Below are 69,335 nucleotides of genomic sequence, written 5' to 3'. Positions count from 1 at the left end.
ATTAGATTTTATACCTAGAACATTAGGTTTGCAAATGCAGACGGTTTTACATCTCCCTTTCCTATCTGGATATCTTGTGTTCCTTTTTTTTGGCTTACTGCCCTGGCTCGTACCTCCAATATAATGTTCATAGAACATGGGTATTATTGCCTTGTTTAGGGGAAAGCATTTAGTGTTTCATAATTAAATTGGATGTAAGCTGTAGGTTTTCCCCTGATGTCCACTATCACGTTGAGGAAGTTCCTTTCTATTCCTGGTTTGATAATTTTTTTTTACCTGAAATAGATGTTGTATTTTGTCAAATGCTTTTCCTGAATCTGTTTTTTTCACTCAAAAAATTCGGCATTATTTTTTTCAAAACCAAATGCTGGGACATGATTATAAGTAACCAATGGCATTAGACATTGGAGCTTATGGATAATTACAATAGCCACATTCCAAAATATTCTTTTCCCTGAGAGTAAACTTTATGAAAGTTATTCTTCCAGAAAACATAGTAAGTATGGTAATGTAGCAACCAACTTGGGCTCATAAGCCTTTGAAATTTTTAAGTAATCTTCAGTGATGTTGATCAGAACATTCTTTTATTGTGGAATTAATTCTCCAGTCTCCAGAACTGTATCACCTGGGAATATTGACATGATCACATAGTTTTCTTTTTGAATTGTTAATATGGTGCATTACATTGATTGGTTTTTGAATGTCAAACCAATTTTGCATTCCTAAGATAACCCCAGTTGGTCATTATGTATTTTTACATATTATTGGATTTGGTTTCTTAATATTTTTTAGAGATTTTTGCATCCTTGTTTAGGAGGGATGTTGGTTTGTAGCTTTCTTGTCTTGTCATGTTACTGCTTGGTCTTATAAAATTAGCTGGGGAGTGTTTCAACCTCTTCAACAGTCTGGAAGAGTTTTTGTAGAATTCTTTTTTTTTTTTTCTTTAAATGTTTGTAAGATTCACCAATAAATCCATGTGGACTTAGAGTTTTCCTGGGTGGGCGCCCCTGTTTTCTTAATTGACCTGAATCCTTTCTTCTTTTTAAAATAGACGTTAGTGTTATAAATTTCCCTCTTAGTACTGCCCTGTGTCCCACAAATATCAATATGTTGCCTTTTCATTTTCTTTTGTATTAAAATATTTTCTCGGGGCATCTGGGTGGCACAGCGGTTAAGCGCATGCCTTCAGCTCAGGGCGTGATCCCGGCATTCTGGGATCGAGCCCCGCATCAGGCTCCTCCGCTAGGAGCCTGCTTCTTCCTCTCCCACTCCCCCTGCTTGTGTTCCCTCTCTCGCTGGCTGTCTCTCTCTCTGTCAAATAAATAAATAAAATCTTTAAAATAAATAAATAAATAAATAAATAAACAAATAAATAAACAAATAAATAAATAAATAAAATATTTTCTCATTTCTTCTTTGATTTCTTCCTTGACCCATGGGCTATTCGGAAGTGTGTTATAATGATCTATCAGGTGCTTGTTCTTTGTGTCCTCAAAAATCTCACGAATTCTGCTGCATTTGGTTGGAGTATTCTCTAACAATTTACCCTATTTGTCTCCTTATATTTAAAGTGGATTTTTTGTAGGAGGTCATGGTTTTTAATACAAACGGACAATCTCTGCCTTTTATTGGGTTGTGTAGACCATTTCATTTTAAGCGATTATTGAGATGGCTGGTTTTCAATCAGCATTGCTATTTTTCTATCCGTTCTTTGCTCTTCTTTTTCTTTGTTTTGAATTGAGTATTTTTTATGACTATTTTTATCGCTTTCATTGTCTTATGAACTTTGTTTTGGTTTTCGATGGTTGCTTGAAGGCCTACAGTGGACATATTTAACTTACCACGGGCTAGCTTCACATGCTGTATTGACTCACGTATAGTACACACCTCCATTCTCCTCTCAGGCTTTGTGCTATGTTGTCATACATTTTACTTCTTCCTATGTTATAAATCCCACAATGAATTTTTATTTTTTATTTATTTTTTAAAGTATATTTATTTATTTGAAAGAGAGAGCACAAGCAGGGGGAGTGGCAGAGGGAGAGGGAGAAGCAGGCTCCCCACTGAGCAGGGACCCTGACACGGGGCTCGATCCCAGGACCTTGGGACCATGACCTGAGCCAAAGGCAGAAGCTTAACCGACTGAGCCACCCAGGCACCTCTGACAGCGAGTTTTTAAAGAGATTTAAAGAATAAGAAAAATCACCTTTTACATTTACCCACATAGGTACCATTTTTAGTGTTTTTCATTCCTTTGTGTAGGTACAGACTTTTAGTATCATTTTCCTCTTGCCTGAAGTACTCTCTTTAATATTTCTTGTACCACAAGTCTGACAGTGATGAACTCTTTTTTTTTCTCTTATTTATTTATTTTTTATTATTATTTTTTTTATAATGATTTTTTATTATATTATGTTAGTCACCATACAGTACATCCCCGGTTTCTGATGTAAGGCTCGATGATTCATTAGTTGTGTATAACACCCAGTGCACCATGCAATACGTGCCCTCCTTACTACCCATCACCGGTCTATCCCATTCCCCCACCCCCTCCCCTCTGAGGCCCTCAGTTTGTTTCTCAGAGTCCACAGTCTCTCATGGTTCATTCCCCCTTCTGATTACCCCCCCTTTCTTTATCCCTTTCTTCCCCTACTGATCATTCTAAGTGATGAACTCTTTTGCCTTGTGCATGTCTAAGAAAAGTCTTTATCTTGCCTTCACTTTTGAAAGGTATTGACACTAGGAGTAGAATTCCAGGTTGACAGTGTTTTCCCTCAGTACTCTAAATTTATTGTTATGATGCTATTGTTATGCTTGAGAAGACTGCTGTTATTTTTAGTTGAGCTCATCTCTATAGAAGATGGGCTTTTCTACTCCAGTTGTTTTGAAGGTTTTCTCTCTATCACTAGTTTTAAAAAATTTGCTTATGATGATCTTTGGTGTGTTTTCCTTTATGTTTCTTGTGCTGAGGGCACATTGACATGTTTCTGTCTGTGGGCTTATCATTTTCATCAAATTTGGAAAAATTTCGCCATTATTCAAATATTTTCCTTCAGGGACTCTATATTAGGTCACTTGAATTTATCTTAAAGCTCATTGGTATTCTGTTTACTGTGAAAAATCTTTTTTTTTTTTAATGTTCCACGTTTCACCGTGGATGGGTTTTATTGCTATTTTTTCAAGTTTAACAATCATCTGTTTTATAATGTACGATCTGCTGTTAATACAACCCATTTTCTTCCCCAGATAGTATGGTTTTCATCTCTGGAAGTTTGATTTGGGTCTTTTCTATCTCTTTCATATCTTTAACGAACTCCTTCAGCATATGGAATGCAGTCAACATAGCTGGTTCAATATAGTTGTCTAATAATGCATTGTGTCGTTTTTGGCTAATTTTCAATTGATTGATTTGTCTCCTAATTAGGGGCCACATTTTTCTGCTGCTTTGCACACCTAGCAATGTTATACTGGACGCTAGACATTGTGATTTTTAAATTTTGTGGTGCACATATTGTTTCTCTATACAAATTCTTAAGCTTTGTTGTGGGGTACAGTTTTTTGGAAACAGTTCGATTCTGTTGAGTCTCGCTTTTAGTGTAAGTGCTGCCGAATCAAGCACTTGAGTCTTGCTTTTAAACTTTTTTTTTTTTTAGGTGGGAGCAGCACTTACTCTAGTGTGAATTTTGGCCCACCGTAGAGACAAAAACCTTTTGGGCGCTCTCTCCAGTGTTCTGTGAATTATGAGATTTGTCATTCTGGCTGCTGAGAACGGAAACTAAAAGTCCCGGGTGAGCTCTGAGTACTCTTCCATCTAATCGTTTTGCGTGGTTTCCTCGCATGCGTATGTTGATTAGTATTCAGCTGAAGATTCTAGAATCTGGGGCCTCTGAAGATCTCTGGAGATGTGTCTCATTGCAGCTCTCTTGTCTCCAATACTCTTCCCTCCCAACTCTCAGCTTTATCTCAACTTAGGGAGATTGCCGGCCCATTCCTTGATTACCCCTCACTGCTGGGACCATCATAGGACCCACTTTGCTGGTTTCCCATTTCCGTCCTTTTTTGCCCAAAGTCCAGGCTTCTTACCATGTGCAGGGGCAGCTCAGTGCGTTGCAAACGTTGTTCTCCTTACTTGGAATGTCCTTCATCCCCTTCTTCACTTGAGAGCATCTCCCCCTCCTTGAAGACCAGGACATGTGTCACTGCCTCAGCGTGACCATCGCTGACTCCCCTGGGAATTCACTGTGCTGCCCCAGCTTCTGCTGTTTTTGTTAGTGTTACCGGTCAGCGTTCTCAAAGCTGCATAAGCCACCAGCTATCGGTGCTGAGGCTACACGTGCCCAGCCGAGTGTGAAGTGTTGATTTGCTCAGTGAAGGCTCCCAACCGCCCTGCGAGGCGGCTTCCGTTACTCTCTCCCCTCTTACTGGTTCGGGCTCCCCCCCGGGCCTCTCGCGGGGACTGCGGTCGTGGGCTGGGGCCGCGGGTCCCCGGAAGGACGCACCCCAGCTCGCGCCCGCGGCCCTCCAGCGGGTCCCCACCTGCCCGCGGCCCCCGTCCCTTTCGGGAGAAGCATAGAGACTCCAACGCCAGGGGGCGCCAGCGATTCACCTTTCCGACCGAGGGCGGGGGAGCCACGCAGCTTCGCTTCCAGACGCGCCGCCGGTGGGGGGGGGGGGGCGCCCTTTCACCCGCCGCCTCTCTCTGCCCAAGCAGCGAGGCCGCCGCCCCGTGCTCCCCGGGGGCTGGGCACTTGCCCGCGTCACCGCCCCTAATTCTCGCAAAACCCTCAGAGGGAGGCTCTCTGAGCTTCATTTTACTGATACCAACAAGGAGGCTATCAGTGACTTGCCCAAGGCCACACGGAGAATGACCATGCCCTTGTTCTGAACTCGCTTTTGCGTCCCGGTGTTCTTGAGCTATGGGCAATGTACCCCCCCGCCCCCCACCGTCTTCACAAACCGGCGTCCTTCTGCGTTTGTGTATTTAAATCCGGTGCCTCTAGGCCCATAGATCTCCCCCGCTCTGCGGAATTTCTTAGGCCCGTCGGGCCCCATCACTCACGGGGCGGGTGGGGGGGGGGGACACCTGCTGCGTCCTTCCCCGAGCTGGCCCGAGATGTCACATGTGCGAGACGTGTGCTCCCGACAGAGTGTACATTCCAGCCCTTCGCATGAGGCTGGACACCGAGTCGGTTCTTAATAAGCACATGGTGAATGGCTGGCCGCAAAGCACGGCGTGTGCGCGCGCGTCATTAACAGAGCTCAGGGCCTGCACAGAGCCCGCAGCAACAAACACCCGTTGAAAATAGGCGATGGAGGATTTAACAGTTCGACAATTCTGTTTTGTTCTACGTCCTTTCCGTTTGTCTCCGGCTGGGGCTGCAAACGCCCCGAAGGTGAGGATGAGGAATGTGGGCGCGCGTGGCTGGGGGGAGGAGGGGACCGGTGCGCCCTGGTACTGGGGAAAGGAGAAGGCACAGGGCAGGGAGCAGAGCTTTCCCATGGTGAGAATGAGGCCCACATAGAGAAAGAGAGAGAGAGAGAGAGAGATGCCAAGATGTGAGTGAGAGCAGGAGGAAAATGAGCCCTGAATAGGAGCCTTGTGTGTGGCCCTATGGTGCTGACTCACCAAGACGCCGGAGAAGGAAAACCCGCGAGGGCTGAAGAACGGGCCTGTATACTGTGGTCGCCGCTCTAAACCACCCCACCACCCCGAGGACACCCTGTTAGCTCCGAGGCCCGGCCGGTCCTGGAAGGCTTTGCTTGGGGTTGGGTGCGCCGGGGGAGCGGGAGAGTGGGCACCACACAGAAGGGAGATGGGCAAGTCTCTCGAGGCCCTTCCTAGGACAGCTTTGCTCCTGGAGTCCAGGTGGGGAAGGAGAGCAGGAGGAGGAGGAGGGCTCGCTCTAAGCATTCAGCTGTCCCCGCGTCCACAGGCAGGTGCAGCCGGTCAGACTCATCAGGATGCTGGTGGCTTCCTCGACTCCTTGTCCACACCCGCGGAGCAAGCATGCCTCCTGAGTAAGGGCTTCCCAGCGCTGATGCCAGCGCAATGGAAGCACAGCCTGGAACAGAAGCTCCACCAGCGTCCCCACTCTCGGCCTCGCCTCAGCTGTCAAACTGGTCCAGGGACATGAGGACAGGATTTTTGTGGTGACAAGTATGGCAGGCGGCCTGAGGCCAGTGGGCAGAGGGTGAAGCTGGGAATGTGGGGCAGCCCAGGTGAGCAAGATTCAAGCACAGACATTGTGGAGAAGCAGGTGAGGGGAGGAAGGAGTGCCGGAGGGAGCCGCCGGGGCCGGCCTGGGAATTCGTGGTTCTGGGTCCGCTGGGGGAGGAGCCGTCCATGAAGCTGGGAAGCCCGTCTGGGCTCTGCGGCACACTAGACAGGTCAACCTGGGCAAGTCGCCTGACCTTGCTGGGCCTCGGTCTCATCTGTGCTATGTCGGAGCCAGAGTCCAGGCTATCTGAGCTTTCTGCCAGCTCTAACATTTGAGGACTCCACGTGTGCAGACAGACCGTCTTTCTCCTCCTTCACGGAAACCCTCATTCCTTCGGTATCCTGTTCCTGCTGAGAGTCTCAAAAGCAAGCTGACTAACGAGCGGATTCGGACTTGGGTGTATGACTGAAGATAAGCTAATACTCTTAACACCCCAAATGTACTATTACTGTTTTGACTGTTGTGTGGCCAGTGGAGGGAGAGTGGACTTGACAGCCAAACGGGTGAAGGGCTGAATCCGAGCTGTGCCATTGGCCCTCAGCCCCGCTCTGCTGGAGGACCGCAGGCAACTCACCGGGCCTCTGGCGGCCTTAATGACCTCTTGGGTCTAGAAAGAATCACTGCTTCCTTGAGTAGTTGTGTTGATTAAAGGAGGTAACGTGGAGGAGACCCTGGCACCAAATACTCAGAAACAGTGCGCGCCCGCCTTGGGAGGACTTCATCATGGCCCAGAGGAACAGAGCAGAGTGTGAGATGGAGACTGGGAAGCGAGAGGCGGACCAGGGGCGTAACAGTGGCATCTTGCAGGAAGGGACAGAGGGGAGGAAAGAGGGAGGGATGGCTGAGCTGCCGTAGTCTCAACAGGGGCTCAGCCAACCCTACAGGGGCTTTGAAGCAGGGAATGACCCTTCAGAGTTCTCTTGATTTGGGACAGGCGGCCAGGGTTTTTTCGTTGTTGTTTTTTGTTTTTTAATTTTATTTTTTTGAGAGAGAGCAAGCCCAAGCAGGAGCGGGGGCAGGGGGTTGAGGAGCAGAGGGAGAGGGCGAAGCAGGCTCCCGCTGAGCACAGAGAAGGACGTGGGACTCCATCCCAGGACCCTGACATCATGAGCTGAAGGCAGCCGCCTAATGGACTGAGCCACCCAGGCGCCCCGGGGCCAGGTCTTTATACTGCACACCAATCAGTCTTTGGACCTGAGCTGCCCCTTGAAGGAGAGGTGACCTTGGTCAAGTTCATTTCTTTCAGTTCAGGCAATTCCTAGAAGGGGCGTGTAGCCGAGGGCTGTTTACTGTCAGCCTTTCTGGCAGCTAGGGTAAGAAATCCTTCGTTTCTTTTTCTTTCTTAAGATTTTATTTATTTGAGAGAGAGAGAACATGAGTGGAGGGAGAGGCAGAGGAAGAGGGAAAAGCAGACTCTCCACTGAGCAGGACCCCCCGACCCCAACGTGGGGCTCGATCCCAGGACCCTGAGATCATGACCTGAGCCAAAGGCAGATGCCTAACTGAGCCCCCCATGAGCCCCTAAATCCTTCATTTCTGAAGGGATCTGAGTGTCTACCATGTGGTCTTAGTCCATCAGACTCTGACTTCCCAGGGGTAAGGCCAATCTTGTTGCAACACTCCCAGTAACTTCTCAGAGGCAACCGTTTCACGGTGGCATGGACAGCCACACCACACTCCCCATGCCAGTCTAACGGCAGCACAAACACTCGCACTACTGGGAGAAGAGAAGCTGCTTTTATATCCCTCCAAGGCAGTAAGTCACTCACACGTGTCCCAGAAGGGCTCATCTGACTCTTCTCAAAGCTTGATGTTCATTTTTCTCTTTTGCTTATGGAGATTTTGAGGGTAGGAGGGAACACTTATGGGGAATGCAGTATTTTTGCAAGATGGTCCTTTCTCGATTTGCCTTTTCCTAGGTCTTCCCTCCAAGTTATTGGGGAATGTTTTGCAGAGTGCCGTCTCCTTCCACCAGCCCCAAGCCCTTGCAGAAAGCACACCACATGGGTGTCTGTCCATCTCCCTGAAAGAGCACTCTGTTCTTGGGGACTTCGGTGCCTCTGTCTCTGACCACATCCGAAGACTAGGACAAGCCAGTGGAGACAGAATGCACACACAGGGAGATACTGCAGAACCCCGGGGAAAGAATGCTTTGGAAAGAGGAGAGAAGACATTTTGCTCCTTTTCCGGTTAACTTCTTCCTGCCCACCGAAAGCTGGGTGCTACCCCAGCGCTTTCGCCAGGATTACCTTCCACAGCCCGACATGGCAGTTAGCCCCACTTACAGTATTCATTTGTCTCTGTTCACATTCTATGTGTTGATGTTTTGCTCCCCCCAACTAGAATGTGAGTACCTTGAGGGCCGGGAACCGTTCCACTTGTGTTTCCCATCACAGCTACCAAGGTTTCTGACTTGTCTTCTATATTTAAGAAACACTGGTTGCTTGAGGGGAGTTAACAAGAAAGGTGTTATTTATTTTTGGGTGCGGGGGAGAGACAGAGGGAGAGGAGAGAGAATCTCAAGCAGGCTCCACGCCCAGCTCGGAACCCTACACGAGGCTTGATCTCAAGATCCTGAGACGGTGACCCAAGCTGAAATCAAGAGTCCCAGGCTCAACTGACTGAGCCACACGGGCGCCCCTGTTTTTGTTCAACTTATCTGACCTAATAAAGGTCTCCTGGCGTTGGTTAGGTCTGAGAATCCACTCCTGGGGGTGGGGGTTGTTAGGGCGAGCGGAAGGAGCAGTGTGGTGTCCTGTAGGGTTCACAGCTGGTCCATCCTAAGGATCAGCCCGGGTCCCCATCTAGAGCCCCGTCTTGGGCTACTGAATCAGAATCCGCAGGGCTGGGCCTGGGCACGGTTCTCCTCAGGAGAACCCAGGAAACACGAGTAGTGGAAAGTGGGAAGCCCCGGGGACTTCAGTCCAGGCCGGCCCTTACCAAGGCCCTTGTGCGAATCTCTGGTCCTCGACGACCTCATCTGCACAGGGGGCATAATATGGTGCTTGGACCCAAGTAAGCACTCTTGGCTCTATCATTGACATTCCGGCAAACCAGATTCAAAGAGTTCCAGACATCTCCGCAGGTCAGAGGCAAAGACCAAGATCTCGTGAAAGAACAGGTAAGGGCTGGGAGGTGCTGTTTCTCAAAATGCGAGCCTCAGCCTACCTGCATCGGCCAGCCCCCAGGCCCAATCCTCAGGAGTCCTTATTTTAGGCTTCCCAGGTTACAGGAAAGTTTGAGAACCATTACCCCGGTCTCCTTCCTCCTCGCCTGCTTTTCCCAATGAATTGGCCGTTGATACACTTGCAGATGGGTGCTCTCAAGTTTTCTCATCCGGTTTTACAGCAATTAAAATAAAGACTCCTGTGGAACAGTGCTCGTTGCCTACTTTGGACTCACGATCATGAGAACAGATTCTATTTTGAAACCAGCATTTCAAGACATTTGAATTAAGTTCTGTTTCAACAACCAAGCATCAGAAAAGCACTTTATGAATTGAGAAGCCAGCACTGCTCCTTCCAGGGAAGACGGGGAAGCAGCAGGACCCTAGGCTCACCTGTCCCACAGATAAACCCAGAGAACACCCACATCAGTATGAATAACCCAGAAAATGACTCAAAGACTGATAGAACATTCTCTACAGCTAAATGTAGAGAAGAGGTGGGTAAGAAGGGCAGAGGCGCGGTCCGGAGCCAAACAGACCTGCAGGACTGTCTGTGGGATGGAGGGATCTCTGGGCGCAGAAAGGGGAGGGGGGAGACCCCACACCAGCCACGAGGGACCCGCACTGGGAAGACAAGGCAGCATTGTGGACGGTGAGGCTGTTACGGGAAAATAGATGTACCCAGTGTTTGCTGACATGATCGCTAATAATTGGCTTAAATGGTGGAAACTTAACATATGTAAACATCCACACTGTCTCCACACCCTTTGCACGTCAAAGGATTTTTCAGGCGCTTCTGTCTACCTACAGCTCGCGCCTGCTCACAGCGTAAGCGCCCCGGCACTGGACTAGGAGACAAGGGATACATTAGTCACTTGGGAAACGCGAGGGCGGGACAAGATCAGGCGTTCTTCAGCTCGAGTACATGAATCACGGATGGCTTCAGGGTCTCTGGATCCTGGGAAGCCATCAACCACATTCTGCCTATTAGTATATCCATTTCTCTGGGGATGGAGTCCAGCGTTTCTTAGATTCTCAAAAGGTCCAGAACCCCTTCACACCCCTCCAGGGTTTAAAAATTACAGACTGGATCATCACAAAGGCTTCCTCCAGTTCCAAGGCTCCCAAGAAAACCGACAGCCCAGCTCCTTTTGGAGTCTAACCTGGACGGGTCACTGACTTCACTTGGTTTTCGAAAGCCACAGGCGCGTGTTCCCTTGACACCACCTGCTCCTTCCCCGACAGAAAAGGCCTGGTTATGCAACATCCTTCACTTTGTACAAACAAGACTAGCTTTTCCCCAGACAGTATGATTTAACTTGGTTTAATGTAGTCTGCTATAAAAATGGATGAAGACTTCTGCATGGTACATTTGGCTTTACAAATGACAATGACTAGTTAATGCTTGTGGTATGCGTCGCACGCCCATCAGCATCTGTTGACTAGCAATCTAGCATCCACAACATGGGTTAGTACCAAAATTGTGACTCATGGAACTTTTACTTAGCACACGCACACGATCTACCGCAAACTTAAATACTAATCTAGAACACCTAGCTGGATTACTGGATCCATTGCAGTATTGTGCTTCTTTATCTTAGAAGATAGGCAACTAGCAAAAATACACATTTCTTTTGCATTTCCCCACCCCCATATTACACTGTAAAAGAAATACATTATTCAGTGCACTTCCTAAGAAATAAACTTCCTTATAGTCTCTCTCTCTATATATATATCTATGCCGAAACAAAGGAAGAGCACAATGCAGCTTTTAAGATTACCATTTAAAGCAAGAGAGGTAATAACACTCTGGGACTGTAGCCCCTCTCCTGTTTAGGAAGTTCAGCTATTTTATCACTTCATTTGGCCGTGCGTGGGAATGAAGTTTAACGCATGATTGCTTTGGGCAGTTTATAAGATGCCCCGTTCGTCATTTGGTAGACACCCTGGGGCATGAGGAGTATTTTAATTTTTGATATATTGGCCTTAATCGAACTGTAAGCCCTGGAGACACCAATTGTGATTTATACATTGATTTCCATCACCGGCCTGTCCCCCATCAATTCATATTGGATTAAGAGAAAATAGATTTAAATTACAGCAGGAGGTCAGGGCTGCTGGGTAGATGTTGGCTCGGGAGAATGTATGCGAGGACACCAAGGCCTCTCCATCCCTGCGGACACAAAGTCCTATAACCACCCAGCTCAGAAGCTGGGTTGCAAAGTCTTGTTTGGAAGACGGGGATCGTCCTTATATTCTATGGCCTCTGTCAGCTGCACTAGCCTACACGTTGGAAAGCGGGGAGATGTCTGTCCTCACAAACTCACAATGATGGAAATGACAGAAGTTTCTAGAATGAAAGACGTTGCAACTTGGCAGCTTGTGAGCTAAACCCAGCTGCAGAAGTGTTTAACCAGCAGTTTCAAATTGTTTTTGAGTCTGTTTCAGTATTTAAAAGTGAGACTGTTTCTATGAAAATTTGGATTTCACAAAAATTTAAGGAGCTGGTAACCCTGGTCTAGCACTGTTGCATGGCCACAAGCAGCTGGGGCTGCATGGGCGGGGGGGCTTGCCTTTCAAAGGGGGTTCGGGCACTTCAGCTTGCTACAGCTTCCCCCATCCCCGCTGACTTACAGCACTGGATTGAGTGACCCGTTTCTCTCATTTATATGGCGAGTTATGTTTTGTGACAATGGGGTTAGTTTGGCTCTGGCATTTTAGGACGCTGAAGACCTGACTTCATTTGGAATTCCCTCCCCTCCCCCCAACCAACCACCACCCATCCCTGTGGACAAGATTCCTCCTCTGACCGACTGGGTCCCAGCCACATCAAGTTGCTCTGTTAGGTAATCTTAACGTGCATTTCTACTCGCCCTTTATGCTATATTGCAAACTCCAAGATATACTCACACTAATATTTATGTGTTTAAGTGTGTGTATGTCAAACACGTAAAGGGGTGTGTGTCTATACAGATATATGTGTACTTCCATTTAGGGAAAAGTTAATTTGGTTCCACAGATACAGACACCAAGTGCTGGCAGCTCGGAGAGTAAGTATAACAATTTGGTAAAACCTGTATAATTCTGACTTATAATATTACAAAGACAATGAATTTTAAGTTATTGCTTTTTGACTACATAATAAAGATCTCATTCTGTTGCACAACTTTTTATACAGAACGAGTAACCATTTCCTATTCAAGTAATAGCAATCGGAATCAGAAGTTCCTTACACAACAGTAGATGCCTGAAGACATTTGTCGAAGGGAGCTGTGATTTCATTCTATTCAAGAACTGCTGCGGGAAACTGGGAGTGACTTAATTTTTCAGAAGTACGAGAAAATCAGCACCCCAACTGCTTCCTGCTCAGGAGGGATTCTCGAGGGCTCGATAAAGCTCAGCTTGGTGGTGAGTTCACACCCACCTTTCGGATTCCCGTTCTACTGACGCAGCCTTGTTTCGGAACACAAAGCTTATATTAAAAACAGTAAAAGAGGATTAAAAGCAGTGTTGGTTTTTAACATTCAGGATTCACGGAGGATCTCACGTTCTGCAATTAGATGATGCATTTTGTGTTTTCGCTGCAGAATCACATTCGTATGGCAGTCTTATTTCAGGCACTTTTTAAACATGTTCATCTGGAATAAAAATCTGCACGAACCACTTCTGCATAATTCAAAATGAGTGTGGAGTGATTCCAGTCCCAAAATAGACAGCAAATCACCACCTGGTCCTCAATTAGCTTGCTCTGTCACAACAAGACGGTGACTGCTGAGCTGGAGACGTCTTTGAGGTGTTCTTCTAGCTTTAGTACAAAGGTGTGAGGCATAAAAATCCAAATGACTCGGTTTCTACTTAAAAAAAATACAAAAAGGCGAAATACACTAAATGGACTATACAGATGGTTTCAGCTACTATCAAAATAAATAACATGATCTGACTCAACGGTTGGATCTGAGCTCTTGGACGAAACCGGGTGGAATGTCAGCCGTGGAGACTCCCGCGAGGGACTAGCTGCTGGTGGGCAGGAGTATCTCCACGTCCTTGCCGTTAGCTACGACAGCAGTGGACGAGCAGCTGACGGCTAGGTCCTCCGCGGTGGCCAAAGAGGGGGCCTGGGAAGGAGTTTTGGTCAGTGGAGTGGTAGTGGATGGAGAAGGGGTGAGGCCAGGCTTTTTGGGCGGGATGGGTGGAGGGTTTCCTCTCTCAGCTCTGGGGATGGTGGGGGACTTGATCCCTGGGGAGAGAGGGCTCAGCGGACTGGACACTTTCCCTGGAGTGGGGGAATGGCTGGCGTCACCTCTCGGGCTGGCAGTGGCCAGATTCCGGTAGTCTGTGCCGAAGGGAGAGCTATTGGGGGGGACAGGCTTGACCGGCCCTTGCTGGCTAGTGAATCTGGAGAGCACCTGAGTGACGGTGTTGCGGGCCAGCTGCTTGGCGGCCGAGTTGTCTATGAGGGTGGGAGACAGGTCCCTGGATGGGGGGCTCTGCAGACCACTGGCCTGTTGGTCCTGATCCGCTTGCGACTGAAATTTGTGCCGGGCTGCGTGGAACCGCTGGTTGATCCCTACTTGGTAGGATGACTGGTAGCCAGGGCTGCTGGCTGAGGACCCCAGCAGGCGCTTAGTGAGCACCGGGGAGGAGCAAGGGGAGGATGTGAGGGAGGAGGAGGCCGTGCTGCTGGGAGACAGTGAGCCCCCACTGGACGGGAGGTGACCAGGTGCTGGGCCAGGAGTCTCGATTCCCACGGGACCCCCGCCATTCTCCACTGCTTTCTCTTGTGCCGACCCCGCAGGTCTCTCTCGTGGAGGCACTTGGTTTTCTGCGCTGCTGCCTGCCACCGACTCCTTGGCGGTCTGTATCTCTGGCTCAAAATGGCCATTGGCTTTTGCATACGAGTAAGCAGGAGTGGTGGGACCAGGCAGCCCAGTGGCTGTCACCTTGGCTACGTTGCTCCCCTGGGTTCTTTCTGCCTGTGGACTTTCCGTCTGGCAGAACACAGACACCAGCAAGGGAGGCTCGGTCGCCGTGCCTTTAGACACGGTCACCGGTTTCTTCGCTTGCTCAGTAGGGCTGCTGTGCTGGTGAGAAGCCTCCAGATCCTTCACTATCTTCTTCAAACTTTCCATCTCTTCTTTTAGGGTTTTGGTCCGGTTCTCTTCTCGGTTCAGTTTTGCTCTCAGTTGTTCTCGTTCGATGTCGAACTCGGACAGCTGCTTCTCCACCTGGGCCTCCGTCTGCAAGCCTCGCTTCCTCTCCGCCGCCAGCTCTTCCTCCAGTTTGCTCACCCGGCTCTTCTCCTTCTCCAGTTTCAGGCTCAGCTCGCCCGCCTTCTGGCCCTCCTCGGCCGCCTTGCTGGTGGCTTTCTTGCACTCGAGCACCAGCATGGACGAGAGCTGCTTGTGGCGGGAGCGCTCCTCCTCCAGCTGACTGGACAGCTTCTTCTGCTCTTTCTCGAACTTTTTCACTTGGGACTTCTCAAATTCCAACTAGAAAAGAACGCCACCATACCGCTTGATTAGGATAAGACAACAAAGAGATCGGTCGCAAAACTATGATCAGGGAGCGCGTCCTGGCTGGCTCTCGTCCGCACGGGTGCCTCGTATGCCACGTGCTCAGCTCAAGCGCTTCTGAAGCCTTGGAGCACCCACCGCCCACACGTACCCACTAGGGTCTCATCTTTCTCTGTGGACTTAGGAGGCACTTCTAGTTCTTACGCTGTTAGCGGACCATCGTTTGTGGTTTTTTAGGTCTGCAGAGGGATCAGGAGATCAGAACCGAGCAGGACGGTAGCACAAAGCCACACACATGGGGTTTCGTGATGAATGCTGATGAAAACAAAACTATTTATTTATTTATTTGTTTAGTTTAACTCCCGTAGAGTTAACGTAGTCTTCTGCTAGTTTCAGGTGTACAATGTGGGGCTCATCGTCGTAAATGTACTCTTAAGAAAACAAAACTTCAAGTTTCAGTAAGCATTCTTTCTGGTCTCGAAAACAAATAGTTGCATTTAAACTGTACTTTTGAGGAAAAAAATAAAACAAGACGAAACCAGAGAGGGAGACAAACCATAAGAGACTCTTAACCATAGGAAACAAACTGAGGGCTGCTGGAGCGGAGGGGAGTGGGGGGATGGGGTAACTAGGTGATGGGCATGAAGGAGGGCACGTGATGTCATGAGCAGTGGGTGTTATATAAGACTGATGAATCACTGACCTCTACCTCTGAAACCAGTAATACATTAAATGTTAATTAATTGAATTTATATTAAAAATAAATACATACATAAATAAATAAACTGTACTTTTTTACAAAAGTGCAGTCTATTTTAATTATCATCCTAACCCTAATTAAGGCACAGAAACTCTGAGCAAGAGGGAAAGGGTTGATGGAACCCTATCAATCAATGTTTTTCAAGCTCATTAATGAGACTCATTAATGCACGAGGAAACCAATCTCATGAGCCACGATCAAAGTTTTAAAAAAAGAATGGCTATTGTAAGCAGTAAGGGTTATACATAATTTCATGAGATTTTTGTTTCAGGCATGTGTTTATGTATGTCTATACACTGGCTTGTGATGTAAAATATATTTCTCACTGGATTCCTAAGTCAAAATGCTTGGGAGCTCCAAGCTAGTGTTCCCAAAGTACGTTCAATGGAAGGACAGTCCCACAGTGAGTGAGCCATGTCAAAAAAGATGCTATGAAAATGCAGATTTGCTAAACTCAGAATACCATCTTGTTCTTAAGACTCACAATGTGCTTTTCTGTACTCAAGGGTCTAAGAAATTAGAAACCTATTTAACTTTGTTTAATCCAGTAATTCCCAGATTTATTTGGCCACAAAGCGCTTTGTTAAGCAACACCAATTTACACCCTGCAGAACGATCTTTGAGAAATGCTATTCTAGCCACATGGTGCTGTGAGCCCCTCCACCGTCACTACCTGCTGAGTCAGCCGCTCTCTCTCTTTCTCCAGCATGTAGGTGACATCATCTCCTTCAGCGGTATCCTGCGCATGCCTCTGCCTTTCTTCCTCAAGGTCTAGGATCACCTTTAAAAGAATTAAAGAAATAAAATTCCAAGTATCAAGAAAACACACTTATAATACAACACAGTTAAATACAAGCGCCCGTCTGAGCACCTAAGAGAGTTCCAGAGATCACGCCATCCATCCCAGTCATGGCCATCAAGGATCGCATTATCTAGCAGGGTGAAAGATATGCGAGCTCTGGGCTAGAAAACAGTAAGATCTATGCTTTATTTCAGGAAGCACAAAATGGCAAGTAAATACAGGAGAGCAACTAATGAGCTCTAGGGGTTGAGAAGGTTTCCAAGAATTAACAGGTCCAGCAACTGCGGGCAGTTTGTTCAGAGTAGGGGACAGGCCTAGTTGATGAAGCAAGACAGGACCACGGAGAGCTGAAAGCTGAGACCCTCCCCTCGGGCTCACATCACTGTGCCCCACTTACTTAGTAATACGCATTTTGTATATCGTTAGCTGAGAGGTGGAGAGACCCCGCGCTCAGCATGCTGCATGGAAAAATCCTCAACGCTTGGAATCCTGCGTGGAGATTTTTCAGAAGGCCTTTTAATTAATCTGCCTACCCCTTTCACTTATCCTGGCGCCAAAGGATTAAGCCAATCTGGAGGCGAATACTGTACACTTTTAAAGGGACATCTCCCACATAATCCCACCTATAACTGTGCAATATTCCAAAAGGCAAGGGATTTCTTAGCAGTTTCTGCTCCTACATCCCAGGTGCCTGGGCCCAGACCTCTAGGGCAGAGCACTGTCCTCCCAATGACCATTTCTCAGCATTTCTCTTCACTAACAGTTTTCTTGAGTAGAGAGATAAAAGTTCCTGGGACATGAAACCCATTTTTATTAAATGAAAACATCTCAGTGTTCTTCCTTCTGGTTAAAAAAAAAGGGCCTAACTTGGGGCACCTGGCTGGCTCAGCTATTAGAGCATGGAACTCTTGATCTCGGGGTTGTGAGTTTGAGCTCCATGTTGGGTATAGAGATTACTTAATAAAATCCTGAAAAAAAAAAACCCCAAACCCTAACTTTTCAACTTAATAGAAAAACAATTTTGGCTAATGGTGGTCGATCATCTCCTCTCCTTTGGAAGAGCCCTCTAAAATTATAGAAACGCAAGAAAGATAAAAACCCCGAAAGACAGACAGATTGTAGCAGACAAGAAATGTCAATAACATCTGAAGAGGGCAGGAGGCAAGAGGCGTGGAAGCTACTTTGGTATTGGGGAGGAAGCCGTTTTGCCCTCCCAAAGAGATCTGGAACATGGAGGTGGCAGGTGCTGCAGAGGAGAGGTGAGATGTGGGTAGGAAACAAAATCTCTATTTTCCAGAAGGTATCTGTCCCCTCAACCTGATTCCTGAACGTAGACTGTTATCCTCTGCTCAGGCCTAAGGCAGATGTTCATCCGCAGAAGAAACAGAATGCGGCAGGCTCAGGACTTGGGAATACAGACGCAACAGAGAATGGGGGTGAGGAAAGGGGACTATGTCTGTTTTGGGAAGGTGGGAGGGTGGAATGGGAGGCGGGGTGTAAGACAAACCTGTATCTATAATGAGAGGAAGCACTGTAAGTATCAAGAATTGATAAGCAGGAAATAGTACACCAATTAGAAATCTGGAATTTAGCTACCAATATAAATGCTCAAAAGACAAAAGTGGTTGTCTCTGAATAGGGAGAAGAGGGAATGGGGAGAGGTGGACTAGGGAACTCCATGTTTCATAACAAGCAGGGTAAGCATGTAATTTACGGTTCAAACCACAACACTTCTGAGAGTCAAAGGGAGTATTCTTAATGACTATGCCGAGGTGACAGACATCAACTAGGACTCTCTTGGGCAAACTGGGACAATGAGCACCCTAATTATAAGCCTCTAGGTACTGTTTGATTTGTAACAAAGTCAGTGTTTTACTTAGATAAAACACTTACAAATCGATAGTTGGTTTAAAAATATTTAACACTCAAAAAAATCTCACATTAAGAATTCTGAATTATGTTTAACTTCTTCCTCTCCCTAATCACCTACAGCCACAAATCATCCCAGCACTCCACCTTTCATGGACATGACAGCCAGCCAACCCTTCAGCGCAGCTCGGCTGCCTCATGGAGGAAGGGGGCAAAAGGCCTATCAAACAAGCATGCCGTGAAGACCTCTTAGAGGATTACGTAAAAGGCCCCCAAACTTAGGCAACTAACTCAGAACGACCGACACACTTTAAACTGGACATACGTGTCTTTAGATTACTTCATTCTAGGCCAGAGGTTAAACTCTGCTGGGTCTTGGATAACTCTGAGAATTCAATTAAAGATGTGGGAAAAAATTCACATTCTATAAAAACATACGGATATTTGGCCTTCCGTATGTTTTCGGTGGGCTCATGGAACATCTGAGGCCTATCCATGGTTAGGAATCTCTACCCTGGGGGCGCCTGGGTGGTTCAGTCCTTATGCGTCTGCCTTCAGCTCAGGGCCTGATCCCAGAGTCCTGGGATGGAGCCCTGCATCAGGCTCCTCCGCTGGGAGCCTGCTTCTTCCTCTCCCACTCCCCCTGCTTGTGTTCCCTCTCTCACTGGCTGTCTCTCTGTCACATAAATAAATAAAATCTTTAAAAAAAAAAAAAGGAATCTCCACCCTGGCCTTTCATCTGGACCCTGGGAAGAGTAAGAAACATCATGGGCGAGACCTGTGCCTACGCGAATTGTCAGGTGCATTTTAAGCAGACGGCAGGTCATCATAAAAGTAAACTAAAGTTCATCAATTTGCAGCTGTTGACCCAATTTTTCAGAATAAAATGCTTCCGACTTAAATGTGTTGATGTCTCCCTTGCTGGTATAAATCTAAACCAACAGTTTTAGAAAAAGCAGATTTTAGCCAAGCACCGTTTATAGACCAAATCTGAGTGGTAAATGGCAGGTCGGGGAATAAAATCACAAGCACTAGAATTCCAATGAGATGAGGTCGAGGAAAGCACAGGTTTGCCTTCCTAACTAGAGGCTGTAAGATCTGGAGCCAAACACGCATGCACACACACACACACACACACACACACACACACACACACACACACTTTCCTAATAGGGTAGAACAGCTTTAAGGTAAACAATCCTAGGGGCTGTTTATGGCTTCAGGAGCAGTAAAATGCAATGAATCTCAAAACTAGAGAGAGATATAAAAACAATCCATTGGCCTACGTGTTTATAATCAGGTAAATTCCCTCTCTCTCATACGGCATTCCCCAAATACCTGCTAATCTTGCTGTTTACCACTTAAGTAAGCAAACAGGGGAACGCTCCGCTCAGCCACGAGCTTGGTCAAACCCCAGTTTGTTGCCAAAGTCTGGAGGATCAAGAGCTGAAAAAACAGAGCAAGTGTTCTGGAGCGTCCTATCGGGACGGAATGCCGTCTTAAATAATGTGGCTGGCATACTCCCTAAATTTAACATTTTGAATTACTCGTGTTTTCTTTCCGAGCTCTTGGCTCCTGGGCAGGCTGAGGGGCTTCTGACGCCCGGGAGACCTCCCAACTGAATTACTGAGGGAACCGGCAGCTGACAAGACGGTATCGGGCATTATTTATCGGATCTTCGCAAGAGTTTATGCGGCGCGAGTCAGGTGGGTGAACGTACTTTGCGGTGTCTGCTCTCGGCGGCGGCCAGCTGGGACAGCATGCGCTCCTGCATGTTCTTACACTGCTTCATCACCACCTTAAGGACAGAGAGCGGGTTTGTGCAGACCGGCTGCTTTTCGCCGTCATTCTTCTCCTTCAGTGTCTCGAAGTCTCTCTGGAGAGCCATCAAAGGATCGCTGATATTGTATTTTCCATAGCGTTCTTCAATGAAAGTATCCCTGTGCTGAGCCTGGGAAAGAGGAAAAAATGAGCATTTTGCTTTTAAAACTATTGCGGAGGGGGATTTGCTCATAGTTATACATTAAAGATGGTAGCGTGAGTATGAATGGGACCCGCTGACTACAAATCTGATGGGTGGCTGGGCCATCTTAATGTAGAAACAACACCAGAAAGGGGGCACAGTATAATAATACTAATGAGGACAAATTCTTACGTAGAGCTAATTATGTTAAACATAATAAATAAACATAAACAAAAATAAACAAACATAAATATAACATAAACAACCATAAACAAAAAAACCCCAAAATAAACATAACACTGTTATAAGTCATGACTTATAGTCACTATATATGACTATATAGTGACTATATGACTATATATATGACTATAAGTCATAGTCTGTGACTATCGGTGAATCGAACATACAGAACCTCTCAGTCAGCGGTGGGTCAAGAGGGCAGAGGCACGCACAACCAGAGGTGCAGACAAAATCCCTTCTGCCTGCTGCCAAATTTCACCCCTCCTAGTCTCTGTTCGCTGCTACCTGCCATCTTCCTTTCTGTCCCCTTCAGGGCTTGGCGGGCTTGAGCGGGGAATGCGAGCTGGTGTTGAGTCTGGTTTAGGGACCTGGGTCTTGGTGGAAGGGAGTGGAAAAGATATTCTTTGGCTTCCCTATTCTTCCGGCTCTACCAGGAAAGACCTGAAGTATTACTTCGTGTGAGCACCATATATTTATTACAGGGGAACAGAGTGACATTAACGATTACTTTACTACACAGACATTAAAGAGGTGCCTGAGACATTTTTCAATGAAAAAAAAAAAATGAAGGGTTAATAACAGCATCGAGGAAACTTTCTCAAAAACCACAGCAAAGTACCATTTAATTTAAGCTTTCAAATGAAATCTAGTCATGAAAACTACTGTCATTTATCAATTTTTTAAAAATTATTTCATCAAAAGCTAGGTTTTCTTTTTCTTTTCTTCTCCTTCTTTTTTTGGGGTCGGGGGCGGAGCTAGGTTTTCTTACTGCCATCGTCTGCAAAGAGGAACCCATTTGAAAAGAAAGGGAAATTCACAATTCAATGGCTATGCTTAAAAAACAAAGCAAAACAAAAACAAAAACAAAAAAACCCCTCAAGAAAATAAAGCAAACGTGGGGTTTAACTCAGAAGTATGTTTCAGTCCTGAAAACATGATGCTTCCTTCATTAGAGCATCCAAGTTCAAGACTGAGGAATCACTTTGCTTGATGCTGCACGTTAGCGTTGGTATCAGCTGGCAAATGTTCAAAGCAGAGTTAGAAGCCCTGGGTTTTACTTCTGGCTTAACTACAACCATTAAAAAAAAATTTTTTTTAAGAGATTTTTTTTTTTAAAAACTAATTTCTACACCCAACATGGGGCTCGAACTCATGACCCCAAGATCAAGAAACACACGTTCCTCCGACTGAGCCAGCCAGGTGCCCTTAACTACAACCACTTTAAATGAAGATATTATTGGGGTATTTGGATAAAATTGGTATGCTGGAACTATGAAGAGCCTTATCGATTTGTTCCTTTAAGTTACGATCTTAAGATAACCATCTTCCTGACCTTCTACAAGTGTGTGCGTGTACGTGTGTGTACGTGTGCGTGTGCGTGTGTGTAAGCATGTGAATTAAAGGGGTAAGGATTTGGAAGAGAGAGTCCAAGACAGTCTCCTATTTTTTCAGCTCCCAATTAAAAAGAAAATCCTCAGTAAAATTTCAAAATAGTCTCTATTCCATTTTAGGATGGAGAAAAACAAGACCAATTCCTGAATTGGCTATTTTTATTCTTTTTTAAAATCACGGCAAGAGTAAAACAGAAAAAGCTGGTTTTTAGTTACACTTTTAAAAGGAATAGTGTCAAACAACAGGAACTCATCAATATTTTCCTTTCACCAAGAACATCTGCTTCTTTAAGTTCACATATAAAAACTTGAGATTGACAACCCAGGATTCAATGAGAGTGCCTGTTTGTAGCTATTAATGTCCTAAAGGCAAAGCAAGCTCAGAAAAATGCTCAAAGGAAGCAAGAGGAAAAAAAGACTCTTTGAAAAGCTGAAATTCCACTTTTCTGACTGTCACGGTGTTTTACTCATGATTACCATTTCGGTCTGATTAGCGATGGCAAGGGAATGACTCTTGGTACTGAAATTGGTTTGGTAGGGCAGAAAGGAACACAGAAACCTGAGTATTTCTTCTCTTTTTCGGAACAGCACGGAGGACGTGGGATGGGAAAGCAGGAGCTGGGAGTACAATTCATGACCTTGACAGATCTGAGAAGCTGTCTCTCAGGCTGGAGTAGATAGTTAACGAATCCTTAAAAACACGACTTTTTAAAACCCACACTGTTATTATCCTGTATAATTAATAAGCAGCACTGAGTTACGAGTAATAGATGAGGAGCTTCTTTGGTGAGGCCTCAGACTTCTCCGAGAATAGTTGTTAAGCTGTCTGTTTTCTCTTGAAGTACTTCACAGTAATTCCATAATCACTTGCATAGTAATTACAAGTTATACAAAATTGGTGGTTTTGCACGTAAATGAAAAGAATCTGTGGAATAATCTAAAAAAGGCTCCTTGTCACAAAACAATTCTTTTAAGTACATTCAAATATGGGGCCCGGATAGGGGGAAAGTGGATTCAAAGTCTGTATTTATTATAACCAAACGCTGGATTGGAAAATGGGAGATGGAATACGGTATTTTTCAACCAACTTAATGCCTCAGTCGGGTGGATTGTATGGACGACAGGTTTAATAGAACCAATAATGACAACCACCACCAAAAACAGATGTTAAGAGCTGAAGACTGCAAAGAGCTTTAGCGGAGGTGTGTACTGGTTATCTACTCCTGCATAGCACATCACTCCCGAATACAGCAGCGCAAACCCTAAACCTTTTTTATCTCACACAGTTTCTGAGGGTCAGGCATCTAGGAGGGGTTGAGCTGGGTGGTTCTGACTCTGTGTCTCATGTGGCTGCTGTCGTCTTTGGTTCCCTGTATGTGCTGGCTTCCCACAGAGCAAGTGACATGACAGAATGAGGGGGGGAGGAGAGAGGATGGGGGGACACAGAGGGAGAGAGAGTGAGAGGGAGGGGTGGAGAGAGAGACTGACACCAACATGAGTGTCCCAGTGTCTTTTATAACTTCATCTCAGAAGTGACATGCCATCACTTCTGATGTATTCTATTGGTGACACAGACCAACCCCGGCAAATGTGCGAGGGGACTGCACAAAGGTGAATATCAGCAGGTGGGGTCATTGGGGGCCATCCTGGGGGCTGGCTACCACAAGGTGAACAACTAGATACGCTACCACTATTGTTTACATCTCATGTCGAATTTAGAGACCAAGTCCCTACTAAATACTAAAAACTGTTAAGGCTGAGTTTTAATACTTTAATGGTATTTCACCTATTTTATAAGAAATTTTAAATGATCTGGACTTGACTTTTGAAGGGAAGAATTCAGCAATACAGCTACAATGAATCAACTTCTTGCAATTCCATTATTTTCACTTCACTGACAACATATATTTTAACAAACAGAAGTTTCTACATTGTCAGAAAACATCATGGTCTTTAATTTCAGACAACAGGAATGTAATTGGCTGGTTAGACAGATTCACTGATAAAGGGTATTGCTACAGCAGACAAAACACACGAGTCATCTATTACTCACTTTTCCTGTCACAGGCTGAATGGAACACCACCACTACTGAAAGCTTAAAATAAAATTGTATAATGTTCTTGGAGTCTGCCATGCTTGCTCTCCAAAATCTTCAGCTTTGCCATGACAAACTTCAAAAAGAAATATGAAAGTCACCTTCTCTCCCTTCCCCAATAAAATTTATACTATTAGATAGATCACATAGGACAATACACATAAATAGTATAATACACGACATAAAAGCAGTGCAATACATATATATATACATAATATAGTATAATAGTACCCTATTATAGTAACATATGTGTGTGTATTTATCTGTACATTTTTTTTCCAAACTTAAAATAGGAAATCAACCTCTATTCTTTGGATGATGATCACCAACATGAAAAATGGTTCCAAATCTAAAAGTGAAGATTTAAGGCCCATTTAACTGGGGGTTTACATTCAAGTACAAGTTTTATTTTCAAGACTCAGGCTGGCACCCTAACTGGATTAGGGTACATTTTTGCAATTTATTGCCAATTCTGAAGTGATACTTTTAAAAGTAATCAGCAATACAAATTTTGTGCCTTTAAAAATATCTGAGTATCTCTACGCCAGAGACCAGAAAGACCAGAGAACATGATTCCAGGATGGGTTTTTTTGTTTTTGTTTTTAAGATTTTATTTATTTATTTGACAGACAGAGAGACAGGCAGTGAGAGAGGGAAAACAAGCAGGGGGAGTGGGAGAGGAAGAAGCAGGCTCCCAGCGGAGCAGGAAGCCCTACGCAGGGCTTGATCCCAGGATGCCGGGACCACACCCTGAGCTGAAGGCAGATGCCTAACGATGAGCCACCCAGGCGCCCCTCCAGGATGGTTTTAATTAATGCAGCACCAAAAGCATGTTTAAAACTATCCTTTTCACACACAAATTGAATCTACTAATCCTCAGATAATTTATACTCTCGAGTCCCTGATAAACTGTAAGTAGCTGCCTGAGTAACTGGAAATAAAGCAACCATTCTGGGTAAAGATGCAACAACGTTACAAGTATACCGTTTGTTCTGGAAGTTCCTTTTACTTGCTCAAAGAAAACTGGATTTCAATGTTTGACAATATTGACAAGAGAGGATTTAGCCACATTGGAATTAAACTTTAATTTTTAGAAAAGAGTACAAAATTTGACATGAAAATTTTTATGATTTAAAAAATACTTCTAACATATTATTGAAAACCCAGTGCTCTTTCCACTTAACCATGAATGCTATTTTCTCAAATCTATACATTTATTTTCTTTAATAATTTTTGGCTCTGGAATCTAACAGAACTGGGGTTGTATCTGGGCTCTATGACTTTCTATCTGTATATTTCCAGCAATTCCCTTAACTTTTGTACCTCCGATCCCTCATCTGTAAAATGAGGGTAACAATCTATCTATAGGTTTGTTATAAAAATTAAATGAGTAAAATAAAATGCTTCCTATAAGTACCTGGCACATAGTAAGTACTATAAATAGGAATTAATTTTTTAGTAACCAAGTTCACAGTATAGGTTTTCCTTTAGTTTAGACCCAATGATTAAACCTACTCCTGGAGATTTAAGAGTCTGTAAAACTGGACTGAGCCAGGAAATCTTCATTAAAAGCAAATAAATTCACCAGTCCACAGATAACTCCAAAGTAATACATTGTTAAAAATATACTGGGAACCTGGATAACCAATAATAGTATTTATTTAGCCATTAATCCTGAACTGCTATGTGACATTTTACGTAATATTGTCAATTGGTATTTATCTCCTGCATTATGATTAAACATTTCCCAGTTTTCTGTCTTTTCTTCCTGCCCAGATTGTAATGTTGCAAAGGAAAAAGCACTTTGCATCCATCTTTCTTCTTCCTATATCCTTAAGCCTATTTCCACTTAAGCCTAAGCCATTTAACAGATGCTCATCTTCCAGCTCTTTCCTGATGTCTCAGCCTCTCCTAACTCTCATCATTTTTAGTGGGGTCAATATTTTATTTCGCTGTTAATAAAATCTATGATTTACTTAGTATAATCATTTAAGGTGATATTAATTTATACATTTTGCAAACTGACTTTAAAGTCGAATAAGCTTCAAAGATTCCCTTTGGAGTCAGTTTGCAGCTGCAGATGTTTATAAAATCAATTATTTATGTAAGGACAGATGACCATTTGTTATTATTTGACTAAAGTGCACTACATTCTTTTGAAGACTAAAAATGGTACGTTCAGTACAAATAGCTATAAGTGTGATACTTCCAGCTAGTAGGCTGCTGGTTGATAGAATAAGAATATGGGTATAAAGGAAGCTAGATCCCATTTCCCCTAGAGCTGAAGCTTTGCAGCACTCTATGATCGGTAGACTTGGTGCGGGCAAGGTGTTTTGTGCTGGTCTTCTAGGGGAGGGGCCTGTTTTGCTGATTCCCAGGTGGACCTGCCCTAGTGGAGATGGGCCTCCAGGGTGCAGGGGGGCAGGGCTTGGTGTGAGCAGCTCTGGCCTCTACTAGGTGGCGCTGTTTTGTTCCCTGAAGGCTTTCCACACTGATGGGTGGGATGAATATGGCGGTACCCCCCACCCTCTAGTCCCAGAGCTGAAAGTTGACGTCCTCCACTCTTCAGGAAGCCCTCGCAGAGTGGTGACTACCACTCTGGTGTCCTTGGCTTTTGTCAGAATTCTGCCCTCACCTTGCCAGTGTTTGAGCTGTTTTATCTCAGGCATGTGACTGGGTTTCAAAACTTCAAATTTTAGGGACTCCTGTGGTGCTGATGGAATGGATAAAGATGTGGCGTGTATACACACACACACACACACACACACACACTGGAATATTACTCAGTCATCAAAAAGAATGAAATCGTGCCATTCGCAACGATGTGGATGGCGCTACAATGTATCATGCTAAGCAAAATAAGTCAGTCAGAGAAAGACAAATACCATATGATTTCACTCATAGGTAGAATTTAAGAAACAAAATAGATGAACATATGGGAAGGTAGAAAAAAAAGGAGACAGGGAAACAAACCATAAGAGAGTCTTAAGAACAGAGAACAAACTAAGCGTTGCTGGAGGGAGGTGGGTAAGGAGGGGCTAAATGGGTGATGGGTATTAAAGAGGGCACTTGTTGTGATGAGCACTGGGTGTTGTATGTAAGTGATGAATCACCGAATTCTACTCCTGAAACCAATATTGCACTGTAGGTTAACTAAAAATTAAAAAAAAGAAAAAAAAAAAAAGAGTACAGGTAAACAGCTTAATGTAGCTGCTTCAACATTCAAATTCCAAAAAGTCTTATGAAAACTCCTAATGAAATTGAAATAAATGTATTCAGTTTTGTTGTCTTTGTCCTGTTTTATTTTGGGGGCGGGTTTATGTGTGGGGTTCAAACAAATTACATATACAATCTGGACTAGGGTTTCCATACATCATTTTTTGAGTTGGGGAAGATTATGTGCAAAGATATTCGAATAACTACTGAACAAATTAATGCTCTGAACACAACTTGAGAATTTCAAAGTATAATTTTAGTGGTACATTAGATCCTAATTTCCTTTATTCAGGAGACTATAATGAGAGTTGACATCAACCTCATACCATACAGGAAAAACAGGGATGGATCACAGACCTAAAGATAAAAGAGGAATGGCCAAAAAGCACATAACAAAGTGCTCAACTCATTAGCGATCAAAGAGATGTAAATTAAAGCAATGATAAGATAACACTAGAAAGCCACTAGAAAGGCTAAAATTAGAGACTGACAACATCAAATGTTGGAAAGGATCTGGAGCAACTAGAACCCTCACCATATTGCTGGTGGGAGTATAAACGGTATAACTACTTTGGAAATAGATCTGGAAATAAATCTGGAAATTAATCATAAAGTCAGAAAAATGCCTACCTTCAGTGAAGTATTTATCCAAAAGAAACGAACACATAATCCACAAAAAGACTTATACACAACTAGCTGAAGCAGCTTAATTCATAACAGCCCCAAACTGGAAACGATCACCACAATCTTATGGTGAAAAATTACAACAGCAGTTGCCTCTGGGTGTGGGGGAACGAGTAACCAGGAAGGGGCACAAGATGACCTTTTGGTGTGATGGGACTGCTTATATTTTGATGGGGACGTAGGTCAGATGGATGTGTGCATTTGTCAAGACTGCTTGAGCTGTGCATCAACACTTAAGATTTGTGCATTTCACGTAAATCACATCTCTAGTACAAAAACATAAAAATACACAATGAGAGTTAAAGGGGAAATGAAGTTATATGAAATCTATGCCTTATGTACAGTGTTTCAGGAACATGGGAAGCTGGAACAATTCAGGAACAATTCAACAATGAAGGAGGTGCTAATACTGTAGCACTTATTACCTGCCAGGCAGTGGGCACATCTAATCTGACCCTAACCACATAGCTCCGGAGGTAGACAGCACTTACATCTCCATTTCATAGAAGGAACTGAACGTTCACATGTGACTTTCCCGCGGCCACAAAGCCAGGTAAGTGCTGGAAGTACTGTAAATGGTATATAAGTACTGAACACGTTAGGGGAACGAGCACTACATAAACAGATACTCCGCAGGACTTTGTAGGAATTAACTTCGATTTACTAGGTCTCTCGGTAGCTTAAACCTGAAATAGAACAGAAAACACTGCAGAACACTGAATACTGTGAGTAATGTTTCGAGACACTTTTCTTCTGACCTAAGAATACAGGTGTGTGCATGTGTGTCGTGTGTCTGCATCTGCATGTGTGTCCCCTGGGTCACAATATAGTCTATTTTTTACTATGTGTCCCTGTCAAAAAAGTATGAAAAACTCTGCAATAGAATGAAGAACCCAATTAGTCTGACTCCTGAATCTATGATTTTAAACAGTTTAAGCTATCATAAATAAAGAAATTCTAAAAGAAGTGATAAAGTAATCAGTATTATTGTTTTAATTTAAACTAATGACTGTTGTAAATGTCTACAAACCACGAGATGTTTGGCCTACCATCAAATATACAAAAATGTTAACAAAAAAAAATCTCCGTGTTATCAGGGTTGGACAACCAAACTGGAGAGGTCTGGGAAAATTTCTGACCCATCGCTGATTCACGAGGGCACATGCTTCGAATGCCTTTATTGACCACTTACTGTTCGCCGGGTACTACAAATGCCGAGCGATGTGGGCAACGATATGGGGATATAGACTTGACTACGTAAGATGTAGTCTTCTGCTCCTGAGGAGCTTAAAATTTGCCAGACAAGTTCAAGGCCTAACAGCAGAAATAAACAAGCTGCCTCTGCTTGTTTAAATGTTTTCTAAACAGTATCATTAATGTTTAGAGGAACACCAAGTACAATTTATTTGATCAGGGCTTTCTAAGACTCAGACCTTACACTCAGAAGGAATAGGAAGGAAAAGGCCAACCCTGGAAGTGGGAGGGTTCTGGCAGATAAATGGGACTATCAGCAATATAATGAATCACAGGAAACGCCAGGAGGTTGAGGGGGGCATATAATCCAAAAACCGTCTCCGAAGCCTTGCACAGGGAGACCCAGACCACAGACTATGACCTGTGTGTGATCCTTGAAGTAACCATGAACTTGAAAAACTTCTTTCTTAGAGGTGGGCTCAGCCTCTTGAACGCACGATGCATTAGCAGTACAGAAACTAACTTCAAGGCTGAAACAGTTAAGAGAGCTCATAAATAAGACAGAAAGGGTATCTTCCTCTTCCTCTAGTTAGGGGATTCTGTGGAGGGAGCTGTATGATTGTGGGATGAGTCTGAACTCTGAAAAAAATTTTCAAGGCGAGACTCTTAACTTACAAACAGTCTGAGACTACAAGGAAGCGTGGCAAGAAACTGCTGCTCAGAGGTAAGGTTGTGAGAAGCGGGTCCTTATGAGCACAGCTGAGTAGAAAGTGGTCACACTGAGAAGTGTAATGAGGAAACGGGACTAAGAAGTTTGTGGGGGTTGCGGAGGGTGGCGGGAGCCTAGAGACAGGGGCGAATGACAAAGGGGGCTCGTGGGGCTTGAGAGTCACAGCACAGCGAGAGGCAGATGTCAGGACAGGCAAACAGAAGCAGGGACTGTGCTAATTCGACCTGCTGATGAGAGAAGGTAGAACAGAGTATCTATGATGACATATTAAGAGAGCACGAGTCCTATGTCACAAGTCCGAGGCTAGAAAGGTGGCAGCCTCTGTCGTCACTGTGGACTCACGGAGAGGGAGGCGGCTAGCTATTCAGTTTGACCCAGCCGTCACACAGGGAGACTGGGGACTCAAAGTAGGGAAGGATCGTTTTTCTTTAAAGAACAGAAGAGGAAGAGGAGTAAAGAAGCCAAGACTGAGAAGAGAAAGGTGGCTATAAGTGCATTATGGGTGCTTCGTGATAATTTATTAAATGTGAGCTGGCAATGGTCATCACCACGGGAAGTTACTGGATGAATATACATACGGTGAAACTCAGCACACTCAACTTGACCCCTGCTATCGCCAATTCCAAGTAAACCCAACCCACGACCGCTTAACCTCCACAGTAAGAGTACACTGAGGGGATTAGAATATGCATGGCTGGGAAGAACAGGAGTTATCTTTGTTTGGGGATGTAAGAGTGCTTCCTTTTTACTCTAAAGGGTAGCAATACCTTTAGGAAACTTTAATGTCACGAAGGGCAAGAATGGGATAACTGAGACCCCTTGACCATTTTAATCCCAAAGGGAACAGCACCAGTGGCTCTATTCTAAGCCTCTAAGACTGTTTCAGCGCTCTTCCTTAATGACTTCTCAGCCTCCACTGGAGGAGGTCCTCACTTGTCCCAGGAAAGGCAGGTTTTAAAGGGAAAAGAAAGGATTTCAAAGGGAAAAGTGATCCATTTGGAAAGTAACCGCAGAAAGGGGGGATGAGGAAGATTTGGTGGAAGCCAAAAGCAAAAACCAAAACCCACTGGAGATAAGTAAATATGTTCTGAAAGATAAGAGAGAGGATATGTATAATTTAGACAGATGCCCATGGAGGCCCTTAGCTGAAGTGTCTGGGCAACAATATTTTTGGATATATCTAGATAGGTCATGAAAGACAAGTAATCCTAGACTCTTTAAATAAAGATAATACACTATTTTCAACAAGGCTCACAAAACTCCCATTACTAATCAGTTGGGGAATGTAGATGACCACATCCCAATCTGATAGGACACCGAGGTAAAATGTCAGCTGAAAACTAAACTATGGAGGCACCTGCGTGGCTCAGTGTGTTAAGCGTCTGCCTTGGGCTCAGGTTATGATTCCAGGGTCCTGGGATCAAGCCCCACATCCGGCTCCCTGCTCAGGGAGGAGTCTGCTTCTCCCTCTCCCTCTGCTGCTCTCCCGCTGCTTGTGCTCTTTCTCACTCTGGCTCTCTCTCAAATAAATAAATAAAATCTTAAAAAAAAAAAGAAAACTAAAATATGATGTTTCCTTTTTTTTAGATGAAGGCACAGGCAGAGTGAACAAAGGTACATATTCCAATTATCTGGTGTCCTTTATGACAAATGTGGAAACAAACACGAGCAATGATTTCCTGTCTGAAGAACAAATTGTTCCTTCTTAGTTCAGGGTGAAATGTAAATAATGTCACCGAGTGGGAATTATCAACAGTAAAAGTTAGGAAATTATATTACGATAGTTAAGCCTCTCTTCTCAAAAATATGAATTAATAATTGGCAATCTATTTTGGGTCTTGAATACATTTAAGTTAGACCTAAAGGGCCTGAACGTATTCTCTCATATGACAAATATTTCTGCAAGAACTCACGAGGTTCTAGGGGCACCTGGGTGGCTCAGTCGTTAAGCGGCTGCCTTTGGCTTGGGTCGTGATCCCAGGGTCCAGGGATCGAGCCCCGCATGGGGTTCCCTGCTTAGCGGGGAGTCTGCTTCTCCCTCTCCCATTCCCCCTGTTGGTGTTCCCTCTCTCACTGTGTCTCTCTCTGTCAAATAAATAAATAAAATCTTAAAAAAAAAAAAAAGAACTCGTGAGGTTCTAGGTATTTAGGATGCAGTGCTGAACAAGATTAAGTATCCATCCCTCACGGAGCTTACATTTAGTGCAAAAGAGAAATATCAGACATAAAGAAGAGAGAGACGAAAATCTCTATTTTCTGTGATGCTTATCAGCATGAACTGATAAATTCCCGTATTATCACCAATCTAATGCAAAGAAAAAGAAATCACATTATGATTCAATCCTACAAAAACTTATTGGATACAATAATGCGAGAGGTTGTATGTATGAAGTTTCCATTCAGTAAGAACAGAGACTTCTGACTTTAATACATAGTCACATACTCATTTCTACCAATGAATTCAGTCTTTTGTCGAACAGACAGCTAGTGAATTAGATTAAAATAATTTTTTGAAGTCATGCATATCTTAGAACTCACTAGGTGGAGCTGGCTTCTCAGATGCAGAAAATACTTTTTGTTGTTGTTAAACAATGGGATATTATGAACTACAGATATGAAACTGAAGCCAGGAAAAATACTTTGAAGGGTTATAGGTCTCCTGCTATGATAATAACATTTCTCGGAATTTCAGTCAAGTAGTTCCTCATACATACATTGTCAGCTCTGTTAGAGTCCATGACCTGTGAAAGAATCTGCTTTGAAAGAACTTTTAGGCATCCTGCTCAAAAGAAGAATTTGAAAATTAGTGGGAAGTTTACTCTTTGCTCTTTTTGGGAGAAAATCAGGGATATGGTGGTAAAAAGCTCATGCTCTCCCTAGTCCTGCTAGGCTCATCTCTACTTTCTCTCTCCTTTTTTTTTTTTTTTTAAGATTTTATTTATTTATTTATTTGAGAGAGAGAGAGAGACAGCGAGAGAGGGAACACAAGCAGGGAGAGCGGGAGAGGGAGAAGCAGGCTTCCTGCTGAGCAGGGAGCCCGATGCCGGGCTCGATCCCAGGACCCTGGGATCATGACCTGAGCCGAAGGCAGACACTTAACGGCTGAGCCACCCAGGCGCCCCTCGCCTCTACTCTCTTAACTGTAGTTTAGAATTAATACAGATTTATGTGAGAGTAGAAACCACTTAGAAGTAAAGACAGTTAAGAAATAAATGTTCTTAACTCCTTAATGTTCCAGTTCATACTATACTTCTTAAAATATAATTTTTATTTTAATTTCATCATAAATGAATATTTTCTAATAAAAATTTTAACTACATAGACAAAGTCAAAGTCCTTCCTGAACACAACGCAATCTCTCTTTCCTCCTCAAGAGTTTTAGTATCATGGGTATCCTCTCAGACTTTCTCCGAGCATATCCATAAACGTGTGCACGTGTACTTTTTCATTTATTGGGTCTCAGAGATCTTTCTAATAAGTCAGTACATTGCTTGTTTTTTTTCTCATTAAAAAAGAAGGCAATTACATACCATGCCATAGGAAGGATGTAGCCGGTGATGTTGTTACAGTTTACTAATGGACACTTAGGTCGTTTACAGTTTCTCCTACTGTATCGAACAACACTGCAATGAGCATCCTCGTGCATGGGTGGGACTAGTCGGAGGAACAGATAACATTACTCTGCTTTGCTAAGGACATAAACTCCCACATAATAAAATTCCCTGCTTCATTCAGTACACGCCCCCTGGCCATAAAGCTTTTGGGCATACATACAAGACGGTTTCCTCCTGTCTTTCCGATTACTCCTGTAACTGGTACACCGAACTACAAAATGATGGACCACAGGCTTTCATTTCGCAAGCAACCTGTCTGTCTTCCTTTCTCTTCTCTTTAAGGGGAGCAACTAGAAATAACCTCTGATTAATCCCAAATCACAAGGCTCACACATGCAAGGAAGGCACAATAAGAGGAAGTCAAAATAACAGGAATAAGCTGTTTCCCTTTTTTATTTGTTTTAGTTTCAGGCTGAATAAATGCGGTGAAATTCCCCACTGCTATCATCTTTTGTGAAGCCTCTCCCCAACTGCTAGAGAACTGCGTGTTCTCTAAATAGGGAGCATTTGACAAGCTGAGTTCCCCCGTTCTTGCCTCAAAGGCGTATGAAAAACAGGCCACAGGAAGATGTCGCTTAAATGAGAAATTTGCTTATTTTTTGGAACTTTCACCCTTGAACCCCTAAATGCCATGATTGGTAATACGAACGATGATGCGGTTAAGGGCTGTATGGCAAGTAGTGACAGCAGACAACTACTCGTAAGAGTCAGCTGTGTTTTCTGGGGCTCCAGGGTTTTCTGAATGCAACAAAGACACTCAACCACTTAAGAATGCAGTCCTCTTTTTTTAAATAAATATCCAATTTCGAAACAGTCCAGATATGACCAGTCTTTCCTGCTTCTTATCACTCTTTTCTGCCAGAGTACCCACCCCAGAACCTGGTACATCCATTCAGTAATTTCATTCTCTTCCCAGGGCAGAACATTTTTTGGGCGCTCCTACTATTCTTGAAGGAACCAAGCCAAGGGGAAGCAAGGAAGATATATTTCTGGCTTCACCAGCTGCAACTTAATACTGTTTCTTCCTTTTTTTTTTTTTCCTATGCCCACTGTTCTGTGTCTTATCACTTACTGTATTTTGGAGAATGTTATATATAAAGATCTCTCTCTCATTCTCTTTAATGGTTGCACAGTACTCTATTGCATAATCACACCATAACTTACTGGACCCAAACCCTACTAATGGACACGAAAGTTGTTTCCAGCATTTTGCTGCTACGACCAATATTGCAATAAATATCCTTACATATACACTTTATTGGATGGGTCTAAGTACATCTGTAGGAGAAATTTCTAAAAGTGGGTCATGAAACTAGGTTAGTAGGATCACAATCAGCATTTAATGAAAAATAAAGTACAAAGGACAAGAAAACAGTATAAGATAGTATGGCATAGTAGAAATATTACAGTAAAACATAAAGTCAGTATACATTTTGGGGAAATTTTTCTTTTAGTTAATCCATCTATGTTGGTGTCTATGTGCATCCCGGATTGTGGCAGAACAAGGGAATGTATTTCAAAACTCTTTGAAAGATACCTCTTTAGCCACCTCTTTAGACTCCGGTCTGATAAAGAGGAATCTTTATCAGCGCCTTCTTTCTTCTTCACCTAAACTCTACGACCTTTTTATTGTATAGCTTGGGAGCTTAGGTTGGTTTTTCAGGCAGAGACAGTCGAGTTATTTAGGGTGGAAAAGAAAAATATTAACAATATCAGGAACAACAAACAGGGAAGAATTTAACTGTAGTTCTAATTAGCTCTAGTATCTTTCCCTCCAAAGGGAATAACATGTAACTAAATTATCTTCTTAGGGCATGACTGTTAATAAACAGATATTTGAACAAGAAGCTGTTGTATAAGATTATTGTATTTTAAAAGCAAGTGTTTCTGGGGCGCCTGGGTGGCACAGCGGTTAAGCGTCTGCCTTCGGCTCAGGGCGTGATCCCGGCGATCTGGGATCGAGCCCCACATCAGGCTCTTCCGCTATGAGCCTGCTTCTTCCTCTCCCACTCCCCCTGCTTGTGTTCCCTCTCTCGCTGGTTGTCTCTATCTCTGTCGAATAAATAAATAAAATCTTTAAAAAAAAAAAAAAAAGCAAGTGTTTCTGATTTCAAAGTAATTTACATATAATACAGAAGTTATGGAGAAAAAAATTAAAATGTGCATATGATTCTACTACCCAGGGACAACCACTATTAATACTAAAACTACAAATTTCAGGGGTGCCTGGGTGGCTCAGTCAGTTAATTGTCTGACTCCTGATTTCAGCTCAGGTCATGATCTCAGAGTTGTGAGACCAAGCCCCACCTTGGGCTTTGTGCTAGGCGTGGAGGAGGCTCTGTGTTGTGCTTAAGGTTTCTCTCTCTCCCTCTGCCCCTACCCCCCGCCCCCCGACTCATGCATGTACGTGCACTCTTCCTCTCTCTAGAAAAAATAAATAAAACTATAAATTTCAGTCTATTTGAGTCCTTTTCCTGTGTATACACACATTATTCTTATAATCAAGATTAAAAGATATATTTAATGTTATGCACTGCTTTGCAAATTTAACATTACACTGTAGGAACATTACCATGTCATTAAAACTTCTTCATATGCATCATGGTTTTTGTTTTTTTTAAGATTTTATTTATTTATTTGACACAGAGAGAGAGAGAGAGCACAAGCAGAGGGAAGGAGAAGAGGGAGAGGGAGCCTGACATGGGGCTTGATCCCAGGACCCCGGGATCATGACCTGAGCCGAAGGCAGACGCTTAACCGACTGAGCCACTCAGGCGCCCCAATGTTTTAAAATAGCCAAATAAAACAGCTACCTAACAGTCTATCATGCGGATGTATTACCTAATTCATGCACCCATTAACCAAAGGCTACTTTTTATGAAAAATTAATTGGAACTAGAACAATATAACTATGTTATCATAAGTGGTTTGGAGGGTAACTGGAAGTAACTTCCAGAAAAATTTTCTGTAAATAATTTTTTTTTTTAAGATTTTATTTATTTATTCGACAGAGATAGAGACAACCAGCGAGAGAGGGAACACAAGCAGGGGAAGTGGGAGAGGAAGAAGCAGGCTCATAGCGGAAGAGCCTGATGTGGGGCTCGAACCCATTATGCCGGGATCATGCCCTGAGCCGAAGGCAGACGCTTAACCGCTGTGCCACCCATGCGCCCCTCTGTAAATAAATTTTTACATAACACCATTTAGATTACAGCAACTCTCTTCAATAAATAGGTGTCCTGAGATTAGTATATTTAATAAAAGAAACCAACACTGAATTTTTAATTCAAAAGCATAACAGAGAAGTAATACCAGGTCTACCTATTCCGCAGTAACTCTGTGGAACACCATTCAGATGTGGCCTATAAATAAACCCCCTTTAAAATAAATTTGCTTCCTGTGGTCCAAATTAACAATGAGAAAAAGAATGCTTTCTAGGAAATAATAAAGAAACAGTATATTTTGATGTCTATTTACTGGCTAGTGATATGACATACTAAAATACAATTTAAATCATTTAACATGAAAAGATCATCTTCAAGATAATCTTTAAACTTCAATTAGATTAGTTCTGTTACTTTCAAGAAAGAGGTAATAATATTCTATCAGAAAGTGAAAATGTACATATTGAAAAATTATTTATCAAAAATGATAAAAAAATATTTATCAAATAATAAGATAGAGGGGCACCTGGGTGGCTCAGTTGGTTAAGCGTCTGCCTTCGGCCCAGGTCATGATCCCAGGGTCCTGGGATCCAGCTCCCTGCTCAGCGGGGAGTCTGCTTCTCCCTCTCCCTCTGCCCTCCCCACTTCTGCGTGCGTGCGCGCTCTCTCTCTCAAATAAATAAATAAAATCTTAAAAAAAAAAGAAGAAGAAGATAGTAAACCATTAAAACTAATAAAAACAAAGGATAAAAACTACTTTAAAGGGGGGCGCCTGGGTAGCGCAGCAGTTAAGCATCTGCCTTGGGCTCAGGGCGTGATCCCAGAGTCCTGGGATCGAGTCCCACATCAGGCTCCTCCACTGGGAGCCTGCTTCTTCCTCTCCCACTCCCCCTGCTTGTGTTCCCTCTCTCGCTGGCTGTCTCTCCTGTCAAATAAATAAATAAAATCTTTAAAAAAAAAAAAACAACCTACTTTAATGGGACCAGTTCATTAAAGCAGCAGAAGAACTGTTTCTTTTTTTGAGATGGCTATGATTTTTAAATTACTATTAAGTTTTGCCATTGGAAAAATAATAACAACTCTCTACAGCAAAATTTTAAAAATTAAATTGCAGAATTTTAGTTTCTAAAAAGTAGTAGAGCACGAAGGATGTACTGTATTGTGACTAACATAACATAATAAAAAATTTAAAAAAAAAGTAGTAGAGCAAAGCTGAAAAAGCTACTCCACATCACTCTACCTGATCTAAGAGAAGGTCAATAAACAATGCCGGAGGCAAGCAAAAATGAACTATTGGGACTTCAAGATAAAAAGCGTCTACACAGCAAAGGAAACAATCAACAAAACTAAAAGGCAATCTATGGAATGGGAGAAGATATTTGCAAATGACGTCTGATAAAGGTTAGTATCCAAAATCTATAAAGAACTCAAACTCCACACCCAAAAAACAAATAATCCAGTTAAGAAATGGGCAGAAGACAAGAACAGACATTTTTCCAAAGACATCTAGATGGCTAACAGACACATGAAAAGATGCTCAACATCACCCATCATCAGGGAACTACAAATCAAAACCACAACGCGATACCACTTCACACTGGTCAGAATGGCTAAAATGAACAACTCAGGAACCAACAGATGTTGGTGAGGATGCAGAGAAAGGCAAACCCTCTTACACTGTTGGAGGGAATGCAAACTGGTATAGTCACTCTGGAAAACAGTATGGAGGTTCCTCAAGAAGTTAAAAATAGAGCTACCCTACTAGTGATACATCTGGCAAAAGATGGGAAAGACCTATACACTGAAAACTATAAAGCACTGCCGAGAGACCTAAATAAATGGAGAGAAACACCATGTTCATGGATTAGAAAAGACAATATTAGTAGATGTGAATTCTCCCTGGACTGATTTATAGACTCAATGCAATCTCAATCAAAATCCCAATAGGATTTTTGGAAAAATTGATGAGCTGATTTTAAGATCCTATGGCAATGCCAAGGAGCATGAATAACCAAAACAACTTTGGAAAAAACCCCACAAGTTGGAAGATTAACACTACCTGATTTTAAGACTTATTATAAGGCCACAGTAATAAAGAAAATGTGGTATTAGCATCAAGATAGATTAATGGAACAAATCAAAGAGCCCAGAAATAAACCGACAAACATATGGAAAACTGATGTGACAAAGGTGCCAAGGCCATTCTACAGAGCAAGGATAGTCTTTCTGACCAATGGTGCTAGAACAATTGGATATCCATATGAACAAAAAAAGACTTTGATCCATATGTTGTACTACATAACAAATTAATTCATTCAAGTTGTATCATAGACCTAAGTGTAAAACAAACTATAAAATTATAGAAAAAAGCACAGGAGAAAAACCTTTCTGACCTTGGTTTAGTAAAGAAGAAAAATCCATAAAAGAAACATTGAGAAACTGGACTTCATCAAAATGAAAAACTTCTGCTCTTCAAAAGGCGCAGTTAAGGGGTACCTGGGTGGCTCAGTTGGTTGAGCGTCTGACTTTGGCTCAGGTCATTATCTCAGGGTCCTGGGATCGAGCCCTGCATCATGCTCCCTGTTCACCAGGGAGTCTGCTTGTCCTTCTGCCCTGCCCCCTGCTCATGCTCTCTCTATCCCTCTTTCTCAAATAAATAAATAAATAAATAAATAAATAAATAAAATCTTAAAAAAGATACAGTGAAGAGAATAAAATGACAAGCCACCAACCGGGAGAAAATATTTGCAAGATATACATCTGATAAAGGACTTGCATCTAGTTACATCAGAAATCCTCAAAATCCAATAATGAGAAAACAACTCAATTTTAAAAATGGCCAAAAAATTTGAACAAGTCAGAAAACAATACAGATGGTGAGGAAGCACATGAAAAGGTGCTCAACATGATTAGTCAATACGGAAACGCAAATTAAAACTGCAATGAGCTATTACACACCTATTAGAAAGGCTAAGATTAAAAAGACCGGCCCTACCAAGTGCTAGTGAGGGTGTGGAGCAACTGCGACACTTACTTATACTTACTTACCACCCACATGGCTGGTGGGAATGTAAAGTAGTATAACCACTTTGGAAAAGTTTGGCAGTTTCGTAACAACAATAACAGCCACCACCAAACAAACATATACCCACCAGGTAACAGAGCCATTTCATTCCTAGGTATTTATTCAAAAAAAAATGAAAGTGTATGTCTATGCCAAGCCTTGTATATGCAGTTTTATTTGCAGCAGTTCAAAACCGGAAACAACGAAAATGTCCATCAACAGACATGGAGCAGACATACAACGGAACACTACTCGGTTAAAAGGAACGGACTATCAATACAGTAACAACATGGATAAATCTCAAGATAATCACACTGAGTGAAATACCAGGCCGAGGGAAAAAAATGTACCTTCTGTATGACTCCACTTATATAAAATTCTAGAAAATATAAACTAATCTCTAGTGGATTAGTGGGTTGGGTGCCAGTGTAGGGAGGAGTGGGAAGGTTAGGTAAAAAGGTCCCAGAGGGGCATGAGGAAAATTTGGGGGGCGGGATGGATATGTTCGTTATCTTGATTGTGGTAATGGTTTCATGAGGGAAACATCTAACAAAACATCAATTTGTACATATTAAATATATGCAGCTTATCGTATGTCAATTATACCTCAATAAAGCTGTTGAGAAAAACAAAATATTAACAGTATGCCAGATCAAACAATAGAGAAATGCACAAGGAAATCAATGGGGGAAAAAAATCAATTCTACAAAGGCTTCCACGTTGTCCCTGTATTTCCTGTTTTCATTAGGGGTGGGAGGGGGATATAACATCACATCTGTTTCGTGCCCCAGAGCACACCCTTAACCCTTGCCAGCTGTCTCAAAAATACATGCTTTTCTGGTGGGGGTCGGGATGGATCAACTCACAACCATCAATTCCCATAAGAAAAACAAGCTAAAGTGTAAGTCCTATTGACAACAATATTTAATGTAAAGATTCATCTTTCATATGCAGAATAGCATATTATCCGTATTTCTCGCTTTATGGAATATACTTTTGTTCAAAATGGATGGACTGTATACTTTTCTTCTAATAATCATAACTAAGAGGAAATGAGCACTGAGCACCTCGAATAGCATTTGCTATCTAATTCTCACAATGTATCATTTTACTGATAAAGCTTAACAGGGTAAATAACTGGTTGAAGATCACACAATTAAATGGCAGAGCTCTAACCTTTCGATTTGAAAGCTCCATGCTCTTCACAGCTATGCTTAAATGAATATTCTAATCAATAGTTTTGTAGAATGCCTAGTAATTATTTTTATGTCTCTTGTTTGAAAAGCTACAATTTCATGTCTGGACTTCACTCAGAGAGAGTAGGAATAAAAAATATCAGCCATTCCAACTATAAAAAAAATTAAAATATGGCCCCAAACACCCACTGATTAATTCCCTTCTAAAACATGTTTTATAATAAAGGTTATGAATGTAAATCTAAAAACCTTAATAAAACCTGATATTGCATCAGATCTAAGACATGCAGATATAATATACCCAATGTGGAAGACTCAAAAATAAACGATTTAATCTAACTTTTATTAGCAATCAAATCTATTTTCCAAATTTTTTAAATGGCCATTAAGGGTCCTTCATCTTCCTCTGAAGTAGTCAAGCCTCGCTGGGAAGCCATCTCCTAGATCTGCTTAGAATTAATGCGCTTAGGCTCTCTTGTTGAGCTGTGTGATTCCACCCCAGCCTCCCCAGGACAGTTAGCTCATGAGCCATGTCATTTGCTTTCACTGTGGAAAGGATTCCTATAGTGTTCTCATTCATGAGAATAAACTGGTCAAAGAGAAAGACTTTCACAAAGAATGTTTTACTCTGAATAATCTCTTGTAAAACAGAAAATCACTTTATATAAAAGTTCAATTAGGATCAAATACAGTATAAATGGCCTCTGTAACAACTGGACTTTAAATATAGAAAAGCTGCATATTACACTATTTTCTACTGACTTTCCTGGTTCTATGCCAAACATGTCTTGGCTGCAATAGAAGAATGAGGAGGCTTTTATATTTTGGGGAGAAATCTAACTATGGTGGGGGCTTTTCTAGAAGGGTGTAGTTGCAATCTGGCACTTTGCAGAAATTCTGGAAAATGAATGAAGTTCTTTTATAATTATAGCTCTATATGTAGGATCTGGGACCTTTATAATAAATATATCCCTACAGAAACCCAACCTCTGTCAATGTGACCTACTATTTACCTAGCAGCCAACAGTGAACCACATAGTTTTGTTCAAAGTTGCAAGGTTAAAGAATGGGTTTTATGCCCAGGAAAAAAATCTATTTTGAAGGTAAGGAGGGAAAAAAAAATAAGCCTTTTTACTCAAACAGAAGGAAAAAAACCAATCATAACTATTTCAAAATCGTTTCAACCCACTAAGCATGAATTAAGAAATACTAAATGGAAGAAAATTAGTAAGCTGCCATATTAGTCTGAGAAGTCCAACAGTGTTTGTTGTTATGCAAGAATTATAGAAATAATAACAGTAAAATCTTTATATATTACAGAGGCCCAAACAAATAAAAAACTACAAATGAAGAGAGATTTTATTTTAACTTTAACAATCTGGTATGGCAGTTGCTTTTCTCAAAAGGACTGAAGCAGTTCTGACCCCAGCTGCTACGTATTTTCTCTAACAATAGACTGTTTAAAGACGCCTCGCTTCTGGCGAAGCTATTCATTTCAACCTAAACTGCATCTAGCTTAAGCCTCAGAAGACAACTTTATCACCTCCAAGCCCTATGCAGACTAAACACAACACTTGTGCCCGATTCGGAATGGTGTCTTATATCCCAGTGCTCCCTTAATTATAGCTCCTGCTTCTCAAGCTGCTCTTTCGACTTGTCAGAAGCTGCCTAAAGTAACTAAAATTGGATTCATGCAGAAAAAATGTATTTTAGGAAAACATGTGCAACAAACACCTACGCATCTATTAACGTTAAAACCAGAAGGCAGTATGTTGCAGCCACCTAAGAACAAGCTGTAAAATCTAATAATTCACAACATTCGTTTTGAAATCTTGTGGCAGTCTTTTAAAGCAACGCATCACAACGGTACAATCATTTCATCGACAAATCTTTATGGCGTGTCTATAGGCTAGGCCCTATGCTGGGTGCTGAGGATGTCAGAATTAGCAAACTAGACACATAAAGCTCTACAGGTTTGTTTGGTTTCTAAGGCTGAAAAGCAAAGAGAAAATAAGGTTGGCCTGCTTTTTTCCATTAGAGGCAGCCATCCTCCCCCACCCCTACCTCAATTGTGAAGGGGTTGAGGCCCACAAGTTTTTGTAAAAGTCAACTGTAACATTTACGGGGAACCACCTCCCGGAGTCCCAGTGCCAACAGGGGTAGATCCTCAGCTGAGTCTATTTAACACATGTTGCCAAACTACTGTAGTTTTCTAAAATCCGCTTGCTATTTATAGTAATACTGCTCCTAGAAAATGCTTTCTGGGTTTTACAAGGAGTCATCGCCATGAGCCAAGGACTCCCCGTGCAGCCTAATCAGTGAACTGTTCGGGTTCTAAGCTGATAATGCCTACGACGGACAGAAGAGCCAGGCTCTCAGATGAGAACCAAGACAAAGAACTGAGAAAACAACAGGCAATAGGAGTGAGGATTAGGAACCAGTTCAAACTTCCCCCAATCCTTTTTTCTCTTCTCTTCATTGAGCAGATAAATATGGGATAAGAAATGGGAGGGTGTCCTGGGTTTAATCAGGTTAGGACTACTGGTAACAATGGGATGGGGTTTTGAGAAATAGAATAGTTTCCAGGGATGTACAGGGAAAGGAAGAAAATTCACCAATAGTGACAGAAGGGGAAGGCCTGTGGAAGCGGCAGAAATGAGTCACCAGCCAGACTGAACATTTATAGGCAATGTATGTTGGCAGGGGAGTCATTAAAACACTAGGCACCGCTGAGGGCACACTAGAGTCATCCATTCATAATATTAGCGACCGCTGACTGTTCCTTGGATATGGGGAACATGGTATGCACCGAAAGAATCTACATAAAGGGGAAAAAATGACTCCTACACTGTTACAGTATCTGCAACACCTGGCAAATTGTGGTGTTACATACAAATACTAGTTGTTAATCATTTATTCTTATTACAGAGAAGGAAGACAGACTGAATGACGTGACCGAAGTCATACAGTTCTAATTGGTGGTATGGGAGGCAAAGACTCAGGCAATGAACTTTAATGTATGTGACTAGGCATGTGTCAAAGCCATAAACACGTGATCCCTAGGGAGCCATGCAACTCAAGACTGAAGCAAGCAGGGAAAGGAAGAAAAGGAGACAGACTCTGTCCCCACCCCCACCCCCACATTTCAGAAGGGAATTGCCTCATGCACTCTGGAGAATGAAACCATTGGAAATGACTTATCACACGTGACAAAGCTACCAGGGAAAACAAAACAAAACAAGAACCAACAGTTTTCAGTGAGAAACTACCCTCAGGCATATTTATTAGACAGAAATGTCAGTCTTTTTCAGTCACTCTTGAAAAAAAAAATTAGCATGTCACATTAAGAGCATATAGAAATAATACTTAAGATTTTATTTTTTTCACAATTATAACTTTAGAGTAATCCAAGAAAAGACTACTCAGATACGACTAAATGAACACCACATTTACTCTCTATCAGTGCAGGAAGGGAAAAGGCTTTTCGTATGAACTCTATTGAGTGGTTATTGATGGCTACTTAGGAAATCACTGATTCCCTAAGCCTCCTTGAAAATTATCTAGAAAATTATCTTTGTTGCTATAAAAAAAAATCTTCAAAAATGGAGCTTCATATGAACACACATGAAATAAACATTAATGCAATATTTAATAAAAAGGATAATTTTGAAAAACAAGGAAGCCCAAAGTACTTCACAGACCTTTTACCAATGAGCTTTTAAGATGTACACTGATATAACCTCTAATTATATTTGAAACTATAAGCATCTTCTTAGATCCTTATACTTGGTGTGTTTTGCAGGGACTATGCTCTCTCCAGCATGCTGCAATCTCTCTTCTTTGGCCATTTCTCCTTCCTCTCATCCCCCTGATGCTCACACAGGCACCCTTACTGTCTTGTCCTTGCTTCTCCAAATCTGATCTCAAGACAGATTGGGAAGCATCCTTACAATGGTGTAAAGGATTCATGATACTTGAAAGGAGGGATACCGCCTTGTATTTTTTAAATTAGACTTTATTTTTTTTTAGAACAGTTTTATTTTTACTTATTATTTTTAAGTAGGTTCCACTCCCAGTGTGGAGCCCAATGCGGGGCTTGAACTCATGACCCAGAGATAAGACCCGAGCTGAGATCTGGAGTCGGACCCTTGACTGACTGAGCCACCCAGGCACCCCTTTTAGGGCAGTTTTAGGCTCACAGAAAAAGTGAGTGGAAAGTAGAGTTTCCACATATCGCATACCCACCTTCCCCACCCATTGTGTCTTAACAGATATCAAATATTACAACAGAAGAATTCTTCATCTGGGGTCTAGGGAATCCAGAAATGGTCTTCATGGAGTCCTTGATCTCCCAGGTAGTATATCCTGAATTTTAGTATATGGATGTATACACATTTTTTAGGAAGCAAGTCTCATCAGGTTCGAAGTAGTTGGCATTCAAAAATGGTTAAGGCCTGCAAGCTAAAGAATGAAGTTCAAGGTCCAGACATGGGGTAGACTAAAGGAACTATTCCGGGGTCAGAAAGGCTTTACCATTGTCCCTAAAAGCATACCACACAGGAGGCTGCCAAGCAAGTATCAGTATGCATACCCAGGCCTCTAACTTCAACAGGAACCACAGAAAATACCCAGGTTAAAGACATTACAACCCATGAAATGACTTTCAAAACATATGATGACTTCTTTTTTTCTTTTAACACACCTTTAAAGCCTCTATGACGAGGTCCCTCGCTTCAAGCTCTCCTTCAAGAATACTGAATAGTGTTAGGAGTTCAGGCTTGCTGAGTTTTTCCAGATTCATCCTGAAAGCCTAAAACAAAAGCAATGATCAGACAATCTCCAGAAGCCAGAGTGAGTTCGATAAGAAAAAATTTAAAAAAATAAAGTGAGTCAGACAAGAAAAGAGCAACAATTACAGTAAAAAATGCTTTAAGATGGCAAACGGTACAATTAAGTAGAAAAAAAATAAGAGCTTTCTGATGTTAATCATAAACTGAGCAGTAAGAGAAAATAAAATTCACCTTAATTATGGATTTCATCACCACTCACAAAGATCAATTTTCCATCATTTTTCCTCCAGGCATATTTACGAACATCCTGGGAGGTCTCAGAAAGAATTAGTCATGAGTTTTGCCCACTAGAAGCACAGGTAAAATTGTGCTATCATGAATACTATTCTACCAGAAAATCGTGAGACCATGAAAAGATTTCCCAGTTTTACAGAACCAAATGTCTAAACCGTATATAAAACATTCCGGAATCGCTCTGAAGTTGGCCGAAACGAAATCTGGGCAAAGAGAATGTCCAGTGGCAGTATGGGAGACGCTCTTCTTTTAAACCGTCTACTTTCGCGTGATAAGTGTTCTCTGTGAAAGTAGACGGTTTAAAAGGAGAAACAGCTATCACAGTATTTATATTTCATCTAATAAAATAAGACTTCAATGCAACCATCATACAAATAGACTTTTAAATAATTTCTTAAAATATACTGTCCTTATTAAACATCTTAATTGGACAGATGACTACAAACTGAATTTATCTGACGCAGTAAGTTCATGTCTCTGAGAAGTCTTACATCTTTTGAAATATGTTAAATGGCAAACTGCACAGCACAGACTCCATCCTTGCCACAAGATTAATTTCTCAAAAACCACACAGAGATAGAGGTTCGACTGCTACACAATGTTCCAAGGGTCTTCTGATCAGTGGGTACGGTAAGATGCATTTTATAACTTCTGAGACTGAGCCAATTACTACTTCCCTTCTCTCCCTTGTTACCTCCAAATTGTCACTCTCATATAGTTTCCTTTAAAGTGAATTACACCATGACGAGTTCACACACCCTCCAGTAATTCCCAACTCTTACGAGCACATTAAATTTTAGGAGGCACACAAAAGAGCCATTGATTCCTTCCAGAGCTGCTGCCTCTCAGGGAGGGAGAGCATGCAGAACAGGCATACTTCACTGTTGTCAGACTGTGCTCCAAGACACGCTGTACGAACCTTTGCCACATGGCAAAGTATGTTCCATCTAACTGCAGCTCGGGCTGCTAACTTTCTAACTCCCGAGTTTTAGCAGCTGGTAAGTGATCCTCACTTCGGGATTATAGAAGGCCTCTCACAACGGGTTATTTTAAAAAGAACTAAAACAACAAAAGCACAAACCCAATAAAGCCACACACTTCATTTAAGATGGTATGTTGGAAAGAGCGTGTGGCTTTGCAGTCGGATAGATGCCAGGTCTGCTCGTGGCGTGACTTGGGGCAAGTTTTCTGATTCTTGGTTTTCTTAACTGTGAAAGGGAGATGATGATATCTAACTCATAGGGTTGCTGTGGAGACTGGGTTTATAAACGTAAACCATCTTGCCACGTTCCTGATACAAGCTGAACAATGGTCTAATTATGAATAACTACTATCCTCTCTCATTTTCCACAAGAATTCTAAGAAAGGCATTACCAAAATTGGGGGCAGCCAAGATCAATGACCTCAGAAATACCTTCAAGCTGCCCTTTTGCAGTTGGGAAACACAAGTGAAGAGGGCTGAGAGCATCCTGGAGTGAAGAACGGTGAGGAGTTTAAGCCACCAGTTGAGTCACACTGGTTTCTTAGATGAAACCCGTCCCCCTCTTCCCGATGGTTTCATGTTTTAATCTCGCAGAGATGAAAAAGCAGAGGAAAAAATCCTATCATTTTATGCCCATCCCCTTCCCTCCCAGGATGGTAAGCAGAATACTGAGCACTCGTAAAGGTACTCGGTAAACACCAACTGCACTGAGGAAATGAACGGGATGTAGGGGCACCAAAGTACAACAGTAGTGTTCACACGCATTCTTCTTCCGTCCTTCAGTATCTGTGTAGTCCTTCAATCCTCTTATTTCGACATCGAAAACTGGGACTGAAGGGGGCAGTGCCATGTGAGGAAAGCACAACAGGCTGGGAGTGAGGAGTGCAGAATTTTCGTCTGAGTTCTGCCACTAAGCAGCTCTGTGGCCTTGAGGAAAAAAGTTACCCAGTTGCTCCGGCACGGCGTTTCCTCACAGGTAAAATCAGACCGACTAGATAATCTCTAAAGTCCTTCTTGTTTCCATTCTAAGCTTTCATGGGTCAAAATCAAGAATTTATTGTTAGAGAATCCAGTGAAATAAGAATAAAGTGAAAATACAAAGAGCTAAATTAGACCATACCTAAGTCAAAGTCTTGGATCTGTTGTGATAAATACATCCTCGTAAAAGAGAAAAACGGAAACAATCTTCAGAGTCACTTTAATCATAAAGGAGTCCGGCCCAGGCAAGGAAAAATTCCATTCTTTGTCAATGGCGTAAAGCACTATAGTCTTGTTATCTACATTTGTAAATTGCTTCTGCACACACATTTTAATATCTGGAACATTCTGCTAATATGTACCCGCTCATCCAGCTGAGTGTCTACATGAAGTGAATACAATACAAATACGACACAGGAGGAAAAAAAGGGTCACAGCTGTGTAACTGAAAAACCAACAGGTCTGTTTTCACATATTCCCATAACCTTTCTTTAGAAATACTAAAATTCAGCAGTTCTTTGCCGTTCTTTATATTTGGCTCCAATCTCAATACACAAGACACTGCAATAAATTTAATATAAGTGAAAGACAGTAAAACTACATGTGTTTTAGGGTGATAGCGATATTCCTGGGAGTGGGGGTGATACTGACCTGGTAACTGGCAGTCACACTTTCGTCCTCGAGTATAAATTCTTAAGGTCTTCTTCAGTTAAAATTTGCGAAAACTGACAAGTATATTTAAAATGCCATCCGCATGGTGGAAAAGTGTCCAATACTGCAAAATAATAAGAAATGTATTATCTATGTGACCATACTATAAACGATTTGATAAATCCCATGAACGCCAATTGTCATTACGGCTGATAAGGTCTGACAGGTGTGGGTTGACACAGACAAGAAAGAAAACAGCCACTTCTTCAAGTCGAAGCTGAGTAACATTGGAAAAATACCGTGCATCTGACTTCCCTTTTGCAATTACAGTTAGGGAAGGTGAGGGCTTTCAAAATCTTTTTCTACTTGAAGATGTCCACTGCCATTTCAAGGACTAACTTATGAAAGTCCTAGAAGAGAAATGACTTTGTCTCCCTGAACTGACAAAAGCCTATTTGCTTAAATCACCATGACTGATGCATAATACACTCGGATGGAAAAATGACGTAATTACAACCGAACTTTTCAAACTGCTGAATTTTGTAAGGTGTGCACATATCACCTCACCTCCCGCCAGTCAATGAACAAACAAATCAACCTGTCACCGCCTGGACTTTGTAAGGCTAATTACTCATCCCAGCTCCTACTTTTTCCCATGTTCCCCCAAATACGAAGTGTTAAATTATATGCAAATTCTGTGTTTATGTCTTCCTGATAGTATATCAGACCGGCAAACTTTTTAAAAAATGATAGGCTTTAAATTTTATGTGAGGAAACCGAACTTGTGTCTTATACTGTAACCCACCAACTCTCAAACTGGACTCCCATTTTTGCCTAATAGTTAAATGATGTGGCCCAAGATATCTGGAAAAAGGCTGCTGCTAATTCCATATTAATTGTCCAAAATATGACGGCCAGATTTTTGGCATGCCGTATCGCAGTCTACGCACTCTCTACTTGCTTTCTAAATGAGCCGTTACTTGTCACTGTCACCATCCATTAAGTAACTCTGAAAGACAAGATCATTTCAACCAGATGCTCAGCTCATTTCTTCCATTTGAATGTCTCCACGACGTAACTTTCCTTAGAGTTTAGAGGCAGATATGTCTGTTCAAGGCACGCCACAGTCTATAAATCTGAAATAAAAACCACTCGTAGACAAGTTGTCTGGATACATTATCCTATACAGCTAACTGTAGCTATATTAAGCTTTACAGTTGTCTCAATTAAAAAATAAATATATATAAGAAAAGAGATAAAATATATGTATTTTTTTTAAAGATTTTATTTATTTATTCGACAGAGAGAGAGACAGCCAGCGAGAGAGGGAACACAAGCAGGGGGAGTGGGAGAGGAAGAAGCAGGCTCAGAGCGGAGGAGCCTGATGTGGGGCTTGATCCCAGAACACCGGGATCATGCCCTGAGCTGAAGGCAGACGCTTAACCGCTGTGCCACCCAGGCGCCCCAAATTATATGTATTTTAATACCCTAGGAAAAAATAAGCCTATTTATGGGATATGTATGAAACTTCTTTCTAGGTTATCAATAACTGATGTTAAACATCAGTTTGCCCAGCGCACCATTCGGTCTACTCACACGCTACTTTCCATCAAGTCAGGGCCAACAGGCAGGAGTGTGTGAGTCTTCTACACAAACTTTTATGTGCCAACAGTCACAAGAGTTGTGGCTATCGAGAAGGGCGCCCGCACCCCTCCCTGACCCTCCGAAATGGCAGTGCTGACTTCGCCATGGAGGTATGTTGCTGCGGCCTGGGTTCTGTTCATTTTATTCTGACCTTTTCCCTTCTCTGGGTAATACCCAAGCCCCATTAGTTCAGGTTCTGGTTGCTTCTTTTTGTTCTTGAGGAGGTCCCAGCTTTTGCTCTGGAACTCTGAATTAATTCTACAGGATAGCAGGCGTTGTTGCCTTTTTTACCACAGAGAGATGGGTTGGCGGAAAAAGAAACACCCCAAACAGTTTCTATAGCTATGTAAGCAGGAGGGCAGGGTGGGGTGGAGTACAAGTACGATGTCTGTCTATCTAGTATCTGGGTGTGTGTCTGTCTTTATGTGGGACTGTAGGCTTCATCTCTAGAGTGGGTAGTATGGCGCATGAAAGAGGGAAAGCACATTTTTGGATGAGTCTTAGATATTTTTGGACATAGAAACACCTTAAAAAAACTACACAGATCTGTTTTGTGTGTGTGGTTTTTTTCAAGTCAACTTGGGTAGTATAAAAAACAAAGCAGTTGTTTTGCCCAGAAAATCACGCTTGCAAACTGCATAAAAATCACTTCTTTAATATCTACTGAGACATCAGCTTTAAAAAACTTATACTTGGGCTGCAACGGACTGGGTCCAGCCCATTCAGGAAGTTTTTAGTATTAGCAATAAGATAGAAAGCAAATTTGCTCCAATTATGTAAGGATTTTCACATACGTATCAGCTAAGACAAAATATAGGAAGCCAACCAATTCTTAAAATTCAGAGTCAATGCTGACATACAAAATGGGTGTTTTTGACAGCTTTCCACTAGATAATGTACTTCCTTAAAAACCCAGAATATATGAAACTTAAAAAATAAAATAAGCATGTCACATTTATAAATACTAAATCTAAATATGGACAAAAATGCACTGCTATTTTTAAAAATGTATCCAAAGCAACCTACTATCTGGGGGGTAGAAGGCGTTGACATCTTACCTTGACTATCTCAAAAGGATTTAAGTTTCCCCACCCTCTGGCACTTCTAGTTTCTCAGAAGGGTTATTTATGCATTTGGGGGTAAAAGAGTGACAACATTCCAAACTGTACTTCTCATGCCACTTTTGGCATTTTAGGATTAGGCTAGGGAAGAAAAACATGTCAAAATACTTTCAGAAAATAATTTTCTGACCAAGAAAACAGATCTTTTGTACCTTTACTAAAGAGAGCTGTTTTTGCTATTATTATTTACAAAGGTTCTAAAACCAAGGTATAAAAACAAATATTTTACTGCCATCTACAATACTAAGCAATATAAGCTTTACTACAAATGCCAAATCAATCTTTCAGTTGAAGATAAAAGATACTGCTGGACTATTTGGATCCTCACGTGTCTATGCGTCACAGTAAGTGTTTGGGCCACCTGGGTGGCTCAGTTAAGCTCCGACTCTTGATTTCTGTTAAGCTCCAGCTCTTGATTTTGGCACAGGTCATGATCTCAGGGTTGTGAGATCAAGCCCCGCACCAGGCTCCACGCTGAGCGTGGAGCCTGCTTAAGATTCTCCCTCTCCCTCGGTGCCACCCCCTGCTCTTTCTCTCTCTCTCTCCCCTCTGCCCCCACCCCCTGTGCTCTCTCTCTCTCAGAAAAAAAAATTGGGTTCCTGCGCCCATTCATATACTGAAGTCTTGATCCCCACCCAGCACCTCAGAATGTGATGCATTTGGAGACAGGGTCTTTAAAGAGGTACTTAAGTTAAAATGAGATTATTAGGGTGGGCCCTAATCTAATATGGCTGGTATCCTTGGAAAAGGAGGAAATTTGGACACAAACATGCGACAGGAAAAGACCATGTGAAGACACAGGGGGAAGATGGTCATCTACGAGCCAAAGAGAGAGGCCTCAGAAGAAACTAATCCTGCTGACACGCTGATTTCCGATTTCTAGCCTCCAGGGTTATGAGAAAATAAATTTCTGTTGTTTAAGCCACCCGGTCTGTGGTGTAACGGCAGCCCCATCAAACTAATACAACATGTTAACCATTTACTACTTTAAAAAGACTCTCAGAGCTTCTAGATTAAGCCTTCCCCTTACCAGGAGAATGCTTAACATTTCTCAGAATGCCTTGCTTTGTCTTACTGTTATCGGTCTGTTTTTTTGAGCCACACTATAGCTAGTATTATATACAACAGAATGGTTTCAAAACAGTTTTGGAGATTATGAATTTCAGGATCCTGAAATGTGATACGAATAATGCACTTAGAAAGAAATTGCAACAGTGCTAAGGGATCGAGATGCTTGTGTATCCAATAGTCAATACAGACTCTGAAATAGGCCCCAAGAAACCAGTTCTGTAATGAAGCTAAGGTCGACATTTAAAATACTTTCAGTACTCTATCCAAACATACTCTATTCACAGAAGATTCTAGGGTGCCAGATTTTCTGGATTTATGCTCAGTACAGAAATGAATAATGATATAATTGAGCCTATCAATGTTAATCACCACCACCTCAGAGTTTTATAGCAGAGTTTTCCAAGAAGAATTCAAGCAGGAATAGTAATAACAAAAAAGATAAACATTTATTGAGCTAAATAAAAACAAAACAAAAAAAGATAAACATTAATGGGTTCCAGGCAGTGTTCCAAGTACTTGCCATGAATTACTTGAATCCCAACCTTAGATGACGGACGCTACAACCACCATCACACCCCCATCTTACAGACTGGAAAAGTGAGGCACAGAGGCTGAATAACTTGCTCAAAGTCTCCGATCTAGTATGCGGCAGAAATGGGATTTGAACCTAAGTAATTTGATTCCAGCGGCTCCCTTAACAACTACCGCTACTTGGTAACTACTATTCACATCAGATCTCATTTCACCAGTTTTAAGAATTGTGTGGTAGAAAAACCTCAGCTAAAACGTGATCCACAAATCTGGTAGGGACCTCAGAAATCGAATTCAGCACTCTTCATTTTACAGATGAAAACTGAGGCCAGGGTTATTCAGTGAATTCCTGAAGATTACAGTTCAATCGTAAAACTGGGTCTAACACGTACATCTTTTGAAGATCCAGTCTAATCCACTTTCTGGGACACCATGATGGGTATCAGATTTTCGTTCTCTTTAGCTCTGTTTTAAGACTCGTGCATGTCTGGTGTATCTCTTTCCGGGTGTGAATATCTGTCTCTTTCTCTCACTATCTGTATATGTGTATACGTCTGTTTCTCTCATTGTCTCTCTCGTTTGTTGCCAGTAAGATTTATGTGTGTATTGAGGAAAAGAAGGAAGTGGCCTCATGCCCATAAACAAACACTCAAACATCTCTCCCCCAAAATGAGGACATTTAGCACAACGCTATTAAAAACAGGTCTGTCTACCTGGATATCTGTTTACACCCTTTCAAGTAGTCTCATCTGAGACAAGACCAAACCGGAAGAACTACATTAGTTAAGCTACTGGAATGTATGTTAATGAAAATGAATAATAGATTTTATGTTAACATTTGTCATTAAAAAATGTCTTTTAACATTAGAAAAATACCAGAAGTATGAACCACCAAGTATACTTGTCAGTTGACTTTGTTTAGTTTAAATGAAATTATAACAAGATTGCATTGACATATATATCTGTCTGTATCACCTATCATTCTCCTAAACTTCTGTTTTTCTGAAATAATGTCACCAAGAGTTGTAAAATCCCACAACGAAGAAAAAATGACATATAGATTGATTTTCTTTCCAGTAAAATGATTCATAGGCCACAACTCTAGGAGCAGCCTGAAATACAAAAACCCTTCAAATGTCAATGTGGAAGGAAGTCATTGACTCCATCAGGATTCTAAACTGGGAAGAAACAGAACATACAGTACAAGGATGAGCCATAAAACAGTCAAGGTATCTGTGCTGTGGCTATGCCCAGAACCTGCCTCGCCCGGAACTGCAAAAAATTCCACAACAATTACTATAACTGGTAGTGGTGTTTAACCTTTAAAATTTTGTCTTCCTCTCTTTTTAAATGAAAAAAAAAATTTTTTTTTGAGAGAGAGAAAGAGTGCATGCCTGCACACAAGTGGGGGGAGGTGGGGGGGGCAGGGAGAAAGAGAATCAACCAGCGCCCAATTCGGGGCTAGATCTCAGGGCCTTGAGATCGTGACCTGAGCCGAAATCGAGAGTCGGACGCTTAACCGACTGAGCCACCCAGGCGCCCCTTAAATTTTGTCTTCTAAATCAGATCACGGATTTTTAAAAAAGTTTAACAATTTGCTCTCAGCTGAAGATTACCAACGACGGACCTAGCAATTGTTTTTGCTCCAAGGTTCTTTAGGGACAGTCACTCTCCTGAGAGGCGGTATGTTGCAGTGAAAAGCTGTGTGGGTTTCCATCCTGGCTCTCCTACTTCACCATTCCTTGATCCACTTAACATGTGAGTTTTCAGTTAGTTAAAATGAGTGACTGATCAGTTCTCATCCCTGGAGCACATACATGGTTTTATCAGCAAGGATAATGAAGTTTTACTTTTCTGATGAGTTGCCAGTTTCTATCATTCATGTGTCTAATTTAGAAATCAAGACAAGCTGACTCCTTCTGACCTGGCGGGTTGATTTGCTCCAGGAAGGAGATGGCCTGGCCAGTTTCTGGGAAAGTCGGCTCAGGGACATGCACAGCATCCGCTCAGGCCAATGGTTATCTCCATACTTGGGAAAAGAAAAGGACATCCTTCTGTCTACACTAGCTTTTTGTGACTTTAGGACACAGGTGGAATGCATGCTTTCACTTCCACAGAATTTTTTACAGCTTTTAATCAAGTCACAATTTTAACTTCATGCCTGAGAAATGGATTTTCTAAACATAGCATGGCTAATTTTTACATTATGTTAAATGCATAGTGGATATGTATCTATATTCATAACCCAGGAGCAGTTATCACTTTGTTTTATTAGTTCTTCTGTTTACATATCTGTCTTCTGAGACTTGGCTCCCCTGGACAAACTCAACTTGATTAAACTTAGCACCTAGCAGTGTGGTTCAAAGGGGGTATTTAAAAAATGCTGGTTGGAAAGAAATGTACAGTATAAAACCTTGAATGATGGCCAACAAGACTGGGTTTTATCTTTTAGGAAATGAGAAGCCACTATATATTTTTAACCAGGTGAATTTCACAACAAAAGCATACTTTTAGGAAGGGAAAGAGCTGCTTTGACTGAAGGGAAATTAGAAGCAGAAAAGTAGTTAGGAGAAAACTTCAACAAGCATAGGTATGAGGAGAAAATGTGTTAACTAGGATGGTGGCAGTAAGGATGGAAGAGAAATGACGGATGCAGGAGACTTCGTGCAGAATTTACAGTAACTTGGTACTGGTTCCATTCCACGAGGCTGGAGGGGAAATCATCCCAGATCGGGTGAACTTTTAGACTGCCTAACTAGAACGATGACGCCTTAATAGAAACAGGGATGTTAGAAAAGGAACTGGTTTTAAGGGGAAAATGGTCACTGCTGTGAGACACACTGAATGAGAAGTCATCAGACTCCCAAGAGGAACAAATGTGTTAAGAGTCAGTCAGTGGGGGGAAGGCTAAAGGTTTAGCAGTGGAGAAGTCTTCAGGGATAGAGCCTTTTAAGAAAATTTCTTCTGTGCCTTCAATTTAAAACAAGAGGCAATAGGAAGGAGCTAATACATGGCACTAGACCTGATCATTTTTGTACCCTCAACTATTAAATCACTTAAGAACCAGATTGGTTCTGGGGCGCCTGGGTGGCTCAGTTGTTAAGCGTCTGCCTTCGGCTCAGGGCGTGATCCCGGCATTCTGGGATACAGCCCCACATCAGGCTCCTCTGCTGAGAGCCTGCTTCTTCCTCTCCCACTCCCCCTGCTTGTGTTCCCTCTCTCGCTGGCTGTCTCTCTCTCTCTGTCAAATAAATAGGTAAAATCTTCAAAAAAAAAAAAAAAAAAGAACCAGATTGGTTCTATCCTTACTCCTGTACCACCTGCTGCAACGGAAAGGACTGGGTTAGCAGCAACTGAGAGATGGGGCACCCCTTCCCCCATACTTCCCCAAAGCAAAGTTACTGCTTCTCTCTCTTTCCTGTAATTTACCTGTCACTTACCCTATGCTCTTACCTCCTTTGTAACTTACAGTTCTTATCTCTTGTTGAAACAATTCATCCCTGCTTGCTTCTCCCTGCCGTGCTTCTTCCCTGGCTCTCGACAGTCTAGGATGGCAAACCCACAGCCCTCTTCAGCCTCGCCCTCCCTAGCAGCTGTGTACAAAGGACCCAAGCAGATGCTCTCAAGGCTCAAGGTCAGAAGTTTTTTTGGTCTGTACACCCCATCATCCTGTGCTCTCCTATTTTCTTTTCTAGTTTCTATAGAACTCAGTAACAATTAAGGATTACATTCTTTGTGGCTCCACAAGTCAGAAAGGCTTCATTTAGCAGCAAAGGATACATTTAGATTGGAAACTCTGGCTTTGGACCTGAAATACAGAGTTTGGAAATACTTGGCAGGGAGGAACCATATTACTGCATTCTTTATTTCAATGCCTGCTTGTGGTCCTGTTTCCTCAACCCACACACCCCTGTCCTCGACTCCCCCCACCTCCACTCTTAACTCCTGTCTATTGTTTCTTCTCACCTGTTCCCATCATTGCTCCTTACTTCAGGGGCAGTTGGGGGAGTTGTCTTCAAAAGGCAAAAACCACTTTTGATCAAAATTACCACTGAAAATCCTTAAATCTAACAGAAGGTGAAACCCTGTACTGTCATCCCCGTGTCCACAGAACCATAAATAGGACACTGAGGATGGAGCTACTTAAGATGGTAGAGTTTGAAGTGTAGCAACTGACAAGTCAGAGAACACACCAGATGGTTGAATCCCTTGCCTTTCTTCTTCTCTGGCCAAAAAATTCAAGAAAGATAATTTGCATGACAAAATTACGAAGCACATACTCTACGAGGCAGACACACATAGTCTCCTAAAAATCCTTGTATCAGATGTCTGAGATCATGACATATATAAGCTTTGTTTCCTCAACTTAGGAATCTTAGCTAGATACTGAGATATTTAAAAGCAACCAAATGATAACAAAAGTCATATAGTGATTCTTCACCTTTGTTAAAATGCTAAAGGAGTAAAAGAATATTTAATATCAAGTTCTGTAACTCACATGCAAAGTGCTAATAATGACGGCAATAAGACCTACCAATATTGTGTGCTTCCTACATGCCAGGGACCTCGCTCTGTGATTTACGTATACATTAGTTCATGTAAACCTTAAAAAAAAAAAAAAAAAAAACCACGCCCAGAATCACTTCTATGTCACAGCTGAGGAAAATGGGATCTAGTGAGATAGAAAACTGCCCTTGCCTGGGTCACACAGTAAAAGAGCAGCAGAGCTGGGATTTGAACACAGGTTTGCCTTTAGAGTTTCGGCTGTCAATTCCCACGCTCTATACCCTCACAATGAATAAGCCGTTTTCTCACTGAAATGCTCTGAACTGAAACTCAGAAGATGTGATTTTTAGTTATTAGCAGCAAACATGCAGGAAATAAGAAAAAAATGGCCTTCAGAGACAGGCTGACAAGCCATTCCTGGGGTCAACCACCACAGACTGGACAAATTTCCTCCAGAAATAAATCTCTGCTTCTCATACCGTGTCACCAAATGCCAGTTCAATGGCAATTCCTTGAAACACGGTTCTCCTACACTCAGGAAAGCCAAGAATTCCAATCCTGTTCTGCAAATTAACTGGTAGCATTGCGAACCTGATTCTGCCAAGACACAAGCCCATTACAGACCAAGTGCACTGGGCCCACCATAATCAGTCGCATGATTCCATCCAGGGACCCAATACTGTCTGTGTCCCTGTTCATGTATTTAGTGCTAGTTCAGAAAAGCACAAAATCGACTAAAAATCCACTTTAAAAAATTCCAAGGTAGATCAGGAACTTGTCAAAATTAAACACTTGGAAAACATCCTGAAAACCAGCAATCAGTTCTTAGTGTATTCTCCTAAATTCACCTCATTCCACTCAAGTCAGATTCTCAGAAAAATAAAATCCTAAAATGACTAGCAGCGATTACATTAATAAGTCTCCTTCATATTTCATTATAGCAAAATTATATATATAAACATCAGATGTTTCCTTATAGGAAATTCAATATTTTAAAGTCACTTAAGGTACTGGAGTTTCCTAAGACATCAGGTAGGGAAAATAAAGCTAAATCAAGGCAAAGGCAATGGACTATTTACGAAGTTGTACCGTATCCTACCAGTAATTTATCTTTCTAGTCTACCCTAAGGTGACAGCTTCAAACCAAGTTCAACAAACACTTGTCCCAGGCACTGGGAAAAACACAATGATTTTTTAAAAATTACTACTACCTGCTCTCAACGAATTTGTAATTAAGTGACATAGATTAGACATATACATAAAAATCCTCTGCATATAATGCTTCTCCTCATCTAATATGAACAAACAGTTGTTGAAAAAGTCAGAGAAAAGATTTCCAAGACCCAAACGTGTATCAGACAGGTCTTGCTTATTGCGCTAAATAATCAAAGAGCATTATTTGCTTTTTCCTCTCTGCTCATTAAAACTCCGGCAATCACCCCTGTTTGGGTTGCCTTAATCTCTTACCTCAGTTTATTTTCTGTTCTCTGCTCATGTAATAAGATATATTTTTTTGGGATTTCCTGTTCTGCTTTTATTTTTTTCCTGCTGCTATTGCCGGGGGCCCACGTCTTACCCTCTCCTATCAAGTTTTGTGTTTGCTGGGGAGACCTACCACATGGTTTTTTCTTTGTGCTTTTTTATTGGAGATCTGGAAACAATCACTGAACAGATCTGTGAGCACTAAGAGTGGCTCTGAAAACTTCGAAGCCAACTATTCAAAAATAATAAACTTCAGGAGGTCTACCTTCAGAAAGTCTAACCAGGAGGGTAAAAGACAGTCATTATAACTACCCACCATGATTTCAACTCCTTGCTTCTCATTGCTATTAGCTTGGCTATAGATAACAGTAGTAAGAAGGACTTCAGATTGAAAGCAAAAGAAATAATGTTAAAAAATATGGTAAACTTTAATACATGTAAGTGCTACCGTTAGATGATTACTGGGGATACAATGTCATTAACATTAGGCCAAAATCATCAATATTTTGCACCTGCTGAAATGAAGGTCAACTTGACAAAGCCTTTATGAGCACAACACAGAGACACTTCTTGGTGGTTACAGGTCTGTGAATAGCTGGAGTTGACCTTGCTTTTATTTATCCTTATCTCTGAGATTTAAAACTTGCTCTGACTTTTCATCCCCTAAATTCTGGTAGGTAATACCGGTGTTATAAAACCAATCAACAACATCATATGTATTTCAGCTTCCCCTGGAAGGAAAAACCCACCATAAAAAAGGGGCTGCAGAGTAACCAAAGGCCACAGGATGAGATTAATGATAAACCTAGATGGCTGAACCTGAATTTTCTTCAAACACTTCCTGCCTTTTGTTTCAACAGAACTATACCTTCAAGGTTAAATGCAGTCTCCCTGAGCAACCGACCAGCCCACCCTAGACTGGGAGATATTCATTCCTAATCTAACGCTCTTTATTTACTTATCTACATTGCTTTATTTGAAAACATGCTATTATTCACTGACAGCCAAACAATATACACTGCATTCTACCCACGTAAGGCCAACTCTGCAGATATCCAACACACCCACCTATCTGTGAAACATAAAAGGATGGTTTTTCATTAAGTTCCCAAGGCAGAAATAGGGTAGAAAGCAAAAATGAAACGCAACTCAAACCTAAAAAACCCTTGAAGTTGGGTTCTCCCTCAAGGAACAGAGAGTGGAGGGAAGGTACCAAGGGTGAAGGGGGAGTGGGGAGTTAGTATTTCTCCTCCCTCCAGAGTCTAAAACCGTCCCGAAACAGGTGGGCTCTCGATCCCCGCCACCCTCCCCCTCCCCCGCTCAAGGGAAGAGAGGATCCGAGGGGCTTCGGGAGGAAGCCCGAGTATCAGAGAGTGGGGGATGGGAAGAACTGAAGTGGGGGAAGGCCGCTTCTTCTGTGGAGCTGGCTGTCTAGGTCGGGTCTTGATTTCTGCTTCGCCCATCTTTTTTGAAAAACACTGATTTTTATCTTACGGGTGAAACTAGCTCTGGTCCCACTCTAGCGAGCAGGGACAAGTGTAGGGAGGGATGTCTGACCTCCTGGGGGGTACAGAACGGGGGTGGGGGCGGCAGCCTAGAAAATGGGAACCTGTGCGCCCTCCCCAAGGCTGAGGCGCTGGGCGAGCGGGGTAAACGACGGTGTCAGGAGGGAAGGCCCTTCTACGGAGCTGGAATTGACGGGGGACAATAAGCAGTTGCGAGGACCCTCGGTGGATGAGGAGCCGCCTCCTCGGGGAATACCGGGAGGCGGAGGCGACGGCCCCGCCCCCTCAGGGGATGGGCGCGAGTGGCAGTTGGGACGGTGGTGGGAGGACACCGGTGGTCCTACCCTTGCTTTTCTCTCGAGAACCCGGCCCCCCAAGCCAGCGCCAAGCCCCAGCCCTGGCGGCTCCTACCTTTTCCCGGCGCTCCGGGCTCTGCTCCCCGCCGCCTCCGCCACCAGCTCCCATCCACAGCCCCCCGAGGCCCCGCCCCTCAACCGCCAGGCGGGCGCACTGGCATTCACCAGGTCCAATCGCCACCTCGCTTCCTCAGCCCCGTCACCAATCCGTGCCGGCTGGAGGAGGGGCTTCTCCAATGTCATTTAGGCTCCTCCCGGGGCCCCAAGATCCCTTTTGTTTGGGGAGAGCCAGGCTGGGATTGAGCTCGCGTCACTTCCTGGAGGAAGCGCCTCCTCCGGCCCGGGCTCCGGGGTGGGTTCGCGCCCCTCCCGGCTCCGCTTCTGCAACTTTCCACCTTGTGTGCGGCTTCTGGGCAGCACGGGGCCGGGTGTTTCGTGCTTTACCCTCCTGGTCTGGGACGCTTAGGAATGGCGGGCTTTGGGTGCCCGGGTTGGTTGGGCGCATTAACGTTTCATTTGATCCAAAATGTTAATAAGTGAAATGCCCTTTGGTGCCTGCTTTAGAATTAGTTGTCGGAAAACCTGGTAACGTGGCTTTCCTGCTGTCTCTTTCTCTTGGACCAGCTTGTGGGTGTGGTGCTAGAAACAAGAGCGCAAAGATAAGCCCCGAGACACCCCCGCCCCAGCCCTCCCTTCTCTTTTCCCATTAAATTTGGGAGAGAAATACTAACACTGGAGCCCCTGGCGTGGGGACACCGGGTAGCACCAGGGGGAGCAAAACCCAGTCCGACCTGCCTTCCAGGCAGAAGTGCAATAATTGCAAATTAGTCTGTCAAGATTTTCCACGCTATGCGTGTCCTTGGCCCTCTTATATTGTGGCGCAATGGCGTTTGCGTTGAAGCTGGAACGGAGGGCAGTGTAGAGGATGCAAGGAATGTCTGTCCCTCCTTGTGAACTCAGGAATGCAGATCTTGCTGTTAGCAGCAAGCCCTCCCAGGACCAAATAACCCAGAGAGGGAAGAGGATGCATCCCTATCTGAGGTTAAGGTTTCTGGATTCCCTTTCCATAGACTGCACTCCAGTCCACCAGATCGATTTAGCTGGTTAAAATAATAATAACCACATTGTTTTAAATACAATATAATAAATACTTATGATACAATTAAATATTTATCATGCATAAGTAATGTATTGCTTTTAATACATTATCCCTAATCGTAACAATTATTATTAAGCAAGATAGTATTAGGGGCATAGTATTGATCTAGGAAGACATGTCATTACTGTGGCGGTACTTTCATGGGATATCTTATTTAACCTGCGCTATTATATGATAAATCTATCCTAACCTGTAAGATAGACATCGTCCTGCCCATTTTACAGATGAGAAGATAGCAATGAAAAGAGATCAAGTAAGGTCACAGAGCTAGTAAATGGTAAAGAAAGAACTTCCAATGAGGATGTATGGCTCGAAACCTGTGCCAGGTTCTGCTCACCGCACACTGACTCTCACAAGGAGGACTGGTCCACAGAATGGGCCTGGAAGAGTATAAACCCAGCATCAGAGCCAGAAAAAGCCTCCACACCTGCCTGCTATTGATTATAAGCCTGAGAGAGTCATCCTATTTAAGAACAAGACTGTACCAAGGTGCGCAACAGCAGCCCAAGTGTTTTTGCAGCAATGACATAGGAAATTCGAACTAAAAGACATCATTCCGTGTGTTCAGGAGACCGGACCATCTGAAAGGCAGGATGAAGGCCAGGCACATAGTAGGTGTTCAATGAATACTGACTGGACTTGAAACAAAATGTCTAAAATGGTTAAAAACACAGAGTGTGAGGTGCTGGCATAGGCCCACAAATATGAAAAGTCCCATTTCCTCCTCCTCCCTTTTACCCTGCCTCTGTATTTGCAATGAGGAAGTGTCTCATTGCCCGACAATGAGGCAGATGTGGGAGAACAGGCTATTTTCTGCTAGCTTCTGAGTCACCCTAAGAGTTGTCCTAGTGAATCAGCTCCTCCCCCCTTCCCCTCCTTTCCTTTGTAGCTGTTAACCCACGGCCACCCATTCTACTCCCAGGCTGGCTTACTTCCTTTATGGCAACCAGCTGCTCCCCTGACTCCCTGGCTCCCTCTGCCCATTCCTGAGTGAGTGTGGGAGGAACCAGCAAGAATGACATCATCCCTGTCTGGTAGGAATCAGAGTCCTAAGGGTGTTCAGATTGCTTTCCTTTGAATTCATCACCTCTGGAGGTAGTGAGCAGGCAGGATTTGTAAAGCCCATGGTGACCTTTAGACTGCAGGGTGAGATAGTCCTGAAGTTTTGTGGTGCTTCCATACATAAAGCATGTAAATAAATTCAGAGTCTGGTACAAAGGTGTACGCAGAGGTAGAGAGGTAATAGGTCAACTTCCTAGGTAGGTGTTCCATAAATGTTTATTTGCTGGTTTGGGGAGATAATGATGGAGTAGACTAGAAGTAAAAAAAAAAAAAAAAAAAAAAATAGAGTTCTGTTGGAGTTCTCCCTCTTCACAAACCATATGAGTTTCCCAGGGCTGCTGGAAATTACCACAAACTGGATGGCTTAAAACAACAGAAATTTATTCTCTTTCAGTCTGGAGCCTAGAAATCCAAAATGCAGGTGCTGACAGGTTGGTTCTTTGGGGAGGGAGCTCTGAGGGAGGATCCGTTCCTTGCTTCTCTCCTAGCTTCTGGTGGCTCGGGCCATCCTTGGCTTTCCTTGGCTGGTATCTGCATTATCCCAGGCTCTGCCTGTGTTCACAAGGCCTTCTTCCCTGGGTGTGTTTTGTCTCCATACATCCTTTTCTTCTTATAAAGATATATAAGGATACTAGTCATACTGGATTTAGAGCTCGCCCTAATCTAGTATGACCTCGTCTTAACTCTGTACATCTGCAAAGACCTTTATTTCCAAACAAGTTCACATTCTGAGGTTTCACGTGGACATGAATTTTGGGAAGGAGGGAAAACCATTCAAACGAGTATGTAAACCTACTTCGCATAGTAACATTCCCCACTTAACGCCATTTAAGTTCATTGGTAAATGGCATGAAACTAGGGAACTGACTCTTAAAGATCATTTCTGTTCTATGACTATATGATAAATTGTATATACCAGAAACATTTCTCAAGCCTTTACTGTATGCCAAGCACTGTGAAATTGCCTTACAGGTCATTTTATTTAACCTATAAAAGAATTCCAGGAGATAGGTGTGAATATTCCCATTTTACAGGTGAGGAAGCTGAGGCACAGCGAAGTTCATGGTCATGGAATTAATAAGAGATGAACACTGGATATTTACTCAGATCTGATCCCAAAGTGCATCTTCGTAATTCCTATGCTCTACCATGTCTCCATCATGCTGGATGGGTTAGGAATATGGGGAATGCCACAAATATTTTAGAATTTGATTTATGGAATACTTGGAGCTGTGTAGCAATCTTCCTGGGGTTATGAGTATAGTTTTGACCTATTTTAAAACAAGGGAAGGCAAGAGAGGAGGAGATGGTGGGTGGCCATGGAAATTTAGTAGGGAAGAGGAGAGTTATGGGCACTTACCTGAACCTCAGTTTCCCCATTTGTAAAATAGAATAATATTTCCTGCCCACAACACCAGGTGGTGGTGACTATCCAAGAGAGATGATGGACATGAAAGTATTCAGTAAACTCTATGAGGGATTATTACATACTGACTGGGAGATCTTGCGCAAGCTCTTTCTCCTCTCTGGGCTCCAGCCCTTCAGCTGGCAGCTGGGGGTTAAACATCTGGGGCTCTATAAGACTCCTTCTAGCTGTGAGCCACTGGGACTTGCTGAGATGCTGGGGGGCTAGATGTAGAAGTTGGAGTGACTGGGAAAAGTGGCCAGTCTTCCCTACCTCGGGTTTTCCTAGACCCCCAGAGAGCTCCTCCACCAGGGTACCCAGAGGTGGAAGTCTAGAAGCCTAGGAGAGCTCTCTAGGCCGGTACCAAATTGAAGCAGGAGGTAAGGTGTGCACTCTCCACGTATCCCTGCATTTTCCCTCATCATTTGTCCCCACAAAGGCCTTTAATCTTTAAGAGTAATCGTTAAGCGTTCTCTTCCTGCTTGAATCAGCCCAACTGGGCGACTGGGGCACGGAGGGAGTGGAGAGATTTTGGGGCGCGGCCCTCACTATGTTCCCGAGTTTATTGCTCCCCCTAGTGCCCAGCGATGCGTCCTGCAGCCGTCCCCTTGCCTCCTGGCCATCCACGTGAGCTCCGGGAAGGCTTCTCACCTCCTCTGGTAGTTTTTCCTTTTATGGACGTGGGCTGAGCGCACAACAGGGAAGGGGCTCCAAGGACCACCTTCAGGGACAGATTCTTCTGGCTTCTAGCTAAATATTGGAGCCAGCTTGGCCACGAGTGAGCAGCAACACTCTTATCCTGGATCGGGTAGGGGAAGATTGGGAAGGAAAGGGAAAGAAATGGTAACGTTGAGTGCCTCCCTGGTATCAGGCACTGGGCCGAGGTGCTTTACCTGTATTACCTGTATAATCCTTGTAATCTCTACATGTATAATCCTTGTGATCTCTACGCATATAATCCTTTACATATATAATCCTTGTGATCAGCCTAAGAGGTGATTACTATTATTTCCAGTTTTTCAGGTAAGAAAGCAAGCGCGGAGAGGTTAGAACAACAATAGTGCTAACATCAGCCAAATTGTTCAGTGCCTTCTTCACAACAGGCACAGTATTTCTTTTAATTTTCGCCACCAACCTTTAAAATAGTTATTGTAATCTCCATTTTACTTAAGAGGTCACTGAGATTTAGGGAGTTTAAGAAGGGGTTAGCAGAGAAGCTTAACTGAGATCAAAGACCGAGGTCCTCCTGACCCCAATCCCACAGTTTCCCCTGCACCCCTGCCTCATGGAGTTGGCAGGTGGATGGAGTGGGGGCGGAGCCCAGGCGTCTGTGACTCACTGTTCTTTCCATTACTGGGGCTCCCTGGTGGCCCTTCCCCAGGACCAGGAAACAAAGGCCATGTGGTTTTCTGGATCTCCAAACTGGAGACAGGATGGCAGTGAAAAAGCCAGGGCCAAAGTCCTAGGGTTGCTGGGGAAAGGTGTCACAGGGCAGCATCCTGGGAATAGCCCTACAGTATTCTATTAGGGGCTGTGGGGAGGGCATCCAGAGGACTCTGGGTCCTGTCTCCCTCGTCCTCTGTGGAACATCCTAGCCACATGCTCCCCTGAAGCTGGTGGGCTGGTATGATGGATGCAAAGCTCATAGAGGGGCAAAAGAGAAATGCAGTTGGTGAGTGGTCTAGCCCAAATAGAAAATTCCTGGGAGTAGATGAGATAAGCCACAAAGTTCCCAAATCACCCAGGCAAGCTCCCGAGGATTGGGATAATTTTTAACTTCACCCCCTCATTCCCAAACAACAGATTAGTCATAGATCTCTGGAAGAATACTCCATGTCCCTTTGAATGAGTCTCAAATTTCCCTTTTCATTCTAATCTCTGAAATTATTAAATTATTACTGAGAGACAGATACCAGATGACGAGTTGTTAAACTGGTTGATGTTATGTTTGTTACTTCCAAATATAAATTTCACAGAGGCAAACAGATGGGAAAAGCTTTCAGTTAGCCACTTTTTTTTTGAAATTGACTTAGTTCATTAAAGGTTAACTCTTTCCCTCTCTTCCAACCTCTCCTCTTTCTGCCTCTCTTCCTGTTCCTCCTCTGTCCCAGGTGCCTTCCTTCCCCAAAGTCTGGAGCCAGACCCCGCTCCTGGGCTGAGCAGCCTTGCCAGAAGGGCTGAAACTGACCAGAAGGCCGGTCCTCTTTCTCTTTTCCCTCTATCCTCCCTTCTTCCCTATACATGGCCTGACATTAAGCAAAAAGTAATTTCTGTGCTATAGCCAGAGACAGAGCTTTGGCTCAGCCGAGCTGCCCTATGGTTTCGATCTGATGAAAGCCAATTACACACTTCCCCTGGCCTGTTTTTTCAGCGGAGGCACCACACAGTTGGTTGAATGGGTCCTTGTTGCTCACAAAAGGGAGAAATATTTGTAGGGAAAGTAATGACCCAGTTACGGCTGCACCGTCATTTCTAGGCAATTTCCTGGTAAGTGGTCCTTTGGAGTAGGCTGATGCTAGAAGCTTCTGTGCCCTCATTTCCTGCTTCACGGCTCCCGCTGGGCCCCTGCAGGGCCTAGTTGGCCTTGAACAGAGTGACCAGGGGAACCAAGTTGGAAGGAATCTGTACGTTGCTCGTCCCTTTTTCTTTCTGCCACCTTGCCTTCTTTTTGTGATCCTTTTCTTCCTAAAGTAACCACTGTGTAGCGATTATCGTTACTGTAAGAAATAACACATAGGTCCGGAACTCGGGTGCTCATAGTCTTGAGGGGAGGTGGACTTGTGTAACTTGGTGACCCCAGTTCTCCTCCTTTCTGTAACCAGACTTTCCAAATAACATCATTCAACCCACTGTCTTACATCATAGTCGGGATTCCTCCCAATGTATGGGATAGAAGACTCCATCTAAACTGGCCGAAGTGCAAACATTCATCATTAGTTTGTGCCCTGAAAATGTCCAGGACTAATCTGTCTTCAGATAAGGCTTGATCCAGCTTCTCAAAAATGTTAGTAGGACAGGGTTTATCTCTCTGTAACTCTCAATTCTACTTCCGTGTTGGTTCTGTTTTCAGACATGCTTTCTTCCTCAGTTGGCAGTAAACATGGTCACTCCAGCTTCATATCCAGTCATATTCACCTCCCCCTGTCCCAGAAGTCCGAGAAAAATCCCACTCTGATCTCTGGGCTCTGCTTGGACCTTACATTCATCCCTGAACCAGTCATTGTGGTCAGGGGGAAGAGTTGTTCTGATTGGCTAGATCTGGGGTCATGTGCTCTATCTGGAGCTATGGATTGAGTGTGTGGGGGGGAAGCTATAATCTCAAATGAAACTTCATTCATTCATTCATTCATTCCTTAACAGAAAAAGTGGGGATGGATGTTTGGGAAGCAAATAGTGAGTGTTTACTCCACATTTGAGGGGTTGTCTCATATTTGCTCTCATGTCAGTTTGAGCTGCACCTTGCCCCAACTCTTGGCCTGGACTTTCCTTGCTGCTGGTCATTGTCAGAAACTCTAGGATGGCTGGTCTTTGTCCTTTGTTGCCCAAAGCACTACCGAAGAAAGATTCTTGTATGTAGCAACTTTCCATTGAGGATTTGGGGTCTGGGGTTGATATGGACAGTGTTATAAAAAGCTTTTAAAGATTGGAGGTTCTTGGGAATGCCTGGGTGGCTCAATTGGTTAAGCGTCTGCCTTTGGCTCAGGTCATGATCCCAGTGTCCTGGGTTCAAATCCTACATCAGGCTCCTTGCTCAGTGAGGGGTCTGCTTCTTTCTCTTCCTCTGCCTGCTGCTCCCTCTGCTTGTGTTCTTTCTCTCTCTGACAAATAAATAAATAAATAAAATCTTTAAAAAATGTTTTACAAAAAAGATTAGAGGCTCTCAGATTTGAGAGGGCATATCAGAATCATCTGGAAGCCTTGTTAAATCACAGATTGCTGGACCCCACTTCCAGAGTTTCAACAAAAATATGTTGAATCCTTGTGTGCTGGGCACTAAGTCTGCAGTGGTGGTCTGCTCCAAAATGTCTCTAGCTTTGCTAGGCAGAGCAATTTAATTCCTGGTGGCCCAAGCTTTTCTCATCTCAGTTCTACCCGGGGTGCCCTCACTTTTCATTGCCAGAGAAGCCCAGGAAATCACTCTCCTCAACAAAGGAATCAGTTTGTACTATCTGGTGGAGGTCAGCTGACTCCAACTGCAGCCGGCCTCTGTGATCATGTTTTTATTTATTTTCCTGCGGCACTGACAAACAGGAAGTGTTGGTGAAGTATGGTGCCAGAGGTACTGAAGAGGCATAGCTTCAGACGCACAAGAGAGGGAGTGGGATCTACCAGGAAGAGCTGCCCGACTCCAGGGTAAGCACAGAGGAAGGAGAGTGACTTTACCACCTGACCTACTAGCTGTGGGACCTGAGCGAGTCACTTATCTACCGTGAGTTTCAAATCCCTCATCCATAAAATTGAGAAAATAATACCATGCTTACTATAGGATTACAGTGAAGATGAAATGAGACCCCAGGAGATTTTATTATACCTTTTTCTCTCTGCCACCAATCTGTCACCAAGTCCTGTCGGTTTTGCCTCCTGAATGTCTCAAATCCTTTTATGTCTATTTCTACCATCACCACCACTTTGGTCAGTCCATTGTCCTGTTTCTCCATGACCATAGCTTTGTCTTCTAAGGGGCTTCCAGCATTCATTTCTGGACCCTCCATTCCATTCTCTGTAGCAGGGTGAGTTGATTTTTTTTATTATGATATGTTAGTCACCATACAGTACATCATTAGTTTTTGATGTAGTGTTCCAGGATTCATTGTTTGCGTATAACACCCAGTGCTCCATGCAATACGTGTCCTCCTTAATACCATCACTGGGCTAGCCCATCCCTCCCCCTTCCTTCTGAGATCCTCAGTTTGTTTCC

At 43.0% G+C, this 69,335-nt stretch overlaps 1 protein-coding gene across 1 annotated transcript; it reads right to left on the bottom strand.

The window, feature by feature from the left end:
- Positions 1–8,672: 8,672 nt before the first annotated feature.
- CTTNBP2NL (CTTNBP2 N-terminal like) lies at positions 8,673–60,917 on the bottom strand. The gene is made up of 6 exons (XM_045801501.2): positions 60,847–60,917; positions 48,576–48,699; positions 45,583–45,690; positions 20,049–20,279; positions 16,331–16,438; positions 8,673–14,873 (listed from the first exon to the last, which is right to left on the bottom strand). The coding sequence occupies exons 3-6, from the start codon at positions 45,679–45,681 to the stop codon at positions 13,395–13,397; spliced, it is 1,917 nt and encodes a 638-aa protein (XP_045657457.1). The 5' UTR covers positions 45,682–45,690; positions 48,576–48,699; positions 60,847–60,917; the 3' UTR covers positions 8,673–13,394.
- Positions 60,918–69,335: the final 8,418 nt, after the last annotated feature.

This window comes from Ursus americanus, chromosome 12 (genome assembly GCF_024610735.1).
Source record: "Ursus americanus isolate L20-20 chromosome 12, mUrsAme1.1.p, whole genome shotgun sequence".
Lineage (NCBI taxonomy): Eukaryota > Metazoa > Chordata > Mammalia > Carnivora > Ursidae > Ursus > Ursus americanus.
The sequence above is the reverse complement of the archived record's forward strand: the minus strand, read 5'-3'. Positions and strand labels throughout refer to the sequence as shown.

Excerpts from the sequence above, each read along its gene's own strand:
- CTTNBP2NL (XM_045801501.2), bottom strand. The coding sequence starts at position 45,681 with ATGAATCTGGAAAAACTCAGCAAGCCTGAACTCCTAACACTATTCAGT. Across the intron at positions 20,280-45,582 it reads TCGTCATAGAGGCTTTAAAG|GCTCAGCACAGGGATACTTT; the intron begins GTGTGTTAAAAG and ends CCTCTTTCCCAG. Across the intron at positions 16,439-20,048 it reads CCGAGAGCAGACACCGCAAA|GTGATCCTAGACCTTGAGGA; the intron begins GTACGTTCACCC and ends ATTCTTTTAAAG.